This window comes from Bos mutus, chromosome 15, assembly GCF_027580195.1.
Source record: "Bos mutus isolate GX-2022 chromosome 15, NWIPB_WYAK_1.1, whole genome shotgun sequence".
NCBI classification, from domain to species: Eukaryota; Metazoa; Chordata; class Mammalia; order Artiodactyla; family Bovidae; genus Bos; species Bos mutus.
In genome coordinates this window covers 14,198,315-14,270,403 of record NC_091631.1, presented here as the reverse complement: position 1 = coordinate 14,270,403, position 72,089 = coordinate 14,198,315, and positions in this window count along the sequence as shown.

Genomic DNA, 72,089 nt, shown 5'->3' with positions numbered 1-72,089 from the left:
ATGAAAAGACTTGAAACCATCTTTAGATTAAAAAAAAAAAAAAGTGAGTTATCACCAAAGATAGGGTGAAAACCAGGTCTTAAGAGAGTGCTGTAAACACAAAGGAAATAGATTAATGTAAAATGAGGGTGAAACAACATTGAAAAATCCACTGATGACAGACTTCTCTTTTAGCTGTGTTATCGCCTTTAACTCCCCCTCGTGGATGTGTTGTTGAACACGATGCTGGGTTCAGCAGGTCACCTACGTGGAAAAAGCCGACTAGAACTAGCTAGAACTGCTGATCTAAATCTCTGCTGAGGAATCCAAACTAGGAATGCAGATGTGAAATTAAGATGACCTGGGACCCTATACTGGAGTGCTTGCCCCTGGATAAATACCTCAGCATGCAGAGAAACTATAAGGGACTAAAAATGCCTGCATGCATGCACAGTAGGGAAAATTATGAACAATAAGATATGAAAAAGCCAAAAACCATTGGCTGCTTCTTTAGTGCTGGCAGCAAAAGCAGGGTGCTTTACTGCAATGATCTCTGCACACAGCACCACCAAGGAGTGGGCAGACCACCTAGGCCATCCCTGCAGCTCAACCCATCAATCTATGTCTACTCTACCCCACGTAAGGAATTACCCCACCGCTCTCAGAGAGCAAGCAACAGTCTGTTACTTGTTCCAGCTCCCTGGTTGTGCAGCATGAGTCCTCTGTGAAGCCTTGCCTGAATTCCTCATCTGGCCTCTTATCAATTTGTATTTGTCAGTAACATATTCATCCACTCAGAGATAATATACAATTATGGAAGTGATTGGCATAAAAGAGAAAGGTTACATCATTGTTTAGAGTAATGATCATGAATCCTAAAGGATTTCCAGAGTGACTCAGCGGATATTTTAAAAACAGAGGTCGTAGGTTGTATGTTAGGCATCTTGGATCAGAATGTTGGGGAAAGGGATGTTACTGAGGAATCTACAAATTTAAAAAATTATCTCCATGTACATGTGCATAAATAAAAATTTTAGAAATATTGAGGAAAGGTCCTAGAAAAATATCCCAAGTTCAAAAGCAGAAACCATTTTTCTTTTCCAGTGTATTATTTTTTTATGTGCCGTATAGCTTATGCACCATAGAATCATAGAAAAATTGACAGAAGCACTTTTGCATCTACAGCATTAATTAATGAATCCTTTTACTTGTGCCCGAGTCAATTTTTTATAGAAGATTTTCCTCATTCTCTTTTACAAAGTAACTATGATCTCCACAACAACTAAAGGGAATTAACCAGAGTTTCTCACATAATTTATAAACAAATAGCTTAACATGGAATCTTGCTTATTAACAACCCCCCTTCCCCCCAGGAACTAATCACTTAACAATACAAAAGGATGTTATTAAGAATTGGAAATCTTTTTGCTAAATGGAGAACGTTTTAGTTACTTCCAATGGTAGTATTATAATGCTTTTATTATAGCTGTTTATTTTTTTCTTCTGATTATGGGAGAACTTTTGATTGAAGAATTCTGACTTGAATACATATGACATTCTCTTGTTACTAAACTTCTGTTTTATAGGAATTTGATAGTTTCTTCCTCGTGCATTCAGGACTTGCAGGTACTTAGTTCTCAATGACAAATGGTTTCACTCAGGTGAAAGAACGGTCCGCTTGCTTTCCCACTTTCGGATGTCATAGTCTAAGTTTCTGGTGAAGTGTCCAGGTGAGCATGCTCTTCCTGACCTTCTACCCACTTAGGTAATGACCATGCCTCTGATAGAATCATAGACTCTAAAGGATTATGCTGGGAACTAGACCAAGTGAAGGATGACTTTCTACTGAACTTCAGGAAACAGGGCTATCCACAAATGCATGTGGGGCTTCCCAGGTGGCCCTAGTGGTAAAGAACCCGCCTGCCAATGCAGGAGTCGTAAGAGACTTGGGTTTGATCCCTGGATCAGGAAAATCTCCTGGAGAAGGAAATGGCAACTCGCTCCAGTATTCTTGCCTGGAGAATCCCATGGACAGAGGAGCCAGGGGGACTACCGTCCAGGGGATTGCAAAGAGTCAAATATGATTGAAGCAATTCAGCATGCATGCACAAATGCATTCAGGCGCATATTTTGATATTTACTTCTTTTGTATGCCTATCATTTGTCCTTTTAAGAAATTTTCATGATATTGTTTTTATCGCCTTGGAGACACACATCATTCTCTTCATGTTACAATACCACCTTAGCTTGTTGCATTTTCGATCCTGCTGCAAAATCCAGGCTCACACTCAGAGTCCTAAGGATTACAATCAAGAAAGGGGGAGGGAACAGGGGCATGAGGGAGAGGAAGTACGTATGTGCATGAGAGAGGAGTAATGGCCTAAATATATGATTATATGTGATTGTACCAAAAAAGTTAGAAATCAGAAACTTAATGGGTGTAAACAAGGAAAGGAACAATGGAGATGAAGCGTTTCCAGTGCAAAGGGTTGATAAGACTATAGGACAAAGTGGATAAGAAAACGGTACACCTGAATAAGCGATAACATTTATCTTGATAGCAATGAAAATAGTTGGAATTACTCTGAATTGAACAGGATTTGCCTTAGTGCTTTATTTTTCTATTTATATAAAGCTTTTAAAAAGAAGAGAAAAATCACCTAAAAGCATATAATGACGTAAAAATGTAGGTTGGAAATTCTGCTAAGGTACTACCAAGATGTTGAAAAACAAGTTGAAAATGATTTTTAAAAATGTATTCTTTCAACAGCTTCCTGAGTTCTTATTTTGTGCTGGGCACAGTTCTAGGCACTGCATGGCAGTCAAGGAATGCATAGGTCACTATTGTCATGGCATTTACATTCTGGAGAAAGAAATAAATATGAAGCAGGTAATTTTTCATAAGGTCTGTTGAATGTTAGGACAAGAAACATACAGGGTACAAAAGGACCTCTTAGTGTTGGAATAAACCATTCTATCAAGGTGATAAAACCTGGGGGATTCTGGTGAGAAGGGAAAGCATATTCAAAGTTGTGGGGCCTATGAAAAACTGTAGTTCAAGAGAGTGATGGGAACAGAGAACAGCTGTCAGGTGGGGTGTGTACCAGAAGGTCTAGAGATGCTGCTGGAGGTTGAGACAAACCCACAATTAGGTGAAAGTGTGAAAGACAGGAGACAGGTGGGTCCCACATAGAGGTGGGCTGACTATTGTGAAGCCACTGAAGGACTTTAAGCAGAAGGATGAAGTTGGATTAGATTTCCTTAAAATATGCTCTGATGTGATGGAGAGATTGGAGTGAGGCAAATGGAGGTGTGAGGAGATGGGTTAGGAAACTTGGAAAAGTGGATGAAGTGAGAGAGTGGGTGGCCTAGACTAAATAGGTATCAGTAGAATGGAGGCCTAACTAGCATGTCCTGCTCCACTAGTCTGAGAAACATAAATACGGGCAGTCTTCATTTTGGAGGTTATTTACCAACTAACATTGGTAAAATCAGTTCGTATTTGCTACTTAGCAAATCTGTAAGTAAGCTTCCGTGTGGATGCAGGTATTCTTTGTCCCCATATTTGAGTTCTCAGCCAGAAATGAAGCAGGGAAGCTAACAAAATAAGCATAGGTTGCCTGTTCTGGTTACTACTGTTACTTGTGCAGGACCATTTAAGTACCTCCCAGTGGACATAAGGAATGTAAAAGTAGATGAGGTTGATTATATTTCCCAAATGTGGCTAAAAATATTAGCCATTCCTCATGCTCTTTTGAACTTTATCCTTCTGTCCTCCAGAAGTGGTCCCTGTTACCCTCTCCTTGAATCTGGAACAGTGGACAATTAGTTTATAACCAGTTGAATTTGGCAGAAGTGATACGAGATGGCTTCCAAGACCTGGTCATACGAAGCAACACCGTTTCTGGCTTGTTGGCTGGGAAACTTGCCTTTGGAGTCCTGAGCCATGATGTAAGGACTGTCTTGAGGGAACCACGCTGTGAGGAAGTTCAGGCCTCATGAGGATGCCATGGGAAGCGTTCTGGTTGACTGCTCAGCCTTGGTCCCAGACAACAGCCAGCATCAACCATCAGGAGTATTTATATAATTCCAGATCCCCTGTGTTTAAGTCACCTTAGTGTTTACACTTTACCAACTGAGGCTTCCTTTGTGGGTCAGTGCAGAAACTGTGAACTTAATTGTTTAAAAATATCATTGTTTTAGGGTAACTATAAGTATCATTGTTTTAGGGTAACTATAAGTATTAATATGATTCCCAAACATTGTGTTTACAGCAGAGAGTTAAGATTCACCAATAATATTTAAATGAAAATTGCTGTCTTATGATAACTGGGGATTTAATTTAAAAAATACAGTGATGAGGGATATTAAATCCATTGGTTTTCCTATTTATGTAATTGGGTCAAGATGAGATTAGAAAAACAGAAGAAAGACATATTATTGGCACTAAATACTAAACATATTTGAAGCTAGCATTTTCAAAGTAACAGGAAAAACTCCCTACTACCTAGAATTTCTTTATAAAGCAATGATTAATTTTCATATATTGAAAATTTGTTTTGCTGGACTTTGCTTCAAAGAGGGGGAAAATGATCAAACACTCATTAACCAGTGAATACTTCTATAAAGCTGTGAAAAATAAAGAATAAATAAGTTCTAGGATCTGAGAGAGATACTGAATTTTTCATTATAAAATGCAGTTGATTAATTTATCATCTCTCTTTATTTCTAGATTTTACAGAAGCATAATCTTGTGTGTGTTTTATGTTGGGAGTTAATCAAAAGGAAGGAAAGCAGACACTCACATACATTTAACAATCCAAATTGCGTCGTTTTCCCTGTGGGGCTCTTTAGACCATCTAATATTCAGTGTGCCAACCTTCCGTGACACTGTGAAGTCTGCAGCTTCGAGTTACCTAATACTGTTTGTAATCATCAGGCCTGTGTTGTGTCCCTTTCTCGTTGCATGGAGATTTACAAGCAGGAGGTAAGATCTAGTTATGCATATCAATTTGGAGATGATAGATGAAGCTGGGTCTCTTTCTTTTTACGAAGGAATGAAGTACATTTTGAGCAAAGGGAAGAAAGTGGAAAGGTTACCTTGTGTTTTTTGTCATTCATCTCTATTGAGCAAGATTATGTCATGATTTAAATACTATGCAGATTTTACAAAGCATATGCATGTCAAATATGCAAATTCAGTTCACTGGAAGCTTTACAAAATCCTGTTAGTCTGATGTTAATTATGAAAGGGTGCCAACATGGATAATGAAAGAGTATTTTTTACAGAGCCATGTATTCAAGGGGCCATTTAATAAATATTCCTCTTTATACTACTGTAAAGCATTGCAGAAAGCTATGTTGCTTTGCCAAGTCTTTTGATTATGCCATATCTTTAATTTGGAAGACTTTACATTCCAAATGATGGAAAATTTGTCAATAATTAGAATTTGCCTCGTTAAATACACTAAAAACTAAGGGAATTCAGTTGTTCTCATAACTGTTACTCCTTGAAGAAATAATTTGAGAAGTCAGAGAATATGATAAGTACTGCAGTGGGTAAAAAACCAATCTGACATTGTCCCTGATCTCACAGTTAGTCTTATAAAGATGAGGGAGTATGATGGACATTGATAGCCATAAAAGAAGGAAACAGAAGCATGGACACCCTCCGCAGCCTATGATCTTCTTTCTTCTATTCTCAGATCACTTCAGGCTGTTTTGCATACAGTCTTAAAGCAGAAACGTTAATGTCTGACCTTACTGGGACCCCTTCGATGGCTTTCCACCTCATTCAGAGTAAAATCCCAATGTCTGACAGAACGTTCAACAACCCCATGTAATCTGACCTGTGGTTGCTTTTTCAGCCTCACTTCAGCCCATTTCTCCCCCCTCATTCTTTCCTCTTTAGCTACACTAGGTTCTTATTCCTTAAATACATCAACCAAATTCTTGTCTCAGCCTGTAGTACATTTTCCTCAGCTTTCCCCTAGGCAACATTCTCTTTTTTTCTATTTATTATACTTTATTCTTTTTTCCTTTTCTTTTTAAAAGAACTTTTTCTTTTATATAGGAGTATAGCTGATTAAAAATGTTGTGATAGTTTCAGCGTTAGTTGCTCAGTCGTGTCCAACTCTTGGCAACCCGATGGACTGTAGCCCTCCAGGCTCCTCTATCCACGGGATTCTCCAGGCAAGATTACTGGCGTGGGTAGCTATTCGCTTTTCCAGGGGATCTTCCTAACATGGGGATCAAACCACATCTCTTGTGTTGCAGGCAGATTCTTTACTGTCTGAGCCACAGGGGAAACCCTGGTGCTAGTTTCAGGTGGGCAGCAAAGGGGCTGAGCCATACATATACAGATATACATTCTCCCCTAAACTTCCCTCCCATCAGGCTGCCACATAACACTGAGCAGATTTCCCTGTGCTATGCAGCAGGACCTTTGTTGATTATCAATTTAAATATGGCAGTGTCTACATGTCAATCCCAGACTCCCTAATTATCCCTTCCCCCTAATCATCTCCCCTGGCAACAATAAGTTCATTTTCTAAAAGTCTGTTTCTGTTTTATAAACAAGTTCACCTGTGTAATTTCTTATTAGATTCTGCATATGAAGGATGTCATGTGATATTTCTCCTTCTCTCTGACTTCACTTAGTATGACGATCTCTAGGTCTATCATGTTGCTGCAAATGGCATCATTTCATTCTTTTTAATAGCTGAGTAGTATTCCTTTATATGTATATAGCACATCTTCTTTCCCCATTCCTCTGTTGAGCAACGTTGTTTTTCAATTCATATCTCTATGTATTACCCTTGGACGGTGACTGTTTGGGCCAAAGTCACGTTAGCTCATGCTCATATGTTTTTCTTTATTTTGAATTAATGGAATCAGCTTAAAATGGACATCTGTCAGCAAAATGTCACAAAAAGTAGTAGAGGAAAATGTTTATGTGCAGCTGGTTAGTTCTACCACTTGGGATGAATGAGTAGTCTAGTATAGTGGGATAGGTCTAGGCATCTGATTTTCAGTTTTTTCTTGGTGCTGGAGATTGAGGCTCTTTCTCCTAGTGAAGAATGCTTTCTGGAGAACAGGATGTTCTCCTCAATGCCCTGCTTAGTGACTCAGTTGTAGTGGGAAATGTTTTTTTTTTGTGTGTAAATATATTGAGAGAGAGAAAGAGGGAAGGAGAAACACAAACACTCAGACAGACATAGGTTCTCAGTCTGTTCAGTGAATCTTAGTATCTCGATAATATCAAATGGAAGTGATATATATATATATATATATACACACACACACACACTCACACATGTATATATATTCTATTCTTATAAAATCATTATTCATTGAATATGTACTTGATGAACATCTGCTATGTCATCTACAGAATTGGTTAGTTATTGTGTGATGAGTCCATACAGGTAGGAGTGAGCTCAGTTAAAATGCACTGAGTGCTTGCTTTGAGTTTGGGGCTCATTCTTTTAAGATTACAGCCATAATTCCTGTATCAGAAATATTCATGTTTCAGTTACTATTGGTTTAGCGCAGCATGGAGAAAGTAAAATCCTTAAACAGAAATGAAAAGAAATCCATGGAAAACCATTATTGGTTTACAAGAGAGGGTAAAATAAGCATTCAAGAGATGATATTGTATTAATCACGATGACTATGAAGGCAGTGGTGATGGTAGTGATAATAATGAAAACATATGAAGTCATCCAGAGAAGGCAATGGCACCCCATTCCAGTACTCTTGTCTGGAAAATCCCATGGGCGGAGGAGCCTGGTAGGCTGCAGTCCACGGGGTCGCAAAGAGTCAGACGCAACTGAGCGACTTGACTTTCACTTTTCACTTTCATGCAATGGAGAAGGAAATGGCAACCCATTCCAGTGTTCTTGCCTGGAGAATCCCAGGGATGGGGAAGCCTGGTGGGCTGCCGTCTATGGGGTCGCACAGAGTCGGACACGACTGAAGAGACTTAGCAGCAGCAGCAACATGAAGTCTTCAGTATGTCTTATGGACTTTTAAACACAGATTACTTAATTCTCAAACAGCTCTATCGTGAAGGTCCCTGTTTTACTGATGAGAAACAAAGAAGCACAGAGAAGTTAAATAGCTCAACCAGCATTGCACAGCTAATGATGACTAGAGCTAGGACTGGGGTTGAGGAAATCTCTCTTCAGATTCCAGAAATTCTGACAAGGAGATTTACTCTGGATTGTCAAAGTGATAGTACCTTTATAAAGTTAAGAGAAGTTGAAATATATAGAACACATTTTTGATAGATATTTTTACCCATGTCTGTGCTGTATATTTCCCATAGTTTAGCTAGGAGAACTCTTTTTTTTTTTTTTTAAGGGGGAAAATATTTTATTATTTTTTCTGATTTTATAGGGAATTGTAGTGATGAGCGGAAAGGTGAAAGGAGGAGAAATGATTAGCTGACCTGTGTGTCATCCCCAGTTCCCATTAATTTCTGAAGTCTTAGAAAAAGAATTCTTATTTGAACTAGCTGAATTTGAGCAAATCACTCTGGGAACTGATCCTGAAAGATAGTGTCCATCATTCTCAGAGACGGAGGAACTGATGCCGTTCGACGTATTTCTGGCATGTTCCGAGTCCTTATGCCTGTCAAGACGTTGAAAGACATCAAAGTAGTTTTCAAATATTCAAAACCTGGGCCTGGGGGAAGACTCTGAGCCTCACCATTTGGAAAGAAATAAATTGCGTCAAGTGTTTACCACTCCAACCCTCCCTCTAAATTGGCGTGTCAGATACTCCAGAGAGGGTGGATCCTTCATGTCGGTGGTTTCCAGTGACAGGAAGGAAGGAGCATCTCAGACCCGCAGAACTTGAAAACACAGAGAAGGGGAGGGCACCGCTGCACAGACTGGTGTCAAGACTAAAAGGCACCACGGCAGTGCCGGCAGAATGATCATACTTTTTGTGAATTTGTCCAGTTCCCACTTTCCTTACAGCAGATGCCTTCAACTTGAAGTTACAGCAGGTATTTCACAAAACAGGAGTTAGACGTGTTGACAGTGACTCCCAAGCAACTTTACCAGGATGAAGTTCTCTTAATGATTTGGTTTTTAAAATGTACTATTGCGTTTTCACCTTGTGAATGAGCCAGCTATCACAGATGTGTGCAGACTCAAGCACAGAGCACATGTACACGGCTGTTTTCAGGCATACTCTTCAAAGTGGCTGTATGCTTGCAGTTTGAAGTTTATCGTTGCAGTTTATTTTTTACATTTTGCATACCTGTGCATGTGCATGAACACATATTACAGAATAGCAGTTTTGTGAGCACTTAAAAAAAATTAACTATGTGTCTTAGATTATCTTTCCATGTCATTATTGTTAAAGGGCTTCCCTGGTGGCTCAGATGGTAAAGTGCCTGTCTGCAATGCTGGAGACCTGGGTTTGATCCCTGGGTCGGGAAGATCCCCTGGAGAAGGAAATAGCAACCCAATCCAGTACTCTTGGCTTCCCTGCTGGCTCAGATGGTAAAGCGTCTGTCTACAATGAGGAAGACCCAGATTCGATCCCTGGGTTGGGAAGATCCCCTGGAGAAGGAAATGGCAATCCACTCCAGGACTATTGCCTAGAAAATCCCATGAACAGAGGAGCCTGGTAGGCTACAATCCATGGGGCCAAAAAGAGTTGGACACGACTGAGCAACTTTACTTTTTCACTTGCTAAATGTAGGTGGGGTATCAAGAGAAATATGCCGCCTAATTTAAGCAATTATCTATTAATGAATATTTAATATGTTTTCAATTTTTGTTTTTGTTGTTTATGCTTTTATTCTTAAACACAGTGGTATAGAAACTTCACTTCTGGCCACATTTGGATAACTGGTTTCCAACTTACACTCTTGCCACAAGCAACTATAAAATGCACAAGGTATATGAGACAGTTTTGTTCAGACATTAGACCACAGGCAGTGTTAAGACAGTGATTCTTGCGAGATGTTCCCTCCGTGTTCCTAAACCTAATGCCTAAGGGCACTGTCCAGAATACTGGGTAGTGGGCCAGATCCCAGAAGAGCACGGAGCTCTTGCTGAATTGAGAAATTCTAGGGTGCTGAGGCAGCTGGAATGTGAAAGAAAGGGAAGTTGACTGGAAGAAGCTGTGCCTGGAAGCAGGGCTCAGATGTCTGATGAGTTCTCTGAGGGTCACTGACCAAGTGCCAGCCTAGTAGACACAGGACCTGGAGGAGAATGTCTGCTGTGGAACTGAGGGCGGAGCAGTGATGTTAGGGTGGGGAAGTGTGGGCTGGGGGCCGTGGGGGTTCCACCCCAGCCACCATGGGGAAGTCTTGCTGGCTGAGTACCACAGACATCAATTAAGACCCCAGAAAGGATACACTTTAATCAATAAAGACCAAATCACTGAGTAAACTCCAAGAATAAAAGCAATAGAGCAACATGAACACAAACAGAACCACGACCATCTGCCAGTGACTTTGCTCTGACAGGAAGATCAAAAGTCAATGTCCTTTGGAAAAAAAACAACATAATCCAGACACCGTGTGCTGTGTCACCCACAATTTTCAGCATAAAAACGTTGTTATTCAAGACATGTAAAGAAAAAAGGAAGTTTTTTATGCATTATCAGAAAGAGTGTTCAATATAAATAGGCCTTGAAATGACCCAGCTGTCGAAATTATCAGATGTGGATTTTAAAACATATTACAAATATGTTCAAGGACTTGCATAAACAGATGTATCCAGTATGGCAATAGATAGGACATCTTAGCAATGACCTGGAAATTATTTTTAGAAAAAGAACTATGTAGTGCTGAATTAAAAGTAAGTCAAGAGAAATTATCCAGCCTGTGGAACAGAGAGCAGAAATTCGGGGACAATAAATGAATAATGCTGTGTGGAGCAGTATAACGTTATCTAGCATACTGTAATTGGAATTCTAGCCTGAGAGAGGAGAGAGAGGGGAAAGGAAATGAAGAAGTGCCCCCAAGAGTCCCAAAACTGTTGAAAATATTGACCCTCGGAGACGAAAGTATCAGAAAAATCCCAAGCAGGATAAATACAATTGAAAGAAAATCATACCTAGGGTGAAATATGTAACAATAAAGTACTTTTAAAATATTCAATTTTGTCAAAATATTTTAATACTTCTCTAAGTGCTGTGGAACTATGATTAAACTCTTTGATTCTGCTCATTTTGCAGAGGTATCTGTGGGAAACAATTCACTCTGTATAAAGAGACAACATACCTGTAAAATGCACTTGTGTAGGTCAAATGTCAGTATGTCTGAGCGATTCCAAGTCTGTTAAGGATTGTTGTTTGCTGGGCAGTTGAAAACAAAAACCTGAGGTTAGAATGTCTGGCTATTAACTGAAAGCCATGCCTTGTGAATTAAAAAACACCATAGACAGAGAAATATACATCTAGCAGTTTTAAGTATAAATGCCAGAAAAAAAGCCTGTTAAAAATGGTAAGACAAATTTAGTTTTTCAAATGACATTATATTTTAACTCTAAAATGGAAAGGTAGCCAAATAATTTTGCAGTGATATAATTGTGGAAAGTTGTTCAGTCATTGGCACATCAAGCATTGTGCTCACGATCTCTTTTTATTTCTCCTTTGAAACTCCTAATATGTATTCAGTGGGCCTTAGATTGCTGCCCTTGGAAAATAACCACTTTAAAAAAATATTTGTTGTTAATTGGAGAGTGATTGCTTTACACCATTGTGTTGGCTTCTGCCGTATGTCAGTGTGAATCAGCTTCCTCCCGAACCTCCCTTCCACTCCCCACCCCATCCACCCTCTAGGTTATCACAGAGCACAAGATTTGGGCATCCTGCTTCATACAGTAAATAGATTTCCACTAGCTGTCTAATTTAACATATGGCAATGTACATGTTTCAATGCTACTGCTGCAGTTTGTCTTTCCCTCTCCTTCCCCTCTGTGTTCACAAGTCTCTTGTCTGTGTCTGTATCTCCATTGCTACTCTGCAAAGAAGTTCATCAGCACCACATTTCTAGATTCCATATGCATGGTTTAATATACGATATTTGTCTTTCTCTTTCTGACTTATTTCAGTCTGTAGAACAGGCTCTGGGTTCATCCACCTTTCTAGAACTGAGTCAAATGCATTCCTTTAACTTGCTAATATTCCACTGTGTATATGTACCACATTTCTTTATCCATTCATTTGTCACTGGGCATCTGTCACAGGTTGCTTCCGTATCCTAGCTATTGTAAATAGTGCTGCGATGAACAGTAGGGAGCATGTGTCTTTTTCAGTTATGGGAAAATAACCACTTTTTAAATGGTATCCATGTTTTTATTTTCTGTGCTCCATTTTACTGTCTTGAGACACTGAATTCAGTGTAGTAAATCTTTCTTTAGCTTTGTGTAATCTGTTCTTTAGCCTACACACTGAGCTTTTATTGCCAATTACTCTATTTTACATTTATGGAAATTTTATTTCATTCCTCTGTAAAAATGTACCTGTTCTGGTTAATAGTATTTGGTTACTTGATTTTGTTTTCTTTTTCTTATTTTATGTCTCTAATTATGCTAAATATTTTAAAATAGTTTCATTCAAGGTACCCTATTATTTTAAGTACTTTTCCTGAATGTTTGCATTATTTCCTATCACTTATGAAAATTCATTTATTCATGTGGTTTGTAATTATTTTCCTTTGTGCTCACGGCTCCTGAGAGTTTTATCCTTTCTGGGAGTCCCATGAGTTTTTGGCTATGAAAGTTTCTGTAGAAAAAGCTTCTTATTTCAATAGGATCAATAGAAGTTTTCACAGTTTGATACCAGGTTTTGTCAATCTCTCAGTGATATTTTCTCTCAATTCATAGTGTAAATTTGTACCTCACATCCACATGCAGCATTTGGCTGTGTGTTTTTATGAGTCCTAGAAAAAGCAAAGATTGTGGAAGAGGTGGAAGAGGGCTAACATGCTTTTATTTTAAAGGGAGTATAATTAGAGAGAGTCAGCATGGGGGATAATGGGAGTAAAGCAGGGCAGAAGAGTCAGTGTGAAGATGGCCACTGCTAAGTATAATGGATAGCTTCATCCTTGGGATCATGCCTCTGAGCAGCCTTGCAAGTTGCCTATCGGTAGCATCTATATAAGTGTGTCTGTGGTAGGGCCAGGTTGGAGAGAGTTTGAAAGAACAAAGAGAAGGAGGACTTTTCTGCTGGATCCATTGGATTCTATCTCCCATTGGTCAAAAAGTTCAACCCATGTGTGTGCACTTATCTGCATTTCAAATTTGCATATGCATGAGTACCCAGAAGGATTCTAAATCTCCCTATGCCTCACAAGTTTAACAAGGAAGACCCAGGACAGAGGCATCATGAAAGAGATATGGTAAAAGAGGTATTGTGTGGTCAGGATGTGAGGCTCAGTTAGGTTCCGTCCCAATGCTCAGGAGCTACCAGGAATACCAGTGCCTTGGTCATTTTGACCCAAAGACTCTCATAATAGGGACTTCCCTGGTGGTCTAGTGGTTAAGAATCCACCTTGCAGTGCAGGGGATGGGGGTTTGATCCCTGATTGGGAAACTTGGATTCCACATGCAGCAGGGCAACTAATTGTGGGCACCACAGCTACTGAGCCCTCATGTTCTGGACCCCTTGCGCCATAAGGCTTTATGCAGACAAATAAATAAATACTAAGAAGAAAAAGATTTTCTTGATAGCCTAGATTCTGGCCCTTAGGAAGAGTGCTGGTAATAATAGATCTGATTTGATCAGCAGACAAGTGTGTGATTCTGGGGATTATGTAATGCAATCTAGTTTCTTGTGGTTTCATTTCCTTAGTACATTTTATTTTCTTTTTCTCTTGATGACTGATAAATTTCCTCAGTAATATGTGAATCAGTCAGCACAGGTATTTTTAGGTATTTTAGGCATTGTCTCACCCAATTTCTAATAGACACATGCCCTGGCTCTAAGGATAATGTCATCTGGATATTTTGATTATTTTTAACACATCCAGTATGGGTACTTAAAAAGTTATCTTAAGGAGCATACATGTATAATGTAAACAATATTATTTATTTAAGAAAAATTTTGACCTCACTTTTCATATTTAAAAGTTTTGCAATGTTTCCTTCATGTGAGCCTTATTGCAGCTACATCTGCTTCTTCTTTGTGTCAGAATTGGAATGCTGCCACAAGTATATAAATCCTACAGTTCCCAACACTGTGAACTGAAAAAGTACGATTTCCCTTTCTCATTAGCATAGATACAAGTACATTTTATAAGGTTTTAAAGTGTGAATCAGCTAAATTAATATTAAAATATTTAAAATAGTATGGCTGATGGGGAGATATGACAAACATTTTAGTAATTACTTCTTTTGACTCTCCTTGCTATGGCAGAGACTATAACTAGGAGGTAGCTAGAAAATACAGAAAAGTGCTAATTGATCGTACAGCTAAGGTTCAAAGCAAAGAAGGAGTAGATTGATTGACCTTCATATAAGAACAATGAAGTGATTTCCTAGCTAATTGCCTCTTCCTGTCCCTCACATCAGAATTGGTTCTACAAGCTTTGCAGTTCACCAGAGTTCTTTGTGTTTTTCTTTTTCTCCTTGTTTAAACCCATAGATGGCATTGCGAGGTAGCCCCAGGGAGAGGTTCTTCCAGTGGGCGTCTGGGGTGAACAAGCAATCACAACTAATAAATACAAGATTATTATGCTTTACAGAGACAACTGCCCTCTGAGAAGTTGTGGGTAGATACGTTCAGGCAACAAAGGACTTAAAAATCAATGGGAAGCAATGAAAAATAAGAAAATAATATTTCCTGAGTGGAGAACTGTGGCAGGAAGACATATTGAGAAGGCACACCTAAATTAAAATTCTTAAAAGAATAATTGAAGGCAAATGAATCTTGTTGGTTTAGTACCTATGGCTAAGGTTTGTCTCACTTGTGGAGTTGTTTGGAAGTTGAGATGAAGCTTTCCTTTTCACCTCTTCTTTCTTACTCCTCTTGCCAAAGTCTCATGGACTTTTTCAGCATCAAGTTTAATCACATAGGAATGAAGGAAAAAATCAGTGTGTTTTATGATTTATTTGGCTGGACTTGAAAATTTACTCAATAGCTTTTAATTGCAAAAAAAGGGCAAAGAGAAAGAAACAAACAACCAAGATATTCAACCTGAAAGAATTCATACGGCATTATATGAGAAGAAATGGGTGATCTTTGTGGAACTGTATTTATGGACAGGAAGTTTGCCCCTTAAACAGAAAAAAAATAACACTTTAAATTTGACTGCAAAGCTATCTTGCACTTCTGTCCTGAACAGATAACTGCATAAATGAGTTTTCAACAGCATTGAATATATTGGGTTGGTCAAAAAGTTTGTTTGGGTTTTTTCCATAAGCTGTAATGGAAAAACCTGAATGAACTTTTGGGCCAACCTGATACTTAACTCTCCTGAACCATATGCTTAAAAATGATTGCGATGGTAAGTTTTATATTACATGTATTTTACCACAATTAAAAATTTTAAAAAAGCATTGTCACATATTTGTTCTGTAGTTTTTATGGGTCAGAAATGCAGAAGCAATTTAGCTGAGGGTTTCTGGCTCTAGGTCTCATAAGAGTTTGCAGTCAAGCTATTCGCTTAGTCTGCAGTTGTTCAGAAATTTGACCTAGGCTGGAGGATCCATTTGCAAGATAACTTGGTTGTAAGGTTATTGACAGGAGACCTCAGCTTCTTGCTGACTCTTGGTCAAAGGACTCAGTTTCCCACTGCCTGGCCTTTTTACAGGTCTTTCACATAGAATGATGCTGACTTCCTCCAGAGCAAGAGATTCAAGAGTGATATAATTCTGGCCAATGGGACCTCAGTCCTGGTGCTATGCATCTGCTTTTTTTAGAATCAATGTCTGTGTGCTCCTTATCTTTCCCTCTTTGTGTCTTCCTTCCTCGTTGTCCCTACGTCAAAATGCTACTTCCCTGGATTAGGAGATAGAGGTTGTGAAGGATACAACAACAGGATAGAAGATTCTGGTTCCTTGATGCAGTTAACCACCATGTCAGTTATGGTCTATTTTCTCAGAGCTTTATATAGGAGGGAATAAACTTCAGTCTTGCTTAACCTTTGCTAGTTTCTGGATTTCTGTCAGTGACAGCTAAATATAATCCTAAGTGATATAACTGGTATTGTTAGCCTTATTCTGTGACAAATGTGTGCCAGAGAGGTAAATAATCTTTATTTAGGACACATACCCAAGGCGATCTGCTCCCATTTCAGTGCTTTTCCTCAGTATTATCAAGCCAACATGAACAAGAAACCAATTCATGATCTTTTCCTGTAACAATGGGGATATACACATACCCATTGAGAGCAGAATTTTATGTAGTTGCTTAGTCATATCACTGTGTGCTGAACCAACTTTTTGCATTAGTGTGTCAAAACAGTGCTAGCTTTCTTATCCTTTGCGAGATTCATCCAGGTAGCTCTTTGTAAAAGCTCTGGAATTCTGAGGCTCAGAGGAAGAGATAAAGAAGAAAGTGAAATTTGTTGAGCGAAATGAAACACTAGATAAAAGCAAACAGAAAAATGCCATCAGTTCAGAGAATAAACAGTGTGTTTATCCTCATGTTTGTCTTGAATGCCTTAAACTAGGATACAAATTGAATCTCCGTTCCCTTTATTTTCCTTTGTTGACAACAGATGTTGGGAACATTAAATCAGTCAGAGTTCTTGTCGGGGAATAGGTTAGCTGATCCTTCCCGATGATTGACATCCTTGAGTTTCAGGGAATTGACTGATGTAGAGATGATCCAGTTTTGTGACTTTGAGGTTTTCATATTGATAGTGTCATGGACTTTGCATTGGTTATGTGTGGCTGGCTGCGCTTGATTTTTTTTTTCCCCTGAGGAACTAGGATTATGCAGTAATTGGGGGAAAAAATGAAAGCTTAAACTGCAATAAAGGCCTTTTCTTCTAATAATGACATTAATTTTCTTAATGTGTTCTGAAATGCACGTTAGCCATGTAGTTACCGATTAAGCCATTATGTTGTGTTATAAAATATTCCTTCATAAAATAGATAATATGTCAGGGCTTCACTTTGGCAGTGTGGAAAGAACATAGCAGGATGAAGATATGAGTTCTAGACTTAGCTATGTGACTAACAAGGTGACTTTGGAGATGGAAATAACTTGAACTTTCTGAATCTCATTTTCCACATCTGTGAAAAAAGAGCTAAACAACCTCTAAGGGGTCTTTGAACTGTAAAATTAAAAGGAGAAAAATCTGGGATTCTATTATCTCAATTTTAATGTAAGCCCTTTATTGTGCTAATTTCTGGAAGCAGAAATACCAACCAACAGAACTCTTTTTATCAGTATTTTACCATATGGAGTTATTTTTGTTGGAAGGGACATGATTTGATAACCTAGTTATTTCAATTTCTATAACACTGAACTATATAATAACAAACACAATAGACTATCACAATATCTGGTAAGAATTTTCTGCCCTTTTTCAGAAATTGAAGACAATTATTTGTTTGTACCTGGACTGTCACATAATTCTGTGTCAACAGTAAGAATAATTACTCCCCAATCTTTTAAATGGGCTATGTTTTAAGCATGCATTTTTAAACAGTCCCCCATTGTAGTTTTGTTGTGAATGATGGATGGCTTTTATTTTAGAAACTAAGTCATGTTGAGATGCAAGGGAAATAGCAACACTGTTAGACATAGGAGTCTTACCGTTTCGAGGGTTTTGGTTTTATTTTGTGACTACTCCTCTTCCTGATTCTATAAAGATGAAAATAGAAATACCCTCAAGATCTTCCAGGACTCTATCGAAGTCAATGCTCAGTTTATTAGTCATTATTAATCATCATATCCTAATTTACACAAACAGAGAGATAGATAGATCGATGGATGGCTAGATAGGTAATAAATGGTCAAATGTATGGAAAATTACATGAGTTTAATTTAGACAAAAAAATGTCCCCATCACCCAGTTTATAAACATTTGTATTTTATTTGTTTTAGGTCTTTTTTCTTATATAAATTTATTTATTTTAACTGGAGGCTAATTACTTTACAATATTGTATTGGTTTTGCCATACATCAACATGAATCTGCCACGGGTATACACGTGTTCCCCATACTGAACGCCCCTCCCACCTCCCTCTTCGTACCGTCCCTCTGGGTCGTCCCAGTGCACCAGCCCCAAGCATCCTGTATCCTGCATTGAACCTGGACTGGCGATTCATTTCATATATGATATTACACATGTTTCAATGCCATTGTCCCAAATCATCCCACCTTCTCCCTCTCCCACAGAGTCCAAAAGACTGTTCTATACATCTGTGACTCTTTTGCTGTCTCGCATACAGGGTTATCGTTACCATCTTTCTAAATTCCATATATATGTGTTAGTATAATGTATTGGTGTTTTTCTTTCTGGGTTACTTCACTCTGTATAGGCTCCAGTTTCATCCACCTCATTAGAACTGATTCAAATATATTCTTTTTAATGGCTGAGTAATACTCCATTGTGTATATGTACCAGGCTTTCTTATCCATTCATCTGCTGATGGACATCTAGGTTGCTTCCATGTCCTGGCTATTATAAACAGTGCTGCGATGAACATTGGGGTACACGTGTCTCTTTCAGTTCTGGTTTCCTCCGTGTGTATGGCCAGCAGTGGGATTGCTGGGTCATAGGGCAGTTCTATTTTAACCTATATTATAACCTTACTACTAAAGTTGAAGCCTCCCTTTAACTCCTTGGGTATCTGTCTCATTTTCCTCCTTGCCTCCCCATTGCAAACCCTAACTTAAAAGTGTTATGAATTTTTCAACACCTACAAGCCATATAAATACTGTAATTTTTTAAAGTTTTTTTTAATTAAGATTATCTTTCTGGATACATCCAGTAATGCTGTCAAACATACTCTATAGGACAGCCCCCACAACAAAGAGTAATTAAGACTAAAATACCCCCAGACACTACTGAAGTTGAGAAACTCTGATTAGCCAAACTACATATTTTTATTTTATTGTATTATACTAATTGAATTAAAATGCTAAATATGTACAGTTACAGGGGAAAGGCAGTCATTTCACATCATCTTGCTTCTCTCAGATTGAGAATCATGGTGCCTCTAACTTGTGAAGGAAAAAAACAGTATGTGAAGACATTACTGATAAGCACCTGTCCATTATATACCTTGGAGAACATTCTAAATTTTGAATTAGGAGTGGTTTTTCCCCCACTCACTCGCTTTCAGTGAGAAAGTTCCTATTTCATATTTAACTTTCTGTAAGTATCTATTTTAATTTAACTGTCAAAATGTGTTAATCTCTAAACAGTCAAAAATATTATATGTTTTTTATGATATTAACTGTTGTATTTTTTCCCCCTCATTTGTGTCAACATCTGGATGTGTGAGAAAATAGATCCAAATTTATAGAAATGCTGGTTAATTTCACTACTCAAACATAGTTTGAAACAATTTTTATATTTTTAGGTATAATTTAAATACCATAAAATTACCCCAGTTAAAGTGTACACTTCAGTGTTTTTTTTTTTTTTTTTTTACTAAGTTGCACAGTCATCACCATAATCCAGGTTTAAGATATTTTTATTACCCTAATTGGATTGCTCATATCCATTTACACTTAATCCCTATCCATTCATCCCAGTCCCTGTTAGGCAGCTACCAATCTATTTTCTGTCTCCATGGATTTACCTTATGCAGTATTGGAAATCCTCTGTTCGGTTCTTCTCTATCACAAGAATATTTTAGGACCTGTAAACAGAACGTCACAAAAATTGTCATTCTTGAAGAAACTAGAGGAATTCTATATTCCGTTGCAACAATCCTCCTCTTTCATTATTCTTAGAATATATAAGGTAGAATTTTGTTCTGTTATTGAATATACTGAATCACAGACAATTTCAAACAATTAAAGGAAAAAAAATTCAAGACATAAATAAAAACTGCTAATAAATAAATTGTACAGGTTACAGTAAACCTCTTCAAGTTAACATCAGTTCAGTTCAGTCGCTCAGTTGTGTCCAACTCTTTGCAATCCCATGAATAACAGCACGCCAGGCCTCCTGTCCATCATGAACTCCTGGAGTCTACTCAAACTGACGTCCAGCAAGTTGGTGATGCCATCCAGCCATCTCATCCTCTGTCATCCCCTTCTCCTCCTTCCCCCAATCCCGCCCAGCATCAGGGTCTTTTCTAATGAGTCAACTCTTTGCATCAGGTGGCCAAAGGATTAGAGTTTCAGCTTTAGCATCAGTCCTTCCAATGAACACCCAGGACTGATCTCCTTTAGGATTGACTGGTTGGACTTCTTTGCAGTTCAAGGGACTCTCAAGAGACTTGTCCAACACCACAGTTCAAAAGCAACAATTCTTTGGCACTCAGCTTTCTTCACAGTCCAACTCTCACATCCATACATGACCACTGGAAAAACCATAGCCTTGACTAGATGGACCTTTGTTGGCAAAGTAATGTCTCTGCTTTTCAATATGCTATCTAGGTTGGTCATAACTTTCCTTCCGAAGAGTAAGCGTCATTTAATTTCTTGGCTACAGTCACCATCTGCAGTGATTTTGAAGCCCAGAAAAAGAAAAATAAAGTCTGACACTGTTTCCCCATCTATTTGCCATGAAGTGATGGGACCAGATGCCATGATCTTCGTTTTCTGAATGTTGAGCTTTAAGCCAACTTTTTCACTCTCCTCTTTCACTTTCATTAAGAGGCTTTTTAGTTCCTCTTCACTTTCTGCCATAAGGGTGGTGTCATCTGCATATCTGAGGTTATTGATATTTCTCCAGCAATCTTGATTCCAGCTTGTGCTTCTTTCAGCCCAGCATTTCTTATGATGTACTCTGCATATAAATTAAATAAGCAGGGTGACAATATACAGCCTTGACGTACTCCTCTTCCTATTTGAAACCACTCTGTTGTTCCATGTCCAGTTCTAACTATTGCTTCCTGAACTGCATATAGGTTTCTCAAGAGGCAGGTCGGGTGGTCTGGTATTCCCATCTCTTTCAGAATTTTCCACAGTTTATTGTGATCCACACAGTCAAAGGCTTTGGCATAGTCAATAAAGCAGAAATAGATGTTTTTCTGGAACTCTCTTGCTTTTTCCATGATCCAGCGGATGTTGGCAATCTGATTTCTGGTTCCTCTTCCTTTTCTAAAACCAGCTTGACCATCTGGAAATTTGCAGTTCACGTATTGCTGAAACCTGGCTTGGAGAATTTTGAGCATTACTTCACTAGTGTGTGAGATGAGTGCAATTGTGCGGTAGTTTGAGCATTCTTTGGCATTGCCTTTCTTTAGGATTGGAATGAAAACTGACCTTTTCCAGTCCTGTGGCCACTGCTAAGTTTTCCAAATTTGCTGGCATATTGACTGCATCACTTTCACAGCATCATCTTTCAGGATTTGAAATAGCTCAACTGGGATTCCATCACCTCCACTAGCTTCGTTTGTAGTGATGCTTTCTAAGGCCCACTTGACTCACTATCCAGGATGTCTGGCTCTAGGTCAGTGATCACACCATCGTGATTATCTGGGTTGTGAAGATCTTTTTTGTACAGTTCTTCTATGTATTCTTGCCACCTCTTAATATCTTCTGCTTCTGTTAGGTCCCTACCATTTCTGTCCTTTATTGAGTCCATCTTTGTATGAAATGTTCCCTTGGTATCTCTAGTGTTCTTGAAGAGATCTCTAGTCTTTCCCATTCTGTTGTTTTCCTCTATTTCTTTGCATTGATCACTGGGGAAGGCTTTCTTATCTCTCTTTGCTATTCTTTGGAACTCTGCATTCAGATGCTTATATCTTTCCTTTTGCTTTTCGCTTCTCTTCTTCTCACAGCAATTTGTAAGGCCTCCTCAGACAGCCATTTTGCTTTTTTGCATTTCTTTTCCATGGGGATGGTCTTGATCCCTGTCTCCTGTATAATGTCAGGAACCTCCGTCCATAGTTCATCAGGCACTCTGTCTATCAGATCTAGTCCCTTACATCTATTTCTCACTTCCAGTGTATAATCATAAGGGATTTGATTTAGGTCATACCTGAATGGTCTAGTGGTTTTCCCTACTTTCTTTAATTTAAGCCTGAATTTGGCAATAAGGAGTTCATGATCTGAGCCACAGTCAGCTCCCGTTTTTGTTTTTGCTGACTGTATAGAGCTTCTCCATCTTTGGCTGCAAAGAATATAATCAATCTGATTTTGGTGTTGACCATCTGGTGGTGTCCATGTGTAGAGTCTTCTCCTGTGTTGATGGAAGAGGGTGTTTGCTATGACCAGTGCGTTCTCTTGGCAAAACTCTATTAGCCTTTGCCCTGCTTCATTCCGTATTCCAAGGCCAAATTTGCCTGTTACTCCAGGTGTTTCTTGACTTCCTACTTCTGCGTTCCAGTCCCCTATAATGAAAAGGACATCTGTTTTGGGTGTTAGTTCTAAAAGGTCTTGTAGGTCTTCATATAACCATTCAACTTCAGCTTCTTCAAGTTATCATAGTTTACCCTTAAATAATAGGGCTTCCCTGGTGGCTCAGAGGGTAAAGCGTCTGCCTACAATGTGGGAAACCCGGGTTCACTCCCTGGGTCGGGAAGATCCCCTGGAGAAGGACATGGCACCCCACTCCAGTACTCTTGCCTGGAAAATCCCATAGACTGAAAAGCATGGTAGGCTACAGTCCCTGGGGTTACAAAGAGTCGGACATGACTGAGCGACTTCATTTCACTTCACTTCCTTAAATAATATTCTGCATATTATAGCAGTTTGATTCCATATACTACTTCTCATCATTTGACTTCTCATATGTTATGAATCTCACAATAAGTTTTATGATTCTCTTGACTTCATTTTGTCAGTAGTCATATGTACACACATACAGACACACACAAGCATATGTGTACAATGAAACAAGATCTTCATCTCCACCCAGATATTCTCTGTTTCTAATGCTTTTCATTGCTTCCTTCAGGGACAGTGTTGTGTCCAATGTTCTTTCCCTTAGTCTGAAGAACTTCTAGGATTTATTGTACTGCAGATATATTTAAGATAATTCTCTTAGTTTTTAGGTTGTCTGAAAAGTGTGATTTTTTTCATATCAAAGATATAAATTGTGTTTTTAGCATTCTCAGTAGACAATTTTTTTTTTGTTTTAGCACTTTTAATGATATTCCATTGCCTTCTTGCCTTCATTTTTTCCTGTGTGAATCAAGCTATCTGTATTATCTGTATTAAAAATTTGCTACATAGCATTGCTGCTTACTGTAAATTTGGTGGCTTAAAACAACATAGATTTTTGTGTGTGTGTTGGGGTATAATTGTTTACAATGGTTGTGCTAGTTTTCTGTACAACGAAGTGAATCAGCTACATGTATCCTTCTTGGCCCTCCCTCTGCATCCCACCCATCTAGGTCACCACAGAGTGCCCTGAGCTGAGCTCGCTAGGCTATAACAGCAGGCTCCTACTAGCTGCCTGTTTTACACATGGCAGTGAAACGACATAGATTTTTCGTCTTACAGTTTCTGTGGGTTAGGAGTCCAGGCAGGGTTTAGGATCCTGTGCGTTAGCATCTCTCAGAACTGCCATCAAGGTGTTTGTCCTGATTGAGGTATCATCTGAGGTTCCACTGGGAACAAATCCACCTCTAAGCTCCGAGGTTGCTGAAAGCATTCAATTCCTTGTGCGCTGTCAGACAGAGGGCCTCAGGTTTGCGCCAGCTGTTGGCAGAATGCCGCCGTCAGTTTCCTGATATGTGATCTTCTCAACATGCCTGCCTCTTAAAAATTCTCCTAACAATATAAACGTTGTAATCTCATGTAACCTAATCATACAACCTAATAACATGTTCATATTCACATACTGTGTATCCTGTCATCTTTTTCATGGTCTGTGGGTTAGAAGCACATTACAGACCCCGCCCACACTCAAGGCGAGAGGACTAGTGAGTGAATAAGACACACAGATCTTGGCCGTCATCAGAGAGTTTGGTCACCAGATATCTTCCTTTTGCTGTTTCCATGTGTATAATATGTTTTTGCTGCTGTATACTCTGTAGGTCTTCCTTCATGATTTATTTTTCTCAGCAGTTTGACTATGTGTCTTTATTCTAGTTAGAGTTAGCTGAGCTAGTAAGATCTGGGAACTATAGTCTTCTACAAAATAACTTTATTATTTTTTGGCCACACTGGGGCGAACCATGCTCCCCACAGTGGAAGTACTGAGTCTCAACTGCTGGACTGCCAGAGAAATCCCTGGACTATAGTCTTTCTTTGATTTAGGGAAATGTTCAGTGATTATCTTTCAAGTATTTCTTATACTGCAATTTCTCTTGCTTTTTGGCCTCAAGTCACACTCTCTTGCTTGTATACACCTTAAATTGTTTCCTGTACTGGCCTCTATTATGTATATAAAAATGGTAGTGTGTGTCCATTGCTCAGCCATACCTGACTCTTTGCGACCCCATGGACTGTAGCTTGCCAGGATTCTCTGTCGATGTGATTCTCCAGGCAAGAATACTGGAGTGGATTGTGATTCCCTTCTTCAGGAGATTTTCCCAACCCAGGGATCAAATCTGAGTCTATTGCATCTCCTGCATTTTCAGGCGGATTCTTTAGAGACAAAAGTAAATTATACTTATCTCTGGAAGAGAACACATTCCTCCTGTCAAGGCTATAATTTGCGCTCTGGTTTGGTCTGGGTTATGTCATAGCATTATTTAGGTGCGATTTATAACTGGCTTAAAAGTTATGAGAGCAGCATGCAGCCTTACCCTCTGTAATCCAGACTCTGGTTTTCTGAGCTTAATGGATTTATCTTTCTAACCTTTCTGTGTCCTCATCCTTTAGCAGCCCCTGCAGTGTACTTCATGGAGACTTGAGATCCTCAGAGGATTTTCTCTCAGGTTTCTTACCACACCCACAGTGTTGGGTGACTACTTCCTTGCTCTTAAGAAGGCCCAGAGTGCTGTGGGGGGATTTCTCTTAGCTCTTTTATTCTGTCCTCTAGTGTCAGTTGGGAGAAGGACAGAGGGGCATTGTGGGCTATGGTCCATGGGGTTCCAAAGAGTTAGACGTGATGTAGCAATTAAATCAGAGAAGGAAATGGCAACCCACTCCAGTATTCTTGCCTGGAGAATGCCGTGGGCAGAGGAGCCTCGTGGGCTGCTGTCCGTGGGGTCGCACAGAGTCGGTCACGACTGAAGCGACTTAGCATGCATGCATGCATGCATTGGAGAAAGGGAATGGCAACCCACTCCAGTGTTCTTGCCTGGAGAATCCCAGGGACAGAGGAGGCTGATGGGCTGCCGTCTCTGGGGTCACACAGAGTCGGACACGACTGAAGTGTCTTAGCAGCAGCAATGTTAGTTGTTCAGTCATGTCTGACTCTTTGCAAGTCCATGGACTGTAGCCCACAAGATTCCTCTGTTTGTGAAATTCTCTGGCAAGAATACTAGAGTGGGTTGTCATTTCCTACGCCAGGGGATCTTCCTGACCCAGGAATTGAACCACATCTCCTGCAATGGCTGTCCACATGGGAAGCTGTCCTCAACTGAAGCACATTGCCCACATGTACGTGGTAAAGACTTGTGTGAAACAGTTGACCACTGGGAGAGGATTCACAGTGTGTGAGGTTCTGGGGAGCTAATGTAGAGTTCTGGGGAGCTAATGTAGAATTCTGGCCCCTTCATGGTCCTTAAAATTTTGTGGCCAGCCCAGTGTTTTTCCCTTGCCCTCATTGCTGGTAAATTTCTCCTCCTCTTGCCTTTCCTGTCATCTTGCTGCAATCTACCCTGTGTCTTGGAAGGGCCTATCACTTTCTAGAATTTAGTTTATTAAGATTCTTTGTATTTTCTGCTCTCTGATTGTTTTAAATAGCTTACGGGGCTTTTTCTCTTGTGACTTTTTCTCATCTTAAGCAGAAGTTGAAATACCTTAGACTATGCTATGCTATGCTAAGTCACTTCAGTCGTGTCTGACTCTGTGCGACCCCATAGACAACAGCCCACCAGGCTCCCCCATCCCTGGGATTCTCCAGGCAAGAACACTGGAGTGGGTTGCCATTTCCTTCTCCAATGCATGAAAGTGAAAAGTGAAAGTGAAGTCACTCAGTTGTGTCCGACTCTTAGCGACCCCATGGATTGCAGCCTAACAGGCTCCTCCATCCATGGGATTTTCCAGGCAAGAGTACAGGAGTGGGGTGCCATTGCCTTCTCCATACCTTAGACTAACTTTCAATATTAGATTAAGGTTTTTCAACCTCAGCATTTTGAATTTAAAAATTTTTCTTGTGGCAAGCTGTCTGGTGTAGTTCAGCATCCCTAGCCTCTGCACACTGGATGACATAGGATTCTCTTATCACAGCTGTGATAACTCAGTATATCTCCAGATATTACCAAATGACCCGAGGGGCCAACTCACCTTTAGTGGAGAATCTCTGAATTAGGCATATGATACGTAAATGCTTCTCAATAAATGTGTCAAGTAAAAAATTACATACTTTCGGAATGATTGATGTAGTGGACAGTGCTTGGGCTCAGGAATCATTCAATAGGAAATAACAGTTCCAGTTCCCACCTTTCAAAATGATGTGATCTAGAACCAGTGATCTAATTTTTCTATACCTCAGTTTCCTCATCTTTAAAATCTTTTAATAATATTTTTATAAGATATTGTGAGTGTTTTATGGCAATTTTGTTTGTTTTGAGTATAATTGCTTTACAGTATTATGTTAGTTTGTGCTGTACTACAAGGTGAATCAACTGTATGTGGATGTATATCCCCTCCCTCTTAGACCTCCCTCTCAACACCCGCCCCTCCCGGTCCCCACCTCTAGGTCGCCACAGAGCCCTGAGCTGAGCAGCCTGTGCTGGACAGCAGCTTCCCACCAGCTCTGTTTTACACATGGTAGTGTATATACGTCAATGCTGCTCTGTCAGTTCATCCTACCTTCCGCTTCCTCCACTGTGGCTGGCAAAATTTTTAAGTGCCCAGTTAAATTCTTCAGCCTAGGAAAAGTTCAGAAAATTCTTATCTTTATAGTGTGTATCTCCATCTCCTTATCAGGATTTCTAGAAGTTTGCTGATAACAGTCAGGGAAGGCAAAGCAGTAAAGACAGAAGTTGGGAGAGAAATACAGATAAATGGACACAGTAAAGCTACTGAGACAATAATCCTGTGAGGTAGAGAGTCTCATTTTCAGTGGTCAGTTGTCACTGGTACTCTTCACTCCATTTACAAATAAATCTGGCTCCCTGTAATCTCATTTGTGTAGAGTTAGCACTCTGGACTTTGAATCCAGCGATCCAAGTTCAAGTCTCGGTGGGACCTAACTTTGGACTTCCCTAGTGGCTCAGATGGTAAAGCGTCTGCCTACAATGTTGGAGACCCGGGTTCAATCCCTGGGCCAGGAAGATCTCCTGGAGAAGGAAATGGCAACCCACTTCAGTATTCTTGCCTGGAAAATCCCATGGATGGAGTAGCCTGGTGGGCTACAGTTTATGGGGTCGCAAAGAGTCGGACTTGACTGAGTGACTTCACTTTCACTAATCTCATTTGTAACTTATGAGATATCTTTGTTCATTTGTTTTCTTTTTTTTTTTAATTTTATTTTATTTTTAAACTTTACATAATTGTTTTTCAAATTGCAAGCTTTTTAAAAAAATTTTATCTTTCTGTTTACATTATAATGAGAGGAACTTAATACTCAGGAGCATATCTGCTTGTGATCTCTAGTTGACACTACAAAATGTAGAAATCCCTTCTTGCAAAAATTAGGATTTCCTCATTCTAAAGTTCTTGAAAGTTGCACCAGAAAGATCAATTAGTTTCATTAATCAGTGGTCTTTTCTCAAAATAGATTAGGACTTTTAGGAATCTACTAGGAAAAATACACCAAATCGTGAAATCAAATGACTTATTTAGGTGTTATAAACGTGATCACCTCCATCTTTTTGTACATCAGTTTTCACATCTATGTATAGTGTTTGTATCTCAAGGCCCATCTAGCTCTAACAATATGAAATAGGAAATGACATAGTATCATCTACAGCTTTTTAGCTGACTCAATAACCTCTGCAGGTTCATCTGTGAATGCTGTTGCCACAGTACATCAGAAAAGAATAATTTAATGGAATTTTAGCTCTTTCTATTATTGATTCATATTAAATTGATTAAGTATGAACTTTTAATGATTTTCCAGCTACTTCACAGAGTAGCATATTGGAATATTATGTATAAACGAGTCACACTGGGTCATTATTTCTGTATTTCATTCTTAAAAATTCAGAATTTATGTTGTTAACCCCTTCCAATATCATCCTCCAATATCCTCCTTATTTGTTTATATCTATTTCTAACTCTTTTGAAGTAGTTATTAGTATCCTTTTGTTTCTTTGCCTGTTATCTCATTCTAAATAGGTTTAAAGTTGGCAGCCTACAAAGCATACTGTGCATGCCTAATCATCTCTCTGCTGCCAAACAACTGACCATATTGAGCATATTGCCTTTTCATATCAATGCCCTTGTCTTTTTTTTTTAACCTTTTTAAAGCATTGAAAATGGATGATTATTTCCTCCATTAAAAGCATGTGATTCAAAGCTGGAAGGCATAGTTTAGGAAAGAGAGAAAATAATGGTGTCATAAAAGGAATCCTAAGGAGCAAGAAGCAGACATCAGCTAGTCCCTTCTCAGCCTCGTTGGTACAAGAGAAGCATCCTTTGTACCATGGGAACAAGGTGGTACACGGGGAACATCCAGCATGTGGATGTTTAACCTAAGTGATGGGGAAACATCCACCGCCTGGGTTGGCTCTGGGGCCATGAGGGAAGACCTTTGTTTCAATTTATACTGGATGGTGAATTGAATGTCTTGCAAAGTGGTTAAGGATATAGTGTAAGATGACATAATTAGGTATAAGTGAATATATCAACTGGAAGTCATTTAAACAAGTCATTTAAAAATTCATGCTTTAATTTCTCAACCTATAAATTCACAAAACCTATACAATTCAATGATAATTGCTGCATCTTTTCCTTATGGGCTTATTGTTGAGGTGAAAGAGAAACACTTGAGCTAATGGACATAAATGTATTCTGTAAATTTTAAAACATCATACAATTATAGACATTATCAGTAATACTGAGTCTTTACTAATTTATTTACTTTGAATTTATATTTACTAATTTAGATTGGATTCTGTCAGCCAGGTTGTATGTATGTATGAATGTGTGTGTGTTGATTTGCTACTGATGTATATTTGGTATATCATTATTTTTCAACTGTAAAAGATTTATTTTACATCATCTTTCTTACAATTTTTGAAAAGCAAAAGAAACCATGGTGAGAAGGACTGAAAGGACAGTTTTAAAGTGAATACATTAGCATTATGAAGAAATCCTTAATTTTCATGTTTTTCCTCATTCGTCTCAAGTAGGTGACGTTTTCATCATGGAGTGTGAGACCGCAAATCACTGTTTATGAACTACTGCTTTAGATGCTGCCTTTAAGGATGCCTAAAAGTTTTATCACTTTAGATAGTAACATCACAAAAGATAATTTTATAAATTCAGAAAACACTGAAGCACCATTAAAATGTGACTTTAGTCATGACCTCTTAAATCCCTCATGCATTGACCTTTGAAGACAGCCCTGCTGTATGATTACCATTTTAAATACTGGTTTATTTGGCCAGCTGAAGTGTGAAAATACTCAGAGAATTAATGCATAGAGTTCTGATTCTGTAGCAAGTAATAAGAAGAGAAAATTGTGCTCAGATTCTACCTGAATCTGTTTACATTTGGCTCTGCATCTGAGCTGCCCAGAAATTAGGAGTTTTTGAAGGAACAGGACCATATCTCAGTCTTTTCTGTTTCCCACAATAACAACCCAAAGAGTGTTTTTATTTTAGTGTTTTTTTTTTTGTTGCCATTGTTTCTTTTTTATGAAGGCACTGGTAAATTTTTTGGAAACAAAAATAACATGTAGCATTGAGTTTAGATAAATTAGGGCTTCTCTGGTGGCTCAGATGGTAAAGACTCTGCCTTCTATGCAGGAGACCTGGGTTGGGAAGACCCCCTGGAGAAGGGAATGGCTACCCACTCCAATATTCTTGCCTGGAGATTCCATGGACAGAGGAGCCTGGCAGGCCATAGTCCATGGGGTTGCAAAGAGTCCGACACGGTTGAACGACTTTCATTGTCTGTCTTGGATAATTTAAAATACTACAGTAAGCTGAATGATAGCTCTCAGATGTATCTCCATTCTAATCCCTGAAATATGTGACTATTACTTTCTAGCAGAAGAGAATTTGTAGATGTGATTAAATTAAGGCTCTTGATATGGGGAGAATGTCCTGGATTTTTCTGGTGGGCTCAGTGTAATCACAGGTGTTCTTATAAGAGGAAAGCAGGAGAAGTCAGAGAAGGTCATGTAATGATAGAAGCAGTGATTGTGGTGATCAGAAGACAGAGGAAGGGGCGAGGAGTCAAGGAACACAGGCGGGCACTAGAAGATGAAACAGACACGAAAAAGGATTCTCCCCTGAAACCCCCCCGAGAGGAATCAGTCCTGCCGACACTGTGATTTTTAACGCAGTGAAAATTGTTTTTGACTTCTGACCTCCAGAACAGTAAGAGAATAAATTTGTGTTAAGTCATTAAGTTTGCCATAGTTTGATATTACAGTAATAGGAAACTTGTGTACATAGTAAGCAGTCCTTTCTGAAGGGCATGTTAGCACTGACATACAAACACTAATCTGTATAAAACAGACAGCCAATGAGAACCAGCTATATAGTACAGGAACTCAGCTTAATGCTCTATGGTGACCTAAGTGAGGAGGGAATCCAAAACGAGGGGATATATGTGTACATACAGCTGATTTCCTTTGTTGTACAGCAGAAACTAACACACAATTGTAAAGCAACTATATCCCAATTAAAATAAAGATATTGGCTTTTTGAGTGGAAATAAAAGAGAGCCTAGACTACTTGCAAATGATGCCACTATTAATATTTAATGCTGTTGTATTCTTTTTTACACACAAAATATTAGAAAATGCTCAAAAGCTGTGTTTGCAACCTAAGTGTCCATCAACAGATGAATAGACAAGGAAGATGTGATATACACAGATATGTATACACACACACACAGAAATACTACTCAGCCAAAAGAATGGCATTTTGTCATTTGCAACAACATGGATATACTTGGGGATAGTATGCTAAGTGAAATAAGTCATACACAGAAAGACAAATACTATATTATATCACTTGTATGTGGAATCTAAAAAAAACACAACAAACTAATGCATATAACAAAAAAAGAAGCAGACTCAGACATGGAGAACAATCTAGGAGTTACCAGTGGGGACAGGGAAGGAGGGAGGGGCAGAATAGGGGTAGGGAATGAGAGCTACAAACTGTTCGGCATAAAATAAGCTAGAAGGGTACTTTTTCAACACTGGGGAATGTAGCCAATATTTTATGGCTATAAATAGAGTGTAATTTTTAAAAATTCATGAATCACCCTATTGTACAACTGTAACATTTATTTTGTATATCAACTTCAATTTTAAAAAAAGCCAGCCTTGGCCATAGGACCATGTCTCAGAGATTAATAGTAAGGTTTGTTTTCCTATTCACTTTCTTGGTTTATTATTCCTTTCAATTTCTGGAGCTGGAGGCACTGTATCCAGTGAATGGGTTTAAATGTATAAAATATGCTTAAATGTACTAAATGGATTTATAATATACTTATAAAAGGCCTACCACATGGTTAACAGCTGTTTTTTTTTATGATTTCATTTTCCTAATATGTGAGGTTTATTATCTCTTTATGTATCGATCAACTGTTTGAAATTGCTTTTCTGTGAATAACCTAATAAACTCCTAAGAAATATTAGAACTATTATTTTTTATAATCATATTGTCCTTTAATTCAATTTTATTCCACTTTGCTATGATTATTTTTTATCATCAGTGAGTGCTGGATATTATCAAGTGCTTTTTAGCACCTATTAAGATGATCATAGTTTGTCTCCATAAATTCCATTAAGGGGATTAAATACATTTTTATATTCTTAAAAATATGTTGTATTTACATTCTTGGAACAAATCCCAGTTGGTTGTAATGTTTTTGTAAATTGCTTAATTTAATTACCTCATGATTTACTTTGGATTTTTTATCATTATTCATAAATAAATTTTGGTTTGATTTGCCTTTATCAGACTGTATTTGCCTGTATTTAATATCAGGATTATATGAGTCTCATTAAATAAATTTGAATTTTTTTTTTACTTTTTATAAAATAAAAAGTACCCATTCCATGAGGGTTTGAAAAATTCATTTTAATGCCTTGTGGATGTAGTATGTATTTCACAGATTGTATGGATAGATATAAATGTTAAGTGAAAGTGTTAGTCACTCAGTTTTGTCTGACTCTGCAACCCCATAGACAGTAGCCTGCTAGGCTCCTTTGTCCATGGAATTCACCAGGCAAGAACACTGGGGTGGGTTGCCATTTCCTTCTCCAGGGATCTTCCCAACAGAATTATTTATTGAAAGGAAAAAAGAAAGCCCCAGATGTAAGTATAGGTATAGATACATAGATATAGAGATCATTGATTTACTTTTTACAATAGAAAGTGGCAAACTATAGTCTACTAGACAAATCTGACACTACTTTTGTAAATAGCATTTTATTGGAATACGGTCACGCTTGTATGTTGTCTGTGTTTTCATACTACGATGGAAGTGTTGAATAATGGCAACAGAATCTGCAGTTTCAAAATGTTCCATCTTTTTGTAGAAAGTTTGTCTACTCCTGGATTGTAGAATCAGTATATTTCAATGATATTTGTTTATTGAAAATTTCTATTTAGTATGGAGTCAATTTAACAATGTACATATTTTATTGACAGTTTTTCATTACATCTCACTTTTCATTAAATATATAATGAATGTCTTCTAAGTGCTAGATGCTTTTCTAGACAGTGTAGTTTTAATACTGGACAAAGCAAAAGCAAAGCCTTGTCCTTGTGGACTTTATATTCTAGAGTGAAATATAGACAATTAAAATATACTCATAAATCTATACAATAGCTTCAGGTAATGATCAGTTCTAAGAACACAATGGAAAGGCATAAAATGATATTTGCGATAATATGTCTAGGAAAGGTCTCTGAGGAAGTTACATTTGAACAAACACATGAAATAGAAGGAGCAAATCTTTGACTGTCTTGGGCCAGAAGGATACAGGAAGAGAAAACTTCAAATTTAAAGGTCCTGATATGGAAACATACTGGTTGTATTTACTGTATGGGAAGAACAGCCAGGAAATTAGTGTGGCTGGAACAGAGTGCCTGAGATACAGAATGTTAGAAGATGAAGTTAGAGAGTAATCAAGAAGCCAAGGTCAAGATTCATATTTGTCTATGTACAGTGGAATGCCATTGGTAAGTTTTGAGCAGGGTTGTAACATAGCATGAAAGTCATTAAAAAAAAAAAAAAGTTTTGTCTGACCTAGAAGGTCAATATTTAGTCACCTGATATGAAGAGCTGACTCACTGGAAAAGACCCTGATGCTGGGAAAGACTGAGGGCAGGAGGAGAAGGGGATGACAGAGGATGAGATGGTTGGATGGCATCACTGACTTGATGGACATGAGTGTGAGCAAGCTCCAGGAGATAGTGAAGGACAGGGAAGCAGTGTGCTGGAGCCCATGGGGTCACAGAGTTGGACATGAGTTAGCGACTAAATAACAAGAAGGACTGAGGGAGCTTTGTGTTTTAATTTTTTAATGAATGAATGAATTTGTGGCTGTGCTGGGTTTTTGTTGTTGTATGCAGGCTTTCTCTAGTTGTGATGAGCAGGGTCTACTCTTTTGTTACTATGCATGGGCTTCTCATTCTCACGGCCTCTATTCTTGCAGAGCATGGGCTCTAGAGTGTGGGTTCAGTAGCTGTGGCACATAAACTTAGTTTTTCCATGGTGTGTGGAATCTTAGTTCCCAGATGATGGATTGAGCCCACGTCCCTTGAATTGGCAGACAGATTCTTAACCACTGGACTGCCAGGGAAGTCCTGAAAGTCATTTTTAAATGAACCATCATGTGTAGAGAACATATCTTTGAGGGAAGCAATCATAGCAAGGAGATTAGGAAGTTCTTAAAATTATCCAGATGAGAGAGGATGATGGTTGAACTAGAGGACTAGGAATTACACAAATTTTCACTTGGGATATATCTCAAAAATAACATTTACTCAAATAAATGAATTGTGAAACAAAGAGGGATCAAGGATGCTGGCAACATTTTTGTCCTAAAAAAACTGGGTGATTTTAATGACATTTATTGCAGTAGTGAATACTGGGAGAAAACCAAGTTTAAGGTTGGGGTGAGGGATTATGAACTTTGTTCAAACATGTAAACTTTATGATGCTTATTTAATGTCCAAGTGAATATATATGATGGGTAATAAAATAGAAAATCTGGAGTCCATGGATGCAGTCTGGGTTGTAGTCTTGAGATTCATCATTATACTGAAAGTCAAAACACACTGGAATAAGTGCTTATTTTGGTATATCTAATTAATGGTATATTTATGTGTTAACAATGTATGCTCTCTCTTTTTGTACGATTTTCACTCAACAGAAATTTTGGGTATAAGAACAGAGGTGAGGGAAATTCCTTATTACTAATCACAATACACTTCAGAACACTGACCATTTCTACTCACACCTACACAACTTCTTTTATACAAATGACCCATTAGTAAGGTTGGAACTTCTCTTGACTTATTTTAACAATTTTCTTGAAATAAGTGATACAGTTGGAAGTTTTCAATGATTAAATTTATCATCTAGCCACGACACCTTCTATAATTATTTAATACAAATTCTTCTCCTGAAAAAGCATGGATTTATTGCTGTTATGTTTAAGGTATAGGAGTTAATGTACATGTGATCAAAAATATTCCACAACATATCTATACATATAGTAAGATTTCTTAGTGATTGAGATTATATAATATAAAAATATTATGAGAAGTAATATAGACTTTGTCTTCTCTTTATGGTAATTGAAGATGTTCTTCTTAACTAGTGCATATTTTGATTGAAGAAAAAAAAAAAGAACTAAAACAAGAAAGAGAGATATTTCTGATGCTGCCAATGAAGAATTAACTGCTACAAGAAATGCAGTCTCATAGAAAAAAAACAAAGAAACTCAAAACCCTATAACATCACACCACATATATGCAGTACCTGTTTTCTGGTATTAGACAACCAGCCATCAGGAATTCATTCTTGAAAAGAAACAACCATGATGATCCCTATGATTATAAAGTTTATTTCCAGGAGTCATTTCAAGGCTGCAGGTGTGGGGTCCCAAATAGAACTCAGTAGTTTTGCTTAATTAAAGAGAAAGGTATAGGAATTTGGGAATACCACAAGACAGCATTTGCAGAGCAGGAAAAAGGAGAAAAAGGAACTGTATACAGAGCAAGCTCAAGAGATTTTTGGATGGACTCCTTTGGGTTGATTTTTTTTTCCTTTTTGAAAACACTGGTAGAACTGAATTCCTAAACAATTAGTTTAGCATCCCATATAGCCGTTGAGTACAAAAAAAAAAAAAAAAAAAAGATTCAATAGAACTGACTCTCTGGAGTTTGCATAGCTTAAATTTAGAGTGGTTTAATTCACCATGGAAATACCTCCACTGTATTATAGTCTTGTTACATGAGACAAGCTCACGAAAATCTCACTATGTATTGAGAAAAATCACTCCAGAAGAATACCTGTTATATTGTTCAATTGTATTTTTGTTACCTTTAGATAATTTCTTTGAGAATTTGGAAACCATAGGACTAGTTTTTCTCTCTTAAAATTCATATGCTGTTCCTTATCAAATAATGAGAAACATGCAATCCATTTTGATTCTCTTTTCTCCTCTCTTTTCAAGATGCTTGGATCAGAGGCTTTCCTTTTCTGATCTTTGGGGACCCAGAGGTCCTCAGCCTGTATCAAAAGGGCACCGTGTATATGAATAATTATTCTCTGCTTCAACTCTCATTTTTCCACAGAAATTGATTTTTCACATAGGGATTTATGAGGGGAGAATAAATTTTTGTTTGTATTAAAACACAAGAAACCACTGACTGAAATTTAACTCCAGGTTGATTAAGCACATTTTCTTAAGTGTTTGGATAAAACAATGGTTAAAAGTTATAAAACTTGATCCAAGGTAGGAATTATATCTTCATCACTTAGCCTCTGTGGGCTCTGAGAGTATAGTTAATATTTGTGTAATCTGGTTTTCCATCATAAATGAGAATAATACCTGCCTCTTAAAGTTGTTGTAAGGCAGTAACGAGATTACATGCTTGGCACTCAGCAAGGATTCTGTACTTGTTTGTATAAATTTGGCCAGTGATTCTTACCATTGGCTACAGGTTAGGATCATCTAGAGAGCCTGAAAAAATGTATTGCCTGTCCCCACTCCTTCCGACTATTTTGTAACTGATCTGGGGTGCAGGCTGGAGAATAGGAGTCTTAAAACTCTCGAGGTGAGCACAGTTTAAGAACAACTAAATTAGGCATGTATAGATGTGAGAGCTGGACCATAAAGAAGACTGAGCACTAAAAAAATTGATGCTTTTGAACTGTGGTGTTGGAGAAGACTCTTGAGAGTCCTTGGACTGCAAGGAGATCAAACCAGTCCATCCTAAAGGAAATCAATCAGTACTGAATATTCATTGGAAGGACTGATGCTGAAGCTGAAGCCCCAGTACTTTGGCCATTTAATGCAAAGAGCTGATTCATTAGAAAAGACCCTGATGCTGGGAAAGGTTGAAGGCAGGAGGAGAAGGGAATGACAGAGGATTAGATGGTTGAATGGCATCTCCGACTCCATGGATATGAGTTTAAGCAAACTCTGGGAGTTGGTGAAAGACAGGGAAGCCTGATGTGCTGCAGTCCATGGTGTCGCAAAGAGTTGGACACGACTGAGCGACAGAACAGCAAGAAATTAGGCACACTGTAAATTAGGTACTCTGGCTCCTAAGTCACTTCAGTCATGTCCAACTCTGTGCGATCCCATGGACTGTAGCCCACCAGGTTCCTCTTTCTGTGGGATTCTCCTGGCAGCAATACTGGAGTGGGCTGCCATTTCCACCTCCAGGGGATCTTCCCCACTCAGGGATTGAACCCATGTTTCTTATATCTCCTGCACTGGCAATCAGGTTCTTTACCACCAGCACTTTGGGTTGTCATTTCCTACTCCAGGGAATCTTCCCCACCCAGAGATGTAACGGAGTCTCATTATGTCTCCTGCCTTGTAGGCAGGTTCTTTACCACCACCACGCAGCTACTCACTAGAGTAAGTAGTACCTCTGGGCCCTAGAGAATCTATAGGTTAAAAAGTAGATTAAGATAAATAAATTTATATTTAAAAAAAGGAGATTAAGGATAGGATGTGGCTCACAGAATTGAAATAAAACAGTAGAGCACCACCTACTCTATTCCAAGTTACTACCTCCTCTACGACACCTACTCCAGCTGATCCACATACTTGAACTTATTGACTATCTCTTCAAGGATGTCAGCTCTGGGGTGTTTTTTAAAATATTTATCACTGAATTTCAGCATTCAAAATTCCAAACTTGAAAGAAAGATAGAATAGTTGGTTGAATTGGCTGGGGCCATTTGCTCTCTCTTTAGCTAGGAAAAAGTAGAATACTTTGATTGATAGACTCAAAAATCACAAAGCACAGTGAAAGCAAGGCAATTCTGTAAAAAGAACTAGAAATGCTTTTACAAGAAGCAAATGAGAATGGATACCAGGCAATCAAAATAAGTAAGTCAGCCAATCAATCAGTACACACGCACACACACACACAATGTTATTATCACTGACATAACAACCTTCCTTCTTTTGTTAGAGCTTTAAATTCTATAACTTTTTATAGAATAAAAATAATAGAAATAAATAGAATACAAAAAAATAAGCATTTTATTGGTTACTGGTTCACAGCTCTTGGGAATAGTCCAGGTAGAATCCAAGAAATGGTCTTGCATTATAAACAAGTGCTAATAAATACAGCAGTGAATGTCATGAGAGTGGCTGTCCAGGACCTCAGTAACTGCATAGGTTCTCTGTTCTGGTTGCTGCTATTCTCAGAGCATAAATGATAGATAATCTGAATTATAATCCCTGTTTATATGGCAATTGACTTTGGACATCCAGGATTCACTTCTGGTGTAATCTATGTCCTGAGGCATTAATATAGTATGGTATTAGTGTGATGCTTTAGGAATCTTGAAAGGGTAGCATTTTGTTAAGGGAGGATATGCAAACTGTAGCAAATGAGCAGGGTTTCCCCAGTAGCTCAGCAGTGAAGAATCCCCCTGCATTGCAGGAGCCGCAGGAGCCATGGCTTCAGTGTCTGTCAGGAAGGTTCCCTGCAGCAGAAAATGGCAACCCACTCCAGTATTCTCGCCTGGAGAATCCCATGGACAGAGGAGCCTGGTGGGCTACCGTCCACAGGGTCACAAAGGGTTGGACACGACTGAAGCAACTGACCACACACAGCACAGCAAATGAACCAAGGCATCTAACCATGATGTAAACGTCTTATAGCAGATCTACAGGGACAAGTTTTTTAAAAAGAAATAACAGTGGCCTGATTTATCCATGCTGCTGCTGCAGCTAAGTCTCTTCAGTCATGTCCGACTCTGTGCGACCCCATAGACGGCAGCCCATCCGGCTCCCCCGTCCCTGGGATTCTCCAGGCAAGAACACTGGAGCTGGTGGGGCGTAGCTATAATCTAGTACATCTTTGTTGACAAAACTGGGGTTGGGAGGTAGTTTGTGTCTCTGGTCATACTTTGTTGACTTTCATTTTTGTTGTTGTTTTATTTTGTTTTTTATTAATTTTTATTGGAGTATAGTTGCTTTATAATATTTTCAGTTTCTGCTGTACAGCAAAGTGAATCAGCTATATATACACAAATATCCCCTCTATTTTTGGATTTCCTTCACATTTATGTCACTGCAGAACACTGAGTAGAGTTCCCTAAGCTATACAGTAGGTTCTCGTTAGTTATCTATTTTATACGTAAGAGCAATAGTTTTCTGACTCATGACCTGGGTCTTGAAGAATCATGTGAAATTAACAGCTGGGAGAATATAAATACGGTGTCAGGTAAAGGAAACAGGACCGTCAAAGCACAAAGTGGTGTGATCTGTTCTAGGAATGGCAAACAGCTTTTGAGTGTCCACTCCTGTGTTATATGTTATATAGGTGGAGAAGAAATTGATACATTGCCCTATTTAATAAGTTCAACAATTGTATTCTTAGTGATGAGACAGAAGTTTACTTTTAAGTGGAGAAACCACAATTCAAAGATTCAAATACAGGCTTAACTTGAGAATCCTGCTATTTGCATTATAGCTTGCTTCTTTTAGTCTGAGGGAATACATACTTGTTAAGTACTAAGTACTTAGTAATTACAGGTTCCACCTTTCATATGGGAATTACATTTAGTGGCTCTGAAAGTAATTAGTATGTATGGTGAGCTCTACCAGCTTAGAATGTTGAGGAATACAAAATGAATTTACCTGTAATTGCATGGTTAGTACCATGTAATTAATCTGCCTTGAAACACCAGTTAATTATGAATTAGGGCTTGCCAAACAGACTGAATTTGAACTAGATTCACTTTCTAATTTCCTTTTGCTCAACATTGTAGGTAAGATTCCACTTTAGTTCACTCATCATTGGTTTCAAGTAGAAATGAATCTGTTTCCTTTAACACTTTCCTGTTGTATGCCACTCAAACAAATGTTCTTATTGGTCTCAATTACAAGAGAAACTGTGAAACACCTTCTGTGCTCCTTCTGTCAACAGAAATTTAAAATGCTATCAATGATTTTTTTCTGTTTCATTGGGAAAATCAGTGACATTGTTTTAGGGCTAAAAAGATGGGAAAATTTTTCGGTCCCTGTATTAAAAATTCTAAAGAATACACGCAACCCAGTGTTCATTGCAGTTTTGTTTACAATAGCCAAGACATGGAAGCAGCCTAAATGTTCATTGATCAATGAATGGATAAAGAAGATATAATACGCATATACAATGGAATATTATTCAGGCATTAAAAAGAATGAAATAATGCCATCTCCAGCAACATGAATGGACCTGGAGATTAGCATACTAAGTGAAGTCAGACAAAGACAGATATCATAAGATGTGATTTATATGTGGAATCTTGAAAAAAAAAAAAAGATAAAAATGAGCTTGCTACAAAACAAAGACAGACTCACAGACTTAGAGGACAAATTTATGGTTACTAGGAGGAAGGAACGGAGAAGGCAATGGCACCCCACTCCAGTACTCTTGCCTGGAAAATCCCATGGACTAAGGAGCCTGGTAGGCTGCAGTCCATGGGGTCACTAGGAGTCGGACATGACTGAGCAACTTCAGTTTCATTTTCACTTTCATGCATTGGAGAAAGAAATGGCAACCCACTCCAATGTTCTTGCCTGGAGAATCCCAGGGACGGGGGAGCCTGGTGGGCTGCCGTCTATGGGGTCGCACAGAGTCGGAAACGACTGACGTGACTTAGCTTAGCTTAGGGGGAAGGAATAGATTGGGAGTTTGTGATTGACATGTATGCACTAGTATATTTAAAATGGATGACCAATGATGTCCCACTATATAACACAGGGAACACTGCTTAATATTTTGTAATAACCTAAATGGGAAAAAGGTTTGAAGAAAGAATAACTACATGTATGTGTATAACTTAATCACTTTGCTGTATACCTGAAATCAACACAAAATTGTTTATAAACTATAACATAAAATAAAAATCAAAAGAATAATAAAAATAAATAGGCAAAAGCACTATTTTCAGGGGCTTTGAAATTGCAATTATCATAAAGTAAAAACAGGACCAAGGAGTGACTTCTAAATATTTGTCATTCATGTGTCTAAATGTTTCTAAGATCATTTATCCACATCAAAGTGAAATCTGGAGCCTGGTTATACTTCATTACATCCATTTGCTGTGATGATATAATCTTAATATAAATTTTTCTCATATGAGTTCTCAAGAAGAGAGTTAATCTCTTTTCAGAAGAAAGATGAAAAAGAAAAAACAGTAATTAATAGACTCCATGGTTTCCAGTCTTGTGATCATTAATGATATATGTATTTTTTTGTGCTATTAAATCACCTCTAATTAGTCTGAATGTTAAAGAAATACATTCCTTACCATTGATCTTTCCATCATGTTAAAAACTCCTCTTTGTACAGAATGATGAGCTAGAAATGACTTAGAAGATTGGTTCATTCTACACCTTCATTTTGCAGGGAGGGAAATTGAAACCAATAGGAGGGGAGTGGACATAACAAATTAACAGCAGAGCCTAAGTGACGGAGTCCCATCTTATTGGTCTTTACACTTTAACACATTTCTTTGCTTCTTTTTTATACGTATTTCTCTAGCATGCAATTAAGTCACAGCAGTATTGAATGCTTTTCTTAATTTTATAATTTATTTTTACCAAATTAGTCTACTTTAATTTAGTCTTAATAGTATTTGATGTTCTTTCTTCTGCCCCTCACTCTACCCTCACCAAAGATAGCACTTTTCCATCTTTAGAAATGAGATACCATATCCTTGCTAAGTCACTGCTTTGTATCATAAAATTAGATATGACATGGACTTTGCTTGTATGGAATTAATATTTTGACATTGATGAAATAGTTCATGACTAGTTCATGTCATTGAAAATTGAGTCTGCAGCCTAAATCAAATACAGGTAAAGATCTTTTGTCCTTTGCCTACTCAGCAACCTCCAGTTGGCTACATAAATGAATCTAATACTTACAACATTCGTAAAGCACTCTGACCTCGCTTTCTAGTTTTTTTGTCCTCTGCCTCTCTTCCCCTGAACATCTACTTACTTTTCTGTTTCTAGCTTTGTTAAAGGTGATTTTCCCATTTACCTTATTCTTCTTAATCTCTTCTCTACACATTTTGCATTGCTCAAAAATGAAGCTTATCTGATCAATCACCCATTATCTCTCTTAGCTCTTTGCTCCTTCAAAACCAAAGCTATAACTTATCCAGAATTTGTTCAATTTGATATTAATACTGAGATTCACCTCTAACAGCTATTGCTGATTAGCTTTTGAGTCATGTAGTTCATCACAGGGGACGTGATGAGAATGTTTGCTCCCTCAGCATGTTGTACTTGTTTGGTGCTAACACATAGAGGAACACTTCTATGAGAAGCATGTGTGTGTGTGTGTGTGTGTAAGACTATTTTTACATGGACCATTTTTAAAGACTTTTTTGAATTTGTTACAATATTGCTTCTGTTTTTTATGGGTTTTTGTTTGTTTTTTGGCTACAACATGTGTGGGATCTTAGCTCCTCTATCAGGGATTGACCCATATCCCTACATTGGAAGGCAAATATTAACCACCGGACCACCAGAGAAGTCCCCAGAAAAGTGTTTAGAATTGTTAATATTAGAATATAGTATCAATACTCTACTCCAAACATTACAGTGTATTATATTCAGTCTCTTTTCTATTTCATTCCCTCCATATACACATCCAGAACAAATCCAATCACAAGAAGAACAAAAGAAAGAAGGTGTGTTCTGTAATAGTTTTTTTCTTCCAGGATTATATTCAGTAGGACAGCTGGTGCTTGGACTAGATTCCTTAAAAGTGTTAATAGTCAGAGAGTTGGAAATACCTGGAAGATTTGTCCATTTCTCTATAGAGAGTCTTCACCAGTAATTGACCAGTATGGTGACATGTGCTAAGTTGCTTCAGTCATGTTCAACTATTTGCAACCCAATGGACTGTAGCCCATGAGGCTTGTCTGTCTATGGGATTCTCCAGGAAAGAATGCTGGAGTGGGTTGCCATTTCCGCCTCCAGGGGACCTTCCTGACCCAGGGATCGGACCCACGACTCTTCTATCTCCTGCATTGGCAGGCGGGTTCTTTGCCGCTAGTGACACCTGAGAAACTGTGTAAGGTGATAAGAAGTTGAATTAGGTAATTCTGTGACAGTATGTGGTCCAGAACCCTATTGGCCTCTTACAGGATTAGGTTGCATCTGTATTCCCAGAGGTGCGTTTGGATAAGGCTCTCTTGCTGGACATCTGTTTCACCACCATAGGTCCCCTACTTTATTAAAGAGAATATATCCTTTGTCTCACTGTCTGCTTTGGGGAAACTAGCCTGAAGTATTAAAATTCCCTTCCTAATTTCTGACCCCCAAAATCTACTTCCTAGACATTTCCAGGCATTCCAGTCTTCTCAGTAATAACGTTCCTATAATATTTAAGCCCCTGTATATATTTGTAATGTCCAAAGTCTGAGTCATGTAGATTTATGAAAGATAATTATATCTTTACAAGACTTTGAAATTCAGGAAAATGTGACACAGTTTTAATAGGATGTCAAATAGAAAGATTCCTGCTTTGCAAGGGTTCTACCTGAGGTCTCAACTCTGAAAATACCAGGTAAACGTGCCCACATATTCTAAAGAGAGTACAGCATACGTCTTGTCACATTTAGCCAGACTGGGCCAGCAGTTATTACCTCAGTAGCCCATGGGAAAGGCTGGGAATTCATTGAATGTGAAATTTCTTCGGAGTGAATTAATAGGAGTAAAGTGCACTGTGGAAATGCCTTCCTTTGCCTACGAGGCAGGAAATTAACACAGGAAAAAGGTAGCTAGAGAACTCTGAAGAGATTAGTTGCTTAAATAAACTGTTGCTGTTTAGTTGCTCAGTCATGTCCAACTCTTTCTGACCCCATGGACTGCAGCATCCCAAACTTCCCTGTCCTTTAGTATTTCCTAGAGTTTTCTCAGACTCATGTCTATTGAGTCAGTGATGCCTTTCAACCATCTCATCTTCTGTTGCCCCCTTCTCCTCTTGCCCTCAAGCTTATTCAGATCAGGGTCTTTTCCAGTGAGTTGACTCTTCACATCTGGTGGCCAAAGTATTGGAACTTCAGCTTCAGTCCTTCCAATGAGTATTCTGGGTTGATTTCCTTTAGGATTGACTGATTTGATCTTGGAGTCCAAGGGACTCTCAAGAATCTTCTCTAGCACCACCGTTTGAAAGCATCAATTCTTTGGCGCTCAGCCTTCTTTATGGTCCAACTCTCACATCCATATATGACTACTGGAAAAACCATAGCTTTTATTATATGGACCTTTGTTGGCAAAGTAATGTCTCTGCTTTTTAATATGCCATCTAGGTTGGTTATAGCTTTTCTTCCAAGGAGCAAGCATCTCTTAATTTCATGGCTGCAGTCACCATCTGCAGTGATTTTGGAGCCCCCCAAAATAAAGTCTGACACTGTTTTCATTGTTTCTTCATTTATTTGCCATGATGAGACTGGATGCCATGATCTTAGTTTTTTGAATGTTGAGTTTTAAGCCAGCCTTTTCACTTTCATCAGGAGGCTCTTTAGTTCCTCTTCACTTTCTGCCATAAATGTGGTGTTATCTGCATATCTTTGGTTGTTGGTATTTCTCCTGGCAATTTTGATTCCAGAGTGTGATTCATGCAGCCCAGCATTTTGCATTATGTACTCTGCATATAAGTTAAATGAGCAGGATTACAATATAGAACCTTGATGTACTCCTTTCCCCATTTTAGACCAATCTGTTGTTCCATATCCAGTTCTAACTGTTGCTTCTTGGCCTGTATACAAGTTTCCCAGGAGGCAGGACAGGTGGTCTGGTATTCCCATTTATTTAAGTATTTTCCATAGTTTGTTGTGATCCATGTAGTCAAAGGCTTTAGCGTAGTCAATGGCGCAGAAGTAGATTTTTTTTTCAGAATTCTCGTGCTTTTTTTTGTAATCCAACGTGTGTTGGAGAGAAGATGAAATGGCTTTTCATGGGAGAAGACATCTTACTCTAATGAGGGAAGTTTCTTGAATTACAGGAACTCAAAAACTGCACAGGGTTGTTCCCTGAACACAGATTGATAGAGTTTGAGGTGAATGTAGATTTGGGGAGGTGCTTGTTAGGGCCTGACCCTGGGGAAGTCAGGTGGAGTGAGGTTCTCTGGGGCTCTTCTCCTGTACTAGGACAGGGGTCTGAAGTGGAACCAGCCACATTCACACTGCTGTTCAAGGTCAGGGTAATGGATGTTCCCATTGGCAAAGTGGGTGTTGAAGAATGTAGCTGAACTTGAATTACCTGGTAAGGACCACACAGGATAGCCGCTGGCTGTGTTCACTGAGAGGTACAATCGAGGGGAAATTGTAAGAAATGTGTGAGGAATTTCCATTACTAGCATCAGGAAATAGTGCCAAGAGCATGTCGCTCGTGGGAAGGTCCCAGAGGAAGGCTCCAGAAGTGACTTATAAGGCATGACAGAGGGCATTTAACAGGCAAGACAGACCTTTCAATGGCATTGATGTATATATACCACCGTGTGTAAAATAGCTAGTTGGGAGACTGCTGTATAGCACAAGGAGCTCAGCTCAGTGCTCTGCGATGACCTAGATGGGTGGAATGGGGGAGGCAGGCTCAAGAGGGAGGGGATATGTGTACACATAACAGCTGATTCAAGATGTTGTACAGCAGAAACTAACACAGCATTGTAAAGCAATTAACCTCCAGTTTTTTTTAAAAAAGGACTTGCTAATTAAAGAAAATGTTGCTAAAAAACCAGACTTTCCCTTTAACCCTCTCTCCCTGCCCTGGAATTGCAAGAGTTGTAAAACAAAAAGAAGTTAGAGAAAGGGAAGAGAAAGAATGACCATACCCTCCTATCTCACTGTTGGTCAAGTGTGAGTTTGTGAGACAAAAAAAGCTTTGAATTGAAGGAAAGAGTAAAAATAACCTTATTTTAATCATTCTAAGTACAAGTTATAATATCTGAAAATTATGAGATATCTGTCACTAGAAAGCTAACAATTCTTTCCAAGTAGTTGTCCAGAAAAGAGAAAAGAATATCTGACAGAATACATTTGAAGACAGAGTTAGAAAAATACTAATGATGTTATTTGATCATATGCTATCATGTTGTGTGAGCTATTTACAATTCCTGATATTAATTGTCTTTACCAAAGTACCTAGGACAAAAAAAAAAATGATACTCTATTTTGCTCTCAGAGACCATGTCATGTAAAAGTAGAAAAAAATGATTACCTTGAAAAAGGGCAGCTTTTTCAAACTGTTTATTTTGTATTGGGGTATAGCCAATTAACAATGTTGTGATAGATTCAGGTGAACAGCAAAGGGACCTAGTCATACATATACATGTATCCATTCTCCCACAAACTCCCCTCCCATCCAGGCTGCCACATAGTATTGAGCGGTATTCCGTATGCTATACAGTAGGTTCTTGTTGGTTATCCATTTTAAATATAGCAGTGTATACCTGTCCATCCCAAACTATTTTGAAAAAGGGCAGTTTTAAAATTACAAGACACCAGTGTTAAAGATAGTGGAGAGATATTAGAATCCTAGTTCTTTCACAGGGTCCTTAAGTTACCTTCCAAGTTCTCCCAGCTGAAGAATTTGTATGAGAGAGAACTGATTCAAGCTACAGTTATTTGCTTTGTGTTTTATTTCCTCTAAGTTGTAAAACATCCAACATGTATAATGTATCTTTAATAGAGCCCGTCCTCTACAAATACAAGTTGGGTTGGGTTGGGTTGGGTTGAGTTGAGTAGCACACACAGTGGCTGAGATTTGAAGTCCGGTATCAAAGGTGCTTCTTCATTCATCTACTGGTATAACTGCTATTATGGAAATGGCTTTGAGGTTGAACTAAAAGCTTTGTTCTAACCGTTTGCAGATATTGCAACAGAGTATGGACATAGACACAGATGGACAAACCACTGTGAATGCAAACAACAGAATAGATCTAATGCTATAAAATTCATTCTTTTACCATAAAAACTACCATAAATGCTGCTATGTGCTGCCATATGAGACTTATAAGTCAGAAACAACCACAGTCCAAAGGTGAATAAAGCCAGTGCTAATAATGTTTAAGTATGCATCTGTAACTCTATCCAGTATTAAAGATAAAAACTTGTAGCTACTTTGCACTTGCTATGGGTGAGTACCATGCCAGGACTTCACATGCATTATCTCCCTGGGTCTTCGAGGCATGGATATAGTAAGCTAAGGCAGTGATCAGACAGAGGTCACTTGTTGCTATTATACCAGTTATACTAGTAGATGAATGAAGAAGCACCTTTGATACCGGACTCAAATCTCAGCCACTGTGTGTGCTACTCAACGCAACCCAGCCTCCTTGATTCCCGTTCAGCACTCTCCAGTTTGCTGTGTTTTTACCACCCACCTGTTTCATGAGCTGGACTGAGTTCTACAGTTTTCTGTTAAAAATGTGGCTCCTTTGGCCATTTTCTTTTTCACCCAGCAGGGTGTTGATTGGGAGAAACTTTCCACTGCATCCAGTGGCTATGCCAGTCTTCCTCACCAACATACAGAAACATACAGCTTTGGCCCAGCCCAAAAGACATCATGGTCACCACCCATGTGACTGCATGACACATTGTTCTCGTATCGTGAATAACTTGTCACAAATCTCAACATTCTCTCTTATCTTCCATGTAGAGGTACAGCTGCAGGGATGTTCTTTTCTTTCTCATCGTTCTTTATATCTCTTGGGAATATTCTGTGGGTGCAAACACATATTTGTACACACACACACTCCCTGTGGATGCAAACGCATGTGCGTACACACACATACTTTTCCTATTCTCTCAGTAATGCTTACTTCTCTTCATCCTAAGTATTGTTCTGGTAATTCATCCTGTAATCAATTCTAAAGTAGTTGCAATGATATCTTTGCCAGTCTTTTAAAACATTGATTATTCTTTCCTTTTGGAATAAAAGAATTGAGTTGTTTGTTTTGTGAAAAGTCAGATGCATAGGTTTTCAATATTATCAATTATTTTGCATTCAGCCTTTCATTCTGCAAATATCTACTGTATATATACCAAGGGTTAGTCATGGGGATATACAATTGAACAGGTAGACTAAAGTTCTTGCCAATAGGGAGCTTATTTTTTGGTAAATAAGAAAGATTTTGGAATTCACCAGGCAAGAATACTGGAGTGGGTGCCGTTTCTTTCTCCAGGGGATCTTCCAGACCCAGAGATCAAACCTGGGTCTCTTGCATTGCAGGCAGATTCCTTACCATCTGAGCCACATGGAAGCCCTTTAAATAAGTAATTGTATAAAAATTTAGTTAGTTTATAAAGATAAGACCCAGAAGTTTCTTTTTATTTAAGGTGCCAGTCACTATTAATAAATGTCATGGAATAGCTAAATAAGACATATGAACAAATGCTCCTTACTGTTTTGCCTGGAATGAACTGCTGCTGCTGCTAAGTCGCTTCAGTTGTGTCTGACTCTTCATGACCCTATGGACTGCAGCCTACCAGGCTCCTCTGTCCATGGGGTTTTCCAGGCAAGAGTACTGGAGTGGGGTGCCATTGCCTTCTCCAGGAATGAGCTAGATGGTTCCTTTTTGATAGATTTTAGCTTCAATATCAAATTTTCAGAAAAGATATTCCCTATGAATTAATACTATCACCTAATATTTTATTACTCTACTGAATTTTACTTATCTACATAGCTTTCTTATTTATTTATTTAGTTATTATATGTATTCTCTCCTACTTTGGGCTACTGTATTCCCAGAGCATAGGTCAGTAGTAGGCAAATGATAATTGTTCAACTAATATTTGTAGATTAATTGAATAATAATGATATATAAATGTGTCTCTGAATATAAATAATTTTTGTTTTAACTAGCACAACTGGTTCAGCAATATAGTTTTCATAAACTTGATAAAATATAGCTCGACTTGATTCAAGGTTATAGGCCACCTCTGTTTTTTGCCTGCTGAGCACCCGTTCAGTCTTCTTTTGGTACTATCACCATATTTTTCCTTGCATAATAGCATGTTGAAAATCGCACTTTAGTTATTTTTGTTAGGTCTGGCTTACCCAGACTCTAATGATATGAGCACTTGACCCAGATGTGGCCTATCAGAGTTTGAGGCTTTGGTTGAAACTCTTAAGAAAGTGAAAGGCTTCTTTCCACCTAAGTTAGACTGATTAAAATAGAGCTTCTGTGGGTCACCATGAGAGGGGAACCAGCCTGAGAATGTGAAGCCAACTTGTAGGAAAGCAGAAGTACAATAAATTTCCTGATACAAGCATTTTAACATCTGGATTCAGCTCCGAAGTCTCTGGCTTCCTTCTATGTTAGATTGCAGGAGTTGGAAGAAACCATTGTATCACTAGTGGGAATCCGCATTTGCCAGACTTTCCTCCTTTGAAAATACTGCTTAAGGAGAACTCCTGCATGGGGACTTGCCTGGTGGTCCAGTGACTGACTCCAAGCTCCCAGTGCAGGCAGCCCAGGTTTGACCCCTGGTCAGGGAACTACACCCCGCATGCCACAACTCAGAGTCTGCATGCTACAACTAAAATGCTGTATGCCACAAGGAAGATCGAAGATCCCAAGTGCTGCAACTAGCCAAATAAATAAATGTATACTAAAAAAAGAGAAAATATTGCTTATAAAGAACTCCTGAGACTTTCCTGTTGGTCTAGTGGTTAAGACTTCACCTTCCAATACAGGATGTGCGGGTTTGATCCCTGGTCAGAGAGCTAAGATCTCACATGCCTCCCGACCAAAATCCCAGAACATAAAACAGAAGCCATTTTGCAACGAATTCAATAAAGACTTTAAAAATGGCCCACATAAAAGAATCTTTAAGAACTAAAAACCACCCATTTATTAAAAAAGAAAAGAAAAGAAAAAACTCCTGCATGTATCAATTCATCTGATTTACAAACTTTTGAGGCAGGTATTAACTTCCTCATTTAATAGATGAAGAAACTGGGTTTTACGGAATTTCTCTAATTTTTAATGCTATATATTACAGTGTAGTTAATGCTACTTCTGTTTTCTTGACTTCCTCCTTCTGGAAGCATAAGCTAAGCAAAATGTGAATATCCAGATCAGGGATTCTTAGCATGATCCTTGTTTTAGTTTGTTACCCATAACACATACCTGATGACTGATGTTGATGCAGTTTTTCTAGGATGCCATTATAAAAAACATCACATTTTATTTTAATATGCAGATATTTCAAGGCAGTAGGAATGGTGAAGTCACAAATTTTCCCAGCCTAGAGGATATTTTTTTGTTAGTTATCAGTCAGTCAGTATAAAATATTAGTTGATCCCCCAGGATTTATTTCTCTTCTAAATTACATGATTTTAAGAATATGTCATACAGCTAGAAGTAAAAGGAGGCTAATTTATAACTCAAATGCCAAGTAGACACTTCAGCCTTCTGCTATAAAATGAACTTATGTCTCCTTCTATTTACTGGTGACAGCCGTATTTTGCTGTGACACTGAATCACATAATAGATATCAATCATTTGTTCTTTAGTAATCAGAAAAGAGATATTCCTGTATCTAATAGCCAAATTATTTGCATGGCATTTTGCAGAAGGCAATAAAAGCCGTAATGATACTGTTCAAATAGTTAAGCATCAAATTTCCCTTTGATCTCTGGTCTTTGTGCAAATGTTTATTTGACCCAAGCATGAATAGTAAACTTATTTAGATCTGTGAGTAAGATAAATACGTGAAGATCAGTGGCTCTAAGCTGTAAAGTAGTACTATATTGTTAGATAATCTTTGGGCCCCTAACTGTACAATTCAGACGAATCTTATAAGTTTTATAAGAATATGTGATGCATCCATTTTTCCCAAGCTGTTTAGCCCCAAAGGCTTCACATAAAAGAGCAATTCATGACATCTGGTAACATAAGATGGTATGTAGTCAGAAAAATACATCATAAAAGAGGTCACATTTGTCCCTAAGGCTATATACTGGCTGTCAAGTAGCTGAAGAGAGGCTTCCTTCTCGGTGGTAATGAACTTGGCTTTTCAGTATATAGAAGGAATCAGTAATAGATGAATGGTAAAGAGAGAAAGATAAAGATATCAAATAAAAAACCAACACTATATGCCGAATGTGCTGAATGCCCTACTATGGTGAATAGAGAAGAGTGCCAGAGAAAAGATTCAGAAGGCCTTCTGCACGGGGAGGTCTTTTAAAGGAGAGCGACCCTATCCTCAAGCAAACATGGTTCAGTCAGGATTTAGAATCCCACAGGAAAAGCTGACATTCTCTCCTTTTGGTGATAATTTGAGAGAGGTAGAGACAATGATAGAAATTGCTTCTTTATATCTGAATTGTTATTCAGTCATTCAGTTTTGTCTGACTCTTTGTGACCCCCATGGACTGCAGCACACAGGCTTCCCTATTCTTCACTATCTCCTGGAGCTTGCTCAATCTCATGTCCATCGAGTCAGTGATGCCATCCAACCATCTCATCCTCTGTTGTCCACTTCTCCTCCTGCCTTCAATCTTTCCCAGCATCAGGGTCTTTTCAAATGAGTCAGTTATTTGCATCAAGTGGCCAAAGTATTGGAGTTTCAGCTTCAACATCAGTCCTTCCAATGAATACCCAGGACTGATTTCTTTAGGATGGATTGGTTTGATCTCCTTGCAGTCCAAGGGACTCTCAAGAGTCTTCTCCAACACCACAGTTTGAAAGCATCAATTCCTTGGCGCTCAGCTTTCTTTATAATCCCACTCTCACATCCATACGTGACTACTGGAAAAACCATAGCTTTGACTAGACGGACCTTTGTTGAAAAAGTAATGTCTCTGCTTTTTAATATGCTCTCTAGGTTGGTCATAACTTTTCTTCCAAGGAGCAAGCATCTCTTAATTTCATGGCTACAGTCACCATCTGCAGTGATTTTGGAGCCCCCCAAAATAAAGTCTGTCACTGTTTCCACTGTTTCCCCATCTATTTGCCATGAAGTGATGGGGCCAGATGACATGATCTTAGTTTTCTGAATGTTGAGTTTTAAGCAAACTTTTTCACTCTCCTCTTTCACTTTCATCAAGAGGTTCTTTATTTGTTCTTGGCTTTCTGCCATAAGGGTGGTGTCATGTGCATATCTGACATTATTGGTATTTCTCCCAGCAATCGTGATTCTAGTTTGTGTTTCATCCAGCCCAGCATTTCACATGATGTACCCTGCATAGAAGTTAAATAAGCAGGGTGACAATATACAGCCTTGACGTACTCCTTTCCCTATTTGGAACCAGTCTGTTGTTCCATCTCCTGTCCTAGCTGTTGCTTCCTGACCTGCATGCAGATTTCTCAAGAGGCAGGTCAGGTGGTCTGGTATTCTGACCTCTTTAAGAATTTTCCAGAGTTTGATGTGGTCCACACAGTCAAAAGCTTTGGCATAGTCAGTAAAGCAGAAATAGATATTTTTCTGCAACTCTCTTGCTTTTTCAATGATCCACCGGATATTGGCAATTTGATCTCTGGTTCCTCTGCCTTTTCTAAATCCAGCTTCTCTAAATCCAGTCTACAGAATGCTTGCCAGGAAATATTATTAAGTAAAACAGGGAGGAGAAATATGTGTATGCTAAACTATATTTTTATACAAGAGTGTAATATATTTGTTATATATTTTTAATGGAAAGATAAACCTTGCAATAAAAGATCATTACCCCAAGCGGAAATAAATGGAACAGGGATATAGGTTGTTTTTAATGTACCTTCTTTTTATATTTTTTGTTTTACAACCCTGTGAAATTTTAATATTATTATAAAATTAATTTACATTAAAAATCTCTAAAATTCAGATAGATGAAACACATGAACCTCAATATGCAGCTAGGAGAATGAAATACAGATAATAAAAGGATTCCTCAGCTAATTGAATAGTCTCCCACTATCCATGACTGATAATTTGAGCATCAATTAGGATAATAATTTTAATCACTGGAAACACATCATATGCTTTATCTCATGAGTAGGAGAAAAGACATAAAGGTATCCATGAACTGATCATTTTTAAAGCTGGGTAATGGAGATGCGGTGTTTCAATATACTGTTTTCTTTACTTTGATATTCGAAAATTGCGGCAATAAAGCAAGAAGAAGTCAATTTACATTTGCAGAGAAAACCAAATGCTGATTTCCATCATGGTGTTGCATTACAAAGCACTGTGTATATTAGCCAGAAGTGATTTGTCTCACCTAAACAGAAGTGAGAGACAGATAAAATGGTCTGTCAGGCAGATTTCTTTTCTGTTTTGTTTCCACAAATCATTATAAGAGATAAACTGTTAAATTAAGCTGTTTACAATGCTAGAATTATTTTGTTTCTAAACTCAGAAATAGAAAGCATGACATGAATCACAGTGCGTATATTTATGAAAGACGAATCAAGTAGTAAGAAAGCACTTTCTTGACACTGTTCTGAGGTCATTAAGAGGTTAGACCCTAGAGTTAGAACCAATGTGGTAGCCAGTAGCCTCATTAGACTCTAAATTAGAATTATTATATTAAACACAATTAATGGAGAAGGGAATAGCAATCCACTCCAGTATTCTTGCCTGGAAAATCCCATGGACAGAGGAGCCTGGGGGGCTACATAGTCCATGGGGTTGGAAAGAGTCAGACACGACTGAGCGCCTAACTCTTGCACTTGGAAACACAATTAAACACTTGGTTCCTCAGTCACACTAGCCACATTACAGTATTCAGATGCTACATGCGGATACTAGTTACCTATAGGACATTCCCATGAGCACTGAACCATAATTCTGTTGGCCATAGTTGATCTGAAAGCAGTCTCCCTGTATTTAAATATCAGTTCAGCTTATTAATGGGTACATAAATTTTCTGCCCTTCATTTTCCTTATCTATTAAATGGTATCAAAAATAGTGGCTGCTGCTGCTAAATCACTTCAGTCGTGTCCGACTTTGTGCAACCCCATAAACGGCAGCCCACCAGGCTCCCATGTCTCTGGGATTCTCCAGGCAAGAACACTGGAGTGGGTTGCCATTTCCTTCTCCAATGCTTGAAAGTGAAAAGTGAAAGTGAAGTCACTCAGTCATGTCCAACTCTTAGCGACCCCATGGACTGCAGCCTACCAGGCTCCTCCATCCATGGGATTTTCCAGGCAAGAGTACTGGAGTGGGAAATAGTGGCTGCTGCTGCTAAGTTGCTTCAGTCGTGTCCGACTCTGTGCGACCCCATAGACGGCAGCCCACCAGGCTCCCCCGTCCCTGGGATTCTCCAGGCAAGAACACTGGAGTGGGTTGCCATTTCCTTCAATGCATGAAAGTGAAAAGTGAAAGTGAAGTCGCTCAGTCGTGTCCAACTCCTAGGGACCCCATGGACTGCAGCCCACCAGGCTCCACTGCCCATGGGACCTTCCAGGCAAGAGTACTGGAGTGGGGTGCCATTGCCTTCTCCGGGGGAAATAGTGGCAGTGTGAATTAAATAAAAAGTACTTAGGACAGTACTCGATATATATTGTTTCTTTGATATGAACCACCCCTTGAAATAGCTATTAGATGGATTAGACAGTCTTATCTCTGATTACATTGAGTGCATAAGCTTTTGGTAAGTGAAAAAAAAATTAGCACATTGCTTAACTGAGTTTTAAAACGTTGGTCAACTCAGAGCCCTAAATGTAGAGTTTAAAACTTGACAAAATCCACAATTCATTTCTCTTAGATTCTCAAAATACATTGTTTTGCTTAGCTTTTATGGATGAAACTGTCTCTAGTATTTAGATAACAAATTCTTTCTGTCTAGAGAATCTGGAAAATATTTAATCAGTGTAGTAGGTAGAATAAATGGGTTCCCCAAAGACAGTCAATTCTATAGTTCAGGAACCTGTGACTATGTTACATTATGAGTCAAAAGATACTACGCAGAGGGAATTAAGTTTACAGACTTTAAAGCTGAGAGTTCTTTTCGGTCATTTGGAGGGACCCAATGCAATTACATTTGCCCTTAAAATTGAAAGATGGAGGCAAAGGCAGGTGAGATTTGAAGCATGAAAAAAACTCAGCTGTTCTAGCTTTGAAGACAGAGGAAGGGGCCACCAGTCAAGGTATGTAGAATAGAAAACTTTTAAAGTCTGGATATGACTTCAGCTAACAGCCAACAAGAAAATGGGGATTTCAGTTCTGCAACCCTTAGAAACTGAATCGTGCCAATATCCTGCATGAGCAGTAGGTCAGATTCTACCCTAGAGCCTCTGCACAGGAAATGGCTCTGCTGCCATCTTAATCTTACCCCAGGGAGACCTGTATCATTATTTTGACCCTCAGACCTATAAAATCAAAACTTTCTATTGGTATAAACTACTGAGTTTTTAACAGTTTGTGGTGGCAGCAATATCAAACCAATATAATCAGGGTTAAAAATGCATTTAAAAGCTGGCAAGAAAAGCCTTAAACTTTTTAGTATATTCCTGTCATATTATCATGACAATGAAATATAAGAACTTACCAATTAAGATCCTCATGAAAATAAAATGTGATGAAACTATTGAGACCAAAGATAAGACCATGTTTGCATTCAAAGAGTAAGTCCATAATATATTTTTATAACATATGAACTGAGAATCTGATTGGTACGTTCTCTGATGAGAAAAATGGAGTGACTACTTTTGACAAAGGTAGAAAATGTTTTGCACATCAAAATTTGATCCTAACTCTAGATGTGGGAACTCAGCATACAAAAGACAACTGCTCGTGACAAGGTCAGACACAACTGAGTGACTGAACTGAACTGAACATGACAAGGTACTTACAAGTTGGTCACAAATGTCCCCTAATCCTGCCAGTTGATCTCTTTCCATTACTTTTTAACAAGGTCCATAACATTTTGATGTGTCCATAAAAGTATTTTGAGTCTAAAAAATAAAGCTTTTCTGGTTTTGCCTTTACAAATAGAGTTATTTTACCTGTTTAAAACAAAAATACTAATATTGAAAAATTTTGCATGGATACTCAGTTCAGTTCAGTCATGTCCAACTCTTTGTGACCCCTTGGACTGCAGCACACCAGGCCTCCCTGTCCATCACCAGAGTTTACTCAAACTCATGTCCATTAAGTTGGTGATGCCACCCAACCATTTCATCCTCTGTTGTCCCCTTCTCCTCCTGCCCCCAATCCCTCCCAGCATCAGGGTATTTTCCAGTGAGTCAGCTCTTCACATGAGGTGGCCAAAATATTAGAGATTCAGCTTCAGCATCAGTCCTTCCAATGAATATTCAGGGCTGATTTCTGTTAGGATGGACTGGTTGGATCTCCTTGCAGTACAAAAGGACTCTCAAGAGTCTTCTGCAGCACCACAGTTCAAAAGCATCAATTCTTCAGCACTCAGCTCGCTTTATAGTCCAACTCTCACATTCATATGTGGATGTTGGATACAAGATAATTTAAGCATTTTTATTTGAAGAAGCCATATAACCTTTACTACAGCTAAATGAAATGGGAACCATTGTCCATGTGAAACATTATATATTGACAATTATGCCAGAAGTTTTTCATTGGTCATTCCATGTATGTTGTCATAATAATGCACAATATTCTTAGGAAAATATTCATGGATTTCACAATTAAAACAGAAACAAAAAGCATAGAAAAAATAAGAATTTCCTGAGATAAATGTTAAAGACACTTTACCATGGTAGAATGGGAAGGTGGGATTACGGGTAAAATAATGAAACTAGGTTTCTTTTCCATATTATGTCACCACAGAAACAAAATTTACTATCAGTATTTATAAGGTTTTATCCTAAATTAATTTTCCCAAGCAGGAAGAACCCTGGAGTATAACGGTTAAGTTACTTTTATAAATTCTGATACATATTATATTGTTATTCAACATCATAAGAAGATCCTGTCCAACTGATTTGTTGCCTTCCTGACTCCCACTCTGTTTATGGGAAGTCTTAATTTTGTAAGATTTTCTGTTGCACACTGGGGATAATTTCCACAAGGGTTAGAATGAATAAAAGGTTCATTCAGTACAGATGTCCTTAGCATTTCATAAAACTGAGATTGGGTTTTCAGTTTGGGTTTTAAGCAACCATTATATACCTATATGGTTTATTTATATATAAAATATGTATATATTTATGAATATTTATATTTAATGCATCACTCAGTTGCCTCTAACTTTTTTGTGACCCCATGGACTGTAGCCCACCAAGCTCCTTTGTCCATGGAATTTCTCAGACAAGAATACTGGAGTGGGTTGTCATTTCCTATTCCATATATTTATATATTGATTTATATTTATATATTTATTCATATATATATGAATCTAAAGGGTATACAACTTCTAGATTTTGCTCAAGTTGTAATTTAGAAGTAAGTTGTCCAGTTGTAGTGTTTATAAGAATTTTCTTGATTGTGTTTTGGTGCTCACTTTGTGGGTTTTTTTTTTTTTTTTTTTGCCGTAACTTGGAAAATATTATTTGTTTTAATAAATATAATTAACTAATTTTATCTGTTATGGGTTTTTCAGAGATAACATCTGAGATCATGGTCTCAAGGTAGATGCTAAAGATTTCCATAAAAGAGAATTAGGAACAGATGGCACAAGTAAGTCTAATAGTAGTTAGTGAGAGAAAATGAGGAATGAGAGAAGAGAGAAAAATGTATAAAGGGAAATGCTGGGTGTGTGTGTACACCTACTGAACATTGCTAAAAGTATGTTAGAAAAAAATCTACAGTTAGAAAAAAATCTACAGTTACTGATTTATCTTTTATCATATCACATTTTGGTAGTTTTTCAAAATTTCTTTTTTATTCTTTTGTAAGGATACAGTTTCTTCTCAGCCCAGGGATTATCATTTCCTTGGCTCACATAGCTTTTAAGTAATAGAGTTAGAATTCAGACCTATGTCTTTCTGATCTCAAACTTTATTCCCTGTACCATACTATCAAGGGGAATTATGGAACAGCTAAGAGCATTCAGCTAAAAACTCACGTGGTTGACTGAAAGTCATCCAGAAAGATGTAAAACCACTTAATTCAGCGTTTTACAGTATCTGGTAGGAGAGAAACTTGCTCTTCTTATTTCTTCCTGCCTAGAAACTTTAACTTGTTCTGATCCTTTGTAGTCAAAACTCTGTTGAAAGATGTGAATCCCAGATAATGTTCAGGGCTTTTGTGAATTTTGTGTACAAATGATTAGGGCTTTATTAGAGTAAGATACAATGTTCCTTATTTGAAGCAAAGTGAAATGGTTCTTGTATGGAGAGTCACAGACCAAATTCAAGAGACAGATTGTGTGAGCTGGCAAAATGAAGATGCTAGGCATTAATAAGGAGAAGGCAATGGCGCCCCACTCCAGTACTCCTGCCTGGAAAATCCCATGGACGGAGGAGCCTGGAAGGCTACAGTCCATGGGGTCCCTGAGGGTTGGACATGACTGAGCGACTTCACTTTTACTTTTCACGTTCATGCATTGGAGAAGGAAATGGCAACCCGCTCCAGTGTTCTTGCCTGGAGAATCCCAGGGATGGGGGAGCCTGGTTGGCTGCTGTCTATGGAGTCGCAGAGTCGGACAGGACTGAAGTGACTTAGCAGCCGCAGCAGCAGGCATTAATAATGTCTTAACTAGCGCTGTACAGGGAATCAAGTAAGTGAAAGGGAAAGCACTTCTCGAACCATCAAATAGGCCCTGTACTGTCTCTGACGTTCAAGGCAGCATATTATTTATAGACTGATGTGAATCCCAGCTGAGCCATTTATTGACAATGTGAACCTGTGTCTCAGTTATTTATTTTCCTCATTCCAAGATAATAATAGCACCTACTTTATTGGGTTGTTTTAGGGAGCCTGAGAGAATAACTATAATGCATCACATAGCTCCTTCCACATAATATATGCTCATTAAATGCTGGGACATTCTGTCCCAGAAATGGTAACAGGGGAAGAAGCATGCTGCTGCTGCTGCTGCTGCTAAGTTGCTTCAGTTGTGTTCGACTCTGTGCGAACCCATGGACAGCAGCCCACCAGGCTTCCCCGTCCCTGGGATTCTCCAGGCAAGAACACTGGAGTGGGTTGCCATTTCCTTCTCCAATGCATGAAAGTGAAAAGAGAAAGTGAAGTCGCTCAGTCGTGTCCGACTCTTAGTGACTCCATGGACTGCAGCCTACCAGGCTCCTCTGTCCATGGGATTTTCCAGGCAAGAGTACTGGAGTGGGTTGCCATTGCCTTCTCCAAAGAAGCAGGCAGTGCCATTTAAATCTAAATGTTGACTTTCAGTGTGTAAACGTACACACTGGTATATTTCAAATGAATAACCAATAAGGACCTACTGTATACACAAGGAACTCTGATCTATATTATGTAACAAACCTAAATGGGAAAAGAATTTGAAAAAGAATTGATACATGTATTGAGTTAGCCAAAAAGCCCCTTTGGGTTTTTTCATAAGATACAGAAAAACCAAAACAAACATTTTTGCCAACCCAATACATGTATAACTGAATCACTTTGCTATATACTTGAAACTGGCACACATTGTTAATCAACTATGAAAAATGAAAAAGTGTTAGGCACTTGGTTGTGTCTGACTCTTTTCAACCCCATGGACTGTAGCCCTCCAGGCTTCTCTGTCCCTGGGATTCTCAAGAATATTGGAGTGGGTTGCCATTCCCTTCTCTAGGAGATCTTCCCAACACAAGAATGGAATCCAGGTGTCCCACATTGCAGACAGCTTCTTTACCATCTGAGCCATCGGGGACACTCTAATCAACTATACTCCAGTATAAAATTAAAAAAAAAATTGTTTTTAAATGTCGACTTTCAGATTAGGAGATCAGGAGTCCAGCATTCTGGGTTTCACTGTGTAATTCAGATGTAGTCACTACAACACATTAATAAATTGGCCTTCACATGAAAGCCATTATTCTAAGTTTATGGTTCATTTCCTGTTGACATCTATAGCACAGATGAAAAGTGATAATATCAGGTGGGATGGAAACATTCATGAGCAGGGGTTTGAGTGCTGTCAGAATGTACCTATGCTCCAAATTTGTTTGAGAGAAATACATGCAGCTTTGGAGTTACATTTTATAATAACCACACTGATTTGATATTGTCTTTATCAAAATAAGGGCCACCTGATGTGTTCATTAATCTGTAAAGCCTTAGTGTGAATATTTGGATAATTTCCATTAGGCTTTGGAAGTGATAAAAATAAGATGTAGATAAAAATAACCACTGTTAACCTCTTTGATAGACCCCAAGCTATAACCCCTGTTGTTCAGTCCGCAGTTACTGATTAATAATCAGATCAACTCAGGTTGAGTGGAAAGGAAGTACAGTTTTAGCTCTGGCACCTGAGTGAAAAATGTGGCCCTCTATGTTTGAGAATTGTTCCAATGACTGAGTGTGGCAATAAGCAATGACTCAGAGCTGCCTCCTTTGAGCCATTAGAACTGAAAGCATCCTGATTAAATTGGAGAAGAGTACTGTGCTTTCATTACAATGGGGACTGCTCTTGCCAAAAGGGAATTTTCCTTAATTAATGAGAAAGCACTCCTTTCAAGTGCTACACAATGAGGTCATTGCAAAACACCTTTCTCAGCAAAGGACAGTCAGCTTCTGCACCCTGGACTTTTGAGAGGGAGTTTAGTGTAACTGTTAAGAAAATAGCCTTTGGAGTCAGAGCCACTTGCAATGAAATACTATCAGCACATTTTTTAATAATCTTGAACATGTCATTTCATGTCTTGGTTTCCTCCTCTATAAGAGTAGATATAACAGTTCCGGTCCCATAGAATTATTGTGAGGATTAAACCAGGTAAATATAGTAAAGAACTTAACTACAGTATGTGGAACATACTGGGTACTTATTAAGTAGTTGCATTTTATTTCAACATTTTTGTTATTAGTCTTACCTTGATTTAATGATCAAAACAATAATATTCTCATGAAATACGTACGTAAGACAAAAATGGTCATTATTTCAGTATTTCTAGTTAATGTCAGACATTATTACCTCCTGCTTAGACCCCTTCCCTGAAACTATAGTTTCATAAAAACTATAGCATAAATAGTGATGACAAATAAGTTATTTTTTTTCTCACAAAATGTTGAAAGGGAATCTGAGGGAGTGCCTAAACTAATTGAAAGCAAGTGCCATAATTAGATTATTTTGACGTGGACCATTTTAAAAGACTTTATTAAATTTGTTACTATATTGCTTCTGTTTTATGTTTTGGTTTTATGGCCATGAGACATGTGGAATCTTAGCTTCCTGACCAGGGATGAAACATGCACTCCCTGCATTGAAAGGTGAAGTCCTAACCACTGGGTCACCAGGGAAGTTCCCAAGTACTATAATTGATAGTATATCTGCTGTAGGGGAAGAAGTGTGACATGAGGTGACCTGTGTATCTTACCTAGACAAACACATCCCCCATCTTCTTGGAATGAAAGCAACTTGAAAATTGACTCTGCGTAATATTAGTGTAATATATATATTTCTGCTTCATTGACTATGCTAAAGCCCTTGACTGTGTGGATCACAACAAAGTGTAGAAAATTCTTAAATAAATGGGAATACCAGACCACTTTACCTGCCTCCTGAGAAACCTGTATGTAGGTCGAGAAGCAACAGTTAGAACCAGACACTGGTTCAAAATTGGAAATGTATGTCAAGGCTGTATATTGTCACCCTGCTTATTTAATTTATATGCAGAGTACACCATGAGAAATGCTGGGCTGGATGAAGCACAAGCTGGAATCAAGATTGCCAGGAGAAATATCAATAACCTCAGATATGCAGATGACACCATCTTTATGGCAGAAAGTAAAGAACTAAAGAGCCTCTTGATGAAGGTGAAAGAAGAGAGTGAAAAGCTGGCTTAAAACTCAGTATTCAAAAAACAAAGATCATGGCATCTGGTCCCATCACTTCATGGCAAATAGAAACAATGGAAACAGTGACAGACTTTATTTTCTTAGACTCCAAAGTCACTGTAGATGGTGACTTCAGCCATGAAATTAAAAGACACTTACTCCTTGGAAGAAAAACTATGACAAACCAGACAGCATATTCAAAAGCAGAGACATTACTTTGCCAACAAAGGTCCATCTAGTCGAAGCTATAGTTTTTCCATTAGTCATGTACAGATGTGAAAGCTGGACAATAAAAAAAGGCTGAGCACTGAAGAAATGATGCTTTCAAACTGTGGTGTTGGAGAAGACTCTTGAGAGTCCCTTGCATAGCAAGGGGATCATACCAGTCAATCCTAAATTTTCACTGGAAAGGCTAATGCTGGAGCTCCAATATTTTGGCCACCTGATGAGAACTGACTCACTGGAAAAGACCCTGATGCTGTGAAAGATAGAAGGTAGGAGGAGAAGGGAATGACAGAGGTTGAGATGGTTGAATGGCATCACTGACTCAATGGACATGAGTTTGAGCAAGCTTCAGGAGATGGTGCAAGACAGAGAAGTCTGGCGTGCTGCAGTCCATGGTCTTGTAAAAAGTCAGACACGACTGAGCGCCTGAACAACAACAGCAAACATTAGTGTTATTTAGTTTATCTTTGATGATTGCCAAGTCACCAGTATTGGGTCTGGCTCTTTCAATTTTGGGGAAATTTATTTCAAAGGATTTATATATGAAGTATAACCTGAGCCTACAGTTTTCAGTTTGAAAAACATTTAAAATTATTGTTCAACCAAAATCACTTTAAAATACCTCGAATAATCAACTTTTTCCAATGGTGAGAAAATGACTTTATACTTGCTCTAGCATCTCTATGTCAAAATCTACTTGAATGGGAAAGATTTGCAAAGTTTGGAAACAGTTGATAAAGGGGTGTATGTGAGAAAGAGAGAGAAAGAGGGAGTAAGTTATTACAATGCAGTTTTCTCAGCAAAAGACAATCAGCCTCTGAATGCTGGACTTTGAGAGGGAGAGCAATAATTAGATTTAAAAAAATTTATTAGTCTGTAATTTGAAATTTAAAAAAATTTCAAATTAAAAACAATGTTTTTTAGTTTTTTCAATATCTAAGCTCTGAAGTTTCTCTCTCATGAACTTTTAATTTCTATTGAATGAGGGTGAAGTGAATAATAAACCTGTGATTTAGAAAAATTATGTTAATTATATTATACACTTATGATAGGAAAAAAAACCTATAAAAAGAGAAGTGATTGATAATGGCATGAGTCTCTACTTGTAGTAGAAAGTCCTTGAAGAGCAAATCTGACCCCTGGATTCTGAGTCCCTTGAACAGTGACAACAGTGACATACAGCTTGTGACTTGATTGGTTGTATCTCTAGGAAACACAGTATTAAAGAAAGGATATGAGCCATGACACAGCAATAAGTCACTGCAGCCTGAGGCTGAACCTTCACTATGTACATCTGTAAACTCTTTAATATGTCTAGATAATAAAACTGGAATTATACACAAAGAGTCATTTGGAGTGGCCATTTTCGGACAGCTGAAGGACACTAGAGTGTATTTGAATTTGAAGCATATGCATTGCACTGATTTTGGTCGATTGAAATGGTTAGTAATTCATTCTGTAATGATTGCTCAAATAGTTTTTCTAAATGTTTTAGAGATTGAGGTTTTCTCTGCATTTCTTATAACTAGGGAACTTTCTTCTTTATTAAATTCAGATATAGTTGACATATAACATTATATACACTTAAGATGTACAATGTGTTAGTTTGATATATTTATATATTGCGAATCCTAAAGGAAATCAACCCTGAATATTCATTGGAAGGACTGATGATGAAGCTGAAATTCCAATAATTTGGCCACCTGATGAGAAGACCTGACTCATTGGGAAAGACTTTGATACTGGGAATGATTTAAGGTGGGCGGAGAAGGGGGTGACAGAGGATGAGATGCTTGGCTGGCATCACCAACTCCATGGATGTGAGTTTGAGCAAACTCCAAGAGACAGTGAAGGACAGGAAAGCCTGGCCTATTGCAGTCCATGGGGTGGCAAAGAGTCAGACAGGACTGAGTGAGTGAACAACAACAATGCTTACCATTGTAGCTAACAGTTACATCACGTAGGCAATGCTCAGATTATTACCTGAAGATAACCTGAAATGCCTGATTCAGTCAGAGTCCTGACCTATAAACTCCTGGCTTGGAAGCACAGAAGAGAACAGGGAAATTATCCATGATCTCTCTGCTACTTTCAGAAGTGCTGCTTTCTCTATGGAGTGATCTTTCTCTCTTGTCTCTTCTCCATGAGAACCTGGTGTGGTTCCATGAGGCAAAACCACAGAAGTATGCTGCTGCTGCTGCTGCTGCTGCTGCTAAGTTGCTTCAGTCGTGTCCGACTCTGTGCGACCCCATAGACGGCAGCCCACCAGGCTCCCCCGTCCCTGGGATTCTCCAGGCAAGAACACTGGAGTGGGTTGCCATTTCCTTCTCCAATGCATGAAAGTGAAAAGTGAAAGTGAAGTCGCTCAGTCGTGTCCGACTCTTAGGGACCCCATGGACTGCAGCCTGCCAGGCTCCTCCGTCCATGGGATTTTCCAGGCAAGAGTACTGGAGTGGGTTGCCATTGCCTTCTCTGACAGAAGTATGGGGGCCCATTAAATTTTCATCACCAGGGTTTTTTTTAAACTAGCCCATCCTCATTCTCCAGAAGTTCATCCAAGTGACTATATTCACCTTTTTTCTCAGTTTATGCTCCAGCAAAAGCTGCTCCAGAGAAGCAGACTGAAGCTGTGACTCTCCATATTCATCCACCTCTCCAGATTTGGGGGTAGTGGTTGGCCTTGCAATCTCTGGTCTCTGATACAACAATAAAAGTCATTGATTTTTCCTTTCATTTAGCTTTATTTTCTTTTTTGTCAGGTGAGAATGATGGCTTCAAAGGTATTTATATGTTGGAGTTCACCTTAACATTTTTAAAGTACTCAAAGAAGAAATCAAAATAGTCTTCACTGAACAAAGGAAAATAAAGTCAAGATCACAAGCAATATAGGTAAAAATTAACCACTTATCAGGCTATAAAAAAATCTCACTAAAAATCAAAGAATTTGTATCAATCAGATCATGGCCACTACCAAACTGCGGTTGCGATGCAAATAATTAAAATAAATCTTAAAAGTCTTTTAAAAATACTTCAGATTCCAAACTGATACAAAGTACTAAAGTATTAAAGATGGAGTAAAGTGATAGAATTACAGTGTATTATGAGGTAAGTAGTGAATATTAATGAGTTAAGTATATAATTCAAAGATCAAACAAAGAAATGACCAAAAGTAGTCTGGAATTAACTGCCAAGTGAAGTGCATGAATAAAAATCTCTGTAAGTTTTCCAAGGAGGCAGAAATCAGGCCAGTATGTTAAAATGGGTATAAGGAGGTGAGATGTAAGCGATGTTTCGAGTGGGAGGAAGGGCCAGTTATGCCAGGTAAATGGGGTGGAGTTAGCAAAGGTATGGAGAGGACCCCTAGCAGAGAGGGATCAGCAATGCAGCTGCAGTGTTGGTTTGAGCTGTTGGAGATACGGCTGATGAGGCAGCCAGATGTACAGGTTCTTTCATGACCTGCTATGAATTGCAGCATGTGGGGTGTAGTTCCCTGACCAGGGATTGAACCCAGGCCCCCTGCTTTGGGAGGATGAAGTCTTAGCCACTGGACCACCAGGGAAATCCAAAGCTCCAGTTTAATTCTGTGGTTGGGAGCCGTTGATGGTTTCCACATGGTGAATCATTTGGCTAAAGTAGATTTTATTTCCTTTCAGATTTATTTTACTTTATTTTTAAAAATGCACAAAAAAATGTGTTCATTGTAAAAACTGAGAAAAAGGTTTAGAAAAACCAGTATACTGCATTCATATTCAAATTAAAAAGATAAATTGTAAAATATTTGCAATCTATATGAAAAATATAATGAATTTTTAAAACATTATAAAGGAAAATGTAAACAGTCCAACATACAATTAGGGAAAAGTTATGACCAGGCAAAATAATGTAAGTAAATTTTCCTAAATCTATGAAGAGTTTTTGTCAGAAGTACACCCTCACCTTGAACCCTCATCCTAGGTATAGGTTGTTAGTGGATTTTGTTGATTTCTCCTATAATTATTCCATGGAATGCTGTGCAGCTTTCTTGAAAATAGAAGTATGAGCCACATTGAATGTCCTTTAATACAGACCCATCTGCATTATATCTAATAGAAAATTCCTTGATTATTGATATAGAATTGTTTTTTAGTACTATTATCAGCGTGTATGGACTGGAACATTTTCTATTAATTTCAACTAGATATGGTCCATATAGGAAAGTGATGATTTTCATATTGTATAGTATATGGTATATTGTATATATTACATAATTATATATATGTTACATAGGATTACATGTGTATATCTTGTGTGCTCAGTCACTTCAGTCATGTCTGACTCTTTTGTGATCCCATGGACTATAGCTTGCCAGGCTCCTCTGTCCATGGGATTTCCCAGGCAATAATGTTGGAGGGGGTTGCACTTTCCTTTTCTAGAGAATCTTCCTGAACCAGGCACAGATTGAACCACAGTTTCCTGCATTGCAGGCAGATACTTTACTGATGAGATGTTTTAATACATGTAAATGTTTTCTGTTTGATGGATTATGAAGTTAATATATTTGCTTCTCTGATATTTTCTTATCTTAACCATACTAGATTTCTTTAAATTAATGACTATATTTCCATTGGAATAAATATTATAAATTGGAAGATGTGCTTTTTTAATTAATATGGAATACTATAGTACTCTTGCCTGGAAAATCCCATGGACGGAGGAGCCTGATAGGCTGCAGTCCATGGGGTCGCTAAGAGTTGGAAACGACTGAGTGACTTCACTTTGACTTTTCACTTTCACGCATTGGAGAAGGAAATGGCAACCCACTCCAGTGTTCTTGCCTGGAGAATCCCAGGGGCGGGGGAGCCTGGTGGGCTGCCGTCTATGGGGTTGCACAGAATCCGACACAACTAAAGCGACTTAGCAGCAGCAGCAGCAGCAGCAACTATAGTAAATATTTTAATTATTTCAGTAAAATGTTAATTGATACCTTCAAACATCAGGCTTTTTGGGTATTCATTGATTGTCTCACTTTGCATAGCCATGAAACTATAGAAAATATTTGGAGTATTATACCATAATTTGTATTTATGATAATTATGCAGATAGTTCAAATTCAACCAGTTAGTAATGTTTTTCTCTCAGGTGGCAGTTCTGTCTCTCTTGCCTGTTCTGTATTTATGTTATCTGTGATACCTATAAAATCTATCTAAATTTTTTTTTAAATGAAAAGCTTAACTTCACATTTAAATCATATAATGTCAAAAATGTTAAAATGTGGCTTTCCTAGTTGACTACTTTACCAGGTCATTCTGTGAAATTTACTGAAAATTCAGAGTTCTAATTTTGTATATATAAATGTAATAAAGCAGTAAATAATACCTAAATATGCTTATTATTCAACTCTCTTTTAAAAGATGGTCACTATGAAGTCACAAAAGCAGCATTTATTAAAATTCATCACTTTTCTTTAAGTTAAACGTCAGCAGTGCAATGACAGTAGAATCAGAATCTTTTGATCTAACATACTTTGATGTTATATTTTTACTCAAAAGAGAACTTCAGCAAAATTCATGATAGTAACACAGGAAAGAACAGTAATGCTTACTTTATTGTTTGTACACAAAAGAGATTAAAATTAGTGGGCTAAAGTAGGAATTATCCTACATTTTATTTTACTTTAACATTTTCAGATAGTTTACAAAGAACTCAACTGAAATGAAAAATCAAGAAACCAGAAGAAAAATCCAATCAATTGCACTGAAGTTCAAGTCTATAAAAGTGAACCAATAGAACATTTATAATCATAAACCCTTTGTTCAGAATAATAAATATATAAAATTCTACCACTCTTTAAACACCTACTGTGTGTCTGATTCTTTCACTCAGTCTTAAAAACTCTTTGAGAAGGAGGAGTTACTATTAGTTGAGATTTACAGATAAAAAAATTTAATTACAGAGAGGTTAGGAATTTCTCTAAAATCTGTCTGCAATTTGTAGAGTTGGGATTTGAATTCTGTTACCTCTAACTACAAAAAATTGTGTCGTTTACAATACACCCCTACTAAACAAAATGTCTCTTAAAATTAATTTTCCAAATAAATAACAATGAAACTTAAAGCTGACTTGAATCCTTTGGCAACTATAGACTAGATTGCCTTTCCAATGATATCATGGATAATGACATCATCTTAGAACCCATATATACACTTGAGGAAAATTCATGCCATCTATAAAGGGATTCAAAAGACAATCCCAAGGAAAAATGACCTATTCAAAAGTCATGTAACAAAATTTGCAACTTATAATTGCTGCCTGTGAAAAAAATCTTGCTCAAAATTTATAAAATGTGAAAAATCAAATGTACTGCCTATGAGTAAATGAATACCTTGACCTTGTAGTAGTGCATTTTTATATCGATATGTAATATAGTCATTCATTTTATTTTCTTAACAATATTTTAAGCCCCTGCCAAACACTACTTTGGTCCCAGAAATATATGAAACAAATAATTTAAATATAAAAACAAAATTTGACAAGTAATGAAAGAACAGAGAACTCTGAATTAGGAAACCAAAGAACTGAGTCTGTGATCTTCCCAGTTTCCTTTTGTTTCCAGGCTATGGCACAGAGGAAGAACTGAGGTGAACCCAGCAGAATCCCAGGCTTAAGGAGAAGGAGATGAGAGCAGGATATAGTGAGGAGACAGAGCACAGGGAGAGAGTTCCAGAAATTTTCATGGGATCCCCATTTGGATATTAAATTGCCTAGTAATGAGCAAAGTATGAAAATATATATCTACATAAGACTTGTGCTTTCATCCATAAGGGTAACCTCAGATATGCAGATGACACCCCGCTTATGGCATAAAGTGAAGATGAATTAAAGAGCCTCTTGATGAAAGTGAAAGAGGAGAGTGAAAAAGTTGGCTTAATACTCAACATTCAGAAAACTAAGATCGTGGCATCTGGTCCCATCACTTCATGGCAAATAGATGGGGAAACAATGGAAACAGTGAGAGACTATTTTTCTGGGCTCCAAAATCACTGCAGATGGTGACTGCAGCCATGAAATTAAAAGACACTTGCTCCTTGGAAGAAAAGTTATGATAAACCTAGACATTATATTAAAAAGCAGAGACATTACTTTGCCAATAAAGGTCCATCTAGTCAAAGCTATGGTTTTTCTAGTAGTCATGATGGATGTGAGAGTTAGACTATAAAGAAAGCAGAATGCTGAAGAATTGATGCTTTTGAACTGTGGTGTTGGAGAAGACTCTTGAGAGTTCCTTGGACTGCAAGAAGGTCCAACCAGTCTATCCTAAAGGAGATCAGTCCTGGATATTCATTGGAAGGACTGATGCTGAAGCTGAAACTCCAGTACTTGGGCCACCTGATGTGAAAAACTGACTCACTGGAAAAGATCCTGATGCTGGGAAAGATTGAAGGCAGGATGAGAAGGGGATGACAGAGGATGAGATGGTTGGATGGCATCACCGACTCTATGGACATGAATTTGAGCAAGCTTCGGGAGTTTGTGATGGACAGGGAGGAGGACAGGCGTGCTGCAGTCCATGGGCTCACAAAGAGTTGGACACAACTGACCAACTGAACTGAACTGAAGACTTGTAAATAAATATTTATAGCAGCTTTGATTGTAGTAGCTAAAAATCTAAATAAAAAAACCAAAATACCCAAATGCCTATCAGCAAGTGAAGGCATAAATGAGTATACATTTGATGGAATACTACTCAGGAACAGTAATGGAACTTACTATTATTACTAGCAAGAACATAGGTGAATCTCAAAGCACTTATGCTGGTTGGATGAAGCCTGACTAAAAAACAGTGTATTGAGTTTGATTCCATGTATACAAAGTTCTAGAAAATCCTAGCCAATCTCTCACTAAAGAGCATAGTGCTTGGACTATGAAGTGAAGAGTACAAGTCTATCTGGAAGGAACCAGACAGATTATGAAAAGTACATAAAAAAAAATTGGAAGGTGATAAACAGTTTCATTATTGATTGTGGTGCCGCTTTCAATGATTATATTCATCTGTCAAAACTTATAAAATTATATACTTAGATATGTATAGTTTATTGTATGTTGATTATTAATAAAGGTAGTTTTTCTCTGTTATGAAGAAAAATAGATCAGTATTATATAGTAAAGATGAGTTATGGATGGAAGTAGACCTGTTAATTTTTACTAAATAGCTTTTGTTTTTAAAAAGTAACAGCTATCCGCTTTTGTCTATCTTTGTGGCAACTCTAGGAAAAACTTAGAATTCCAATAATACAAAAAATGGCTACTTAAAATCAGATCAGCACATATTATTCCATGTCTTCAAATAAGGTTTTTTAAAAATATTTCCATGCTGCTGCTGCTGCTGCTAAGTCGCTTCAGTCGTGTCCGACTCTGTGCGACCCCATAGATGGCAGCTCACCAGGCTCCCCCATCCCTGGGATTCTCCAGGCAAGAACACTGGAGTGGGTTGCCATTTCCTTCTCCAATGCATGAAAGTGAAAAGTGAAAGTGAAGTCGCTCAATCGTGTCTGACTATTAGCGACCTCATGAACTGCAGCCCACCAGGCTCCTCCGTCCATGGGATTTTCCAGGCAAGAGTACTGGAGTGGGGTGCCATTGCCTTCTCCGATATTTCCATGAGGCATAAGTAAATCAATGACAATGATGAAATTATTCTAGGTCAATGGTATGTGAATAAAAATGCATTATTCAGATATATTGAGATGTTAAATACTGAGGTCGAAACCAATTAGCTGCTTGAAAGAGAATTACTAAAGTTAACTTTTTAAAAAACTAATTTAATATGATAACATCTCTCAATGTTTGTTGGCATGGGGAGTTTAGCAATATACTGGTATCAGTAAATTCTTGCTTAAGGCAACTTCAATAAATCCTTTCTCTAGAGTTCTATTCTACATGTCTAGGAGACTTAGTAAAAAAAAAAAAAAATAGATAATATGCCTATTATCAGTGAGACAGAAGTTAAATGGTAAGATAAGAAAGAGCAGGGGACAAAACATTTTACCATTTGATAACATATACAAAAAAGATTAAAGATGTCCCGGGAAGTAGTCTTCAAATATAAATTTAAACATTTATAATGCTTTACATATGGTATCCTCATTTGAACAATGCATGTAAATAAATCAGTAAAACAAACCATATATCTCTGTAACATATTTTTTGTAAAAATGCTCTGAATCTTGACAAATCAAATTGCTCTATGTTTTCTGTAGTATATCTCTGATAATTCTTTAATCCCTTCTGATTCAAGTTTATGTTTAATTTTTTAAGTTTTAAAATATCTTGTCTTTGTCGAATTGTCTTTTCATCCAGCAGTAATCATGAGTGCAGACTGAATATAAACCTCAATTTTAAGCTTTCCTGATGCATTTATTGAAGGAACTGATATTTTAAAGACAAAGTATGATAGAATGAGAAGTAACATATGGCCTTAAGTGCTAATCTCGATTCTGTCCTTTACTCACTGCATGATCACGGAAGCCCAAATAATGTATTTCTTTAGCTTCAGTCTCCTCTAGTGTAATAGGGACACAGAAATATCTACTTGGCCATGTTCTTATAAACACCAAAGATACCTTAAAAAGCTTATGATTCAGACTTAAGTGTAAGGAGTCAGTCTTATCATTAACATCATATGCTTCTTTGCTTTCCTTCTGACGAGCTTAGCTCAAACATCTTGTCACCTGTGTCCATAGCTCATCTCATCCTGTTACCCTGGTGGTGATGCTCTCGAATACACTAGACCTGTTCCAACGGCTTGGCATGCACTGCTCCCAGGGTATTGCTTAGCTAACTCTCACCCTCCAAAACTTTGTTCAAATGTCACCTCCAAAACTCCATTTATAGTCACAATTTATAATCATAAACTCCCCTCTCGATCGTTGTAGCATCTATGTATTGATGGTGGCATAATCACTTGTTCTCTAATAAGGAATTCAATGAATGGACACACTAGACTTTCACCCTCTTTTACTTCCAGTCAGTGACATTG